The sequence below is a fragment of the Triturus cristatus genome, chromosome 5_1 (genome assembly GCF_964204655.1).
Source record: "Triturus cristatus chromosome 5_1, aTriCri1.1, whole genome shotgun sequence".
Taxonomy (NCBI): Eukaryota; Metazoa; Chordata; class Amphibia; order Caudata; family Salamandridae; genus Triturus; species Triturus cristatus.
In genome coordinates, this window is record NC_140587.1 from 841,300,545 (window position 1) to 841,372,633 (window position 72,089).

Sequence of the window (72,089 nt, forward strand, 5' to 3'; positions counted from 1 at the left end):
AAATAGGAGAAACAATAGAATAATATCCCTTTGGCTCCTTAAACTGTCTAATCTGTGCCCCATCATGTGTCTCGGGTTTTGGTCTAACATCCCATTGTTTTAAATGTGGTAAGTTATTCCTCATTGCTCCTGCATTGCCCTCCTCTAAGAAGAGATGAAATTTTGCCTCTTTTGGATTCCTCAGTTTTGGGATTCTCAACACTATCGATGATCACAAGGATGGTGCTCACAAATACCTTGTTAATTATACTATTGTGGGGTACTATGTGGCAATATGTACCACAACTATGACATACTTGTTGCCTAAAGCACAGGTGAGATCAAATAGACCAACTATACTTAGGCCCATACTCTCCAATGGCACACCAACCATTCATGGGGTACTAACAATTCCTTGGTTTGTGCTCCAGACTAGCCTTTCATTTAACAAGTATGGCAGGGTCTTCAGAACCTCTTCATGACATGGCTAATCCCCAGCCAGAAAAACAGAAGTTCTAACTTGTCCTCAAGCTTCTTAAAGCCCAGATGTCCATCTAAGTTTACTCAAGTATGTGCAACAATATAACATTTCTGCACACTTGTGAAACACCTGCCTCTTGCTGGGATCAGTATCTTAGTCAGCAGACTCGGTTTGCAGCAATCCTTCTGCCTGGACCATTCTATTCTGCAAACCTCTCTGGTGGTTACTTGTTCCTGGTTAACTTACATAGAGCCAAAAGAGTAATGCACACTCCTTGTGACTTGCAGAACAAATTCCCGGATGGTCAGCCAATAACTACTGCAGCTCTGGCAATGATTCAAAATTGAACTTGTAGTTTTTCTGTGGACCCATACTCCTCTCCATCTAGAGCAGGGATGAAGGGCATCACAGGTAATGTCTTCTCAGTTCATGCCCTGCTCCACACTGTACTACTTCCTCCTGGTTCTTCATCTCCAGGAGTGACAACACCCTCCTCCCGAGGCTTTTCTGTTACCTGTACCCGCCTCGAAACAGCTGATGTTGTCCTGGCTGTATAAGTGTCGGACCCTGGCACAGTCATGTCATAGCCCAGCTGACATACAGCACACTGCCCTGCACCCTCGTGGTGCATATTAATTTACACAATGCTCTATTAATACAGTGTTACGAGTTATATGAGAGGATTGTATCTGAGCAAGTCTCTTTTATATGAGTCCTTGCTCCATCAGTGGGTGTTCCAATGCAACACCCATGTGTTTTGAAACAGCCCTAAATTTACAAAATCACATAAACCTGGGGCAGCACCAAAACCATATGCCTCCCCAGAGCAGGCGTAACAAGGAGCAATGTGTTAATTTCTCTTTGTTTTTCCTCTTACCGTGTGTGCTGCATTCTGTAGCACACATTGAACGAGGAAAACGCCTCTCTGGATTATTTTGTGCAGGAAGGTGCCCCTTCCTGCACAAAAACAATTCTGCCCCTCCCTGGATTTTTTTTGTACAGAAAGGTGCCCCTTCCAGCACAAAAACAATCCTGCCAACAATGCAGACACGCTTGCACCATGGTGCAGGGGTGCCTGTCTTGGCGCTAGGCACCAAATTGTCTGCTGGTGCTGGCTGAAAGGATAGGAAAGCGCCATATCTCGTAAATATGGTGCATTCCTACCCTTTCACATTGGCGTAGGGCAGCACAGCAAAAACACTTGTGGTGCTGTTCTACCCCACTATTTGTAAATGAGGCCCAAGATGAACAAAAAGAAGTAATAATTGTGTAGATAGCCACACCACATTAAATGGAAAAATTAAAGAACATAACCTTATTGCCACAGTATTACTGTACACACCAACGTGTATGATAAAGCAATACCATTTAATATTGTATCCTGTCTAAAGTGAAAAATAACCACCGAGCCAAGTAAAGAAAAACATTTTCATCATTTGAAACACCATTAATATGCTCACATATATTGTATGGCAGGCAGTGTTTGCAAATTTCCCTAACTTTGCATTTTTGGATTAAACGAGTCCTTCTCGGAATGCGCCTGCAGTCATTTGAAGTCATGGGCCTTATGTTAAGTCGTAGACATCCTGACGAGTGTCCTTGAACTTCCTCGAATGGGACCCAACGGAATCCAAAATGGTGCCATTGGCATATAAATGCAGATTAGCATTCGGTAACTGCAGCCCGGCTTCATTCGGGAGGTGTTAAATATTACAGGATTTAAAATCAATTCTTGAGGGACACCTTGTGCACTTGAAGCCACCGTACCTGTCAGATACAATACCGTACACATTCGTCTCTTTGGTGGCCTTCGTATATGGTAATCGTTAAAAATATGATACCAATAAGCAATCTTGCTAATTTTCTAAATTAAACGTCGTCAGCATCAGGGACCTTGAAGGAATATTGATTTCCCCATTGTGCATTTCTTTTTAAAATGTACAAGTACCTGTGGAAATAACAGCATCTAAGTCGCCATGGAATATAGCAAAAACTATGCAGCCATTTTCTCTCAAATTAAATCGTCGTCATTTTTGGAAGTACTGTACTTGACATTCTTTTTTCTCACCAAAAGAGATACCTGGCAGTAGGAGTTGGCACATATGTGCTTTCATGGACTGCTGTGCATTTTTAACGTGCTCTAGTTCCATAAAAGATCTTTAATGAGAAAAGGCTGACATTAGGAAAAAGGCATTGACTGTACCATGCTGAATGCTCACATGCTCCTATGCTCACATGCTCCTGTTATTGACATGCTTATGGGAAGGGTTGAATAGGCCGGAAGAGAGAACGAGGGAACAGGAAAGACAAGAGAAAGTGAGAGCTAAGGAATCAGAGACGGCATAAATAGTCTTGAAAAAGAGAAACTTGCGTTAGCAGCAGAAAAAGAGGTTAGCTCTGGGAATAACAACTACCCAAGGGCTTCACCACTAAAGTACCAAAGGAGATGATACACATGCATGTGCCAAGCCCTGGTATTTTGGCATGGTTCCACAGAGGTTGAATGTAAGGTTCAAAGTTTGAATGATAAGTTGAAGGCAAAAACTCTCCTATGTCTTCTGCGTTTAGAATGGATAGAGATTATTGGAATAATGCATAAGAAGGACATTCTAACTTATGACCATATGAAGGAAGCCCTGATTAGATGAGAGAAGACAGATTTGGTTCATTTTGAGAACTGGCTATATGCCACAGTGGATGATTTGAATGAGTGAGTGAGAAGGATGGAAGCAAAGTCCCATAATGAATTAGTGGTGGCATCGGGACTCAGGGATGAATGCTCTACCCCACCCACACAGTACTTTTCTAATATGACAGAGTGGGATCCAAAGAAATCTGGTTTGTTAATTGACAAATGATTAGCTTACTGGGTTTCAAGCCTAAGTGGGGAGAAGAGCTTCCAGGAGACCGATTTCAAACTGGGTGGCATGACAACAAATGGTTCTCATGGGTTGCAGCCAGGGCAGATGCCAGAGAGGAACTGCATTCCTAGTCAGAACCCCTTCGAGAAGTGAGGGAAGGAGTCCCTCTCTCCACTTAAGGAGATTATATGTTTAAGATGCTCAGGTAATGGTATTTTAAAAAGTATTGTCCAATTGAGACCTGACATCAGTCATACCCTTAATGGTCAGTTTTATGCCAGTAAGGTCAGTTACCAGAAGAAACCAGTGTTGCTTAAGCTAGGTGCTATGGACATCTAGGAGAGGGACCCTAATACTATTAGGCATGTTTACCAAAATACTGTGAGTATGACAATGAAGTGGTATTCTTTGGCAGAAAGGATCCTCCTGTGAAGGATACCGGTGCCTTCAGGTACATGGTTGAAAAAAAGTATCACAAACCTGAGGAGATTCTTTATGGTACCATTGATAACTAGTAGCCATTTGAGATGGCAAGAAGTACCTGTTGGCAGGTTTGAGGTAGAAGTAAACTGCTAGATGGCCATAGTCAAGACGAGGGTGCAGGGCAGTGTGCTGTATGTCAGCTGGGCTATGACATGACTGTGCCAGGGTCCGACACTTATACAGCCAGGACAACATCAGCTGTTTCGAGGCGGGTACAGGTAACAGAAAAGCCTCGGGAGGAGGGTGTTGTCACTCCTGGAGATGAAGAACCAGGAGGAAGTAGTACAGTGTGGAGCAGGGCATGAACTGAGAAGACATTAACTGTGATGCCCTTCATCCCTGCTCTAGATGGAGAGGAGTATGGGTCCACAGAAAAACTACAAGTTCAATTTTGAATCATTGCCAGAGCTGCAGTAGTTATTGGCTGACCATCCGGGAATTTGTTCTGCAAGTCACAAGGAGTGTGCATTACTCTTTTGGCTCTATGTAAGTTAACCAGGAACAAGTAACCACCAGAGAGGTTTGCAGAATAGAATGGTCCAGGCAGAAGGATTGCTGCAAACCGAGTCTGCTGACTAAGATACTGATCCCAGCAAGAGGCAGGTGTTTCACAAGTGTGCAGAAATGTTATATTGTTGCACATACTTGAGTAAACTTAGATGGACATCTGGGCTTTAAGAAGCTTGAGGACAAGTTAGAACTTCTGTTTTTCTGGCTGGGGATTAGCCATGTCATGAAGAGGTTCTGAAGACCCTGCCATACTTGTTAAATGAAAGGCTAGTCTGGAGCACAAACCAAGGAATTGTTAGTACCCCATGAATGGTTGGTGTGCCATTGGAGAGTATGGGCCTAAGTATAGTTGGTCTATTTGATCTCACCTGTGCTTTAGGCAACAAGTATGTCATAGTTGTGGTACATATTGCCACATAGTACCCCACAATAGTATAATTAACAAGGTATTTGTGAGCACCATCCTTGTGATCATCGATAGTGTTGAGAATCCCAAAACTGAGGAATCCAAAAGAGGCAAAATTTCATCTCTTCTTAGAGGAGGGCAATGCAGGAGCAATGAGGAATAACTTACCACATTTAAAACAATGGGATGTTAGACCAAAACCCGAGACACATGATGGGGCACAGATTAGACAGTTTATGGAGCCAAAGGGATATTATTCTATTGTTTCTCCTATTTGCTTGCATGGAACTCCCACAAAAACGTGTTGCTCCTTTCACTGAAGGAAGTGACCCAATTAGGGCCACCCGGGTCACTCATGACCACCTCATAACCTTCCAAACAAATGAAGAGTTGGTCAGAATGAGAAGAATACAAATCAAAGCATTTATTGTATCTTACGCTGCAGCAGAGCCCGGTCTGACCAGTCTCCTGGGAGGACGACCGAGGGACTGGCTTTCACAAGCATAAAGGTGACAATTATACATTTCAGCATGAACACAAGACACACCCACCCAGTAACTTTCCACAGAATGTAGCAAGAAACAAAGGAGGCACACAAAGATGAGCTAAGAGTCTGAGACCGGGCACACACTATCTCTCTGGCAAGGTTTTCTGTCCTGTGCCTACAGCTGAGCCAGTGGGAACAGGCTCCATCTCATGGGAAAGGTAAGCAGAAGTACAAAACAATGTATGCATTAGTACAGCGAGGCCCAACTTACAGAGACACAGAGAATTCAGCATGGCTACTACTTGCAGAGGCAGGGAGCAATTATTTGTGATTGTGGCCTAGAATTGGTGGCTAAATATAAAATGGCGCCGCAAAGGCTAACTTAAGCATCATTATATACGGTAGCACAAATCAGACTTTTCATTTCATTTCAACATCACTTTGTTTGGATATCCTGTTTATGGTCCACTGACTTTGCCAAAAAAGAAGTGCACCCCTAAGTCCACAAATCACAATGTCGGGGAATACGTTCTTGCCCCTCTAAAAATCACAATTGTCAACTACTTGGATAACACAGGTGCATCTCCGGAACTGCAGGAGGTGTTCCACACAAACACGCCTAAGCCTGCCCTCCATAAACAATACACTGTTATCATCCTGGCAGTGTCAAGTCAAGTCAAAAAGGAAAATGAGCACCTCCTGAACCTACTTCAATGGAAGAAAAAGGATCACTTTGTAGTTGGGGTAAAACATGCCATGTACCTCACCCCTAATCACCTGATTGAGGGTGGGGACGAAGGGGATGTTTTTCCCTCCTCGTCATATGTCATTTCCTCAGGGTTAACTCAAGTCCATGATGTTGGCATTGAGGATAATTTGTGTGTGAAAAAAACATTATACAGGTTATCAGACAGGGTCCAGGAATGCCTCAAGAGAGAGGTGAACAAGATGTTGGACCTAGTAATGATTGAGTGTCTCTATAGTCCAGGGGCATGGCCTGTGGTACTAGTACCTAAGAAGGGGTCGATGGACCTGCACTCTTCTTTGAACTCTGGCTGTCAATACTATAACACATATGGAGGTCCATTTTATCCCTGTGCTGATGAACTCATTTACAGATGGGCACTCAGCACTTTTGTGCAGGCCAAAGTATACTGGCAGATTGTACTCACACAGGTCCAAGGAGAAGATTACTTTGTACATCACAGAAGGTCTCTATCAGTTCAAGAGTATTCACTTTGGGTAAAATAATGCTGCTTCTGCTATTCAGTGCCTGACCAATTTCGTCTGGTTTGATCAGGAGGAGGTCTGCATGGACTACATGTTCACTATTGCTGGCTTTAGAAGTCCATAAGCCTTCCACAATAAGCACCTGGAGCAGGTGCTAGTGAAGATGTAGGAGGGCAAACTGACAATAAAGGATTTGAAGTGCCAGGTAGATGAGATCGATATGATATAGTTTTTCCACTGGGTGATTAGTAGGACACATCACCCCTTAGGGGTGACAATGCAAGTAGAATTGAATTAGAGGGTCCCCACAACTCAGAACCGAAGATTAACTCTTTTGCCAGTTCCTTTAACCAGGTCCACACACCTCTCCAATTTTGGTTCAAGTCATAAGGATTAGGATCTGGGAGAGGTTGTTACAACACAAAATATTCTCTGCGCGGTTCTGGAGAGAGTGTGTCCCTGGATTAATATCACCATATTAAGTTCTGTTGTTTTTTTGTTACTTTTTGCCCACAAGACAAATGTGTGTCTGTACTGATGGCTTCTTCTGACATGGAATGTGACCCATAGTGAGTCTCTGAAGGAGCACACCAAGTACACCCTCCATTTACAGCAATGATCACCAACAAATCGCCAGGATGTTGATGAATAATAATGGTGGCAACACCAGATTAGATTCGCAGACTGGCTTCTTTATCTGTCGCTTCACACGGGGAGTCATGTATTGGCCAAGACCAACTGTGACTGGATTCTCCACTCTATCAACATGGGGCATGAATGCTGCATGTCTATCTATAACTCATGTGTGTTAAGTCTGTTTGTGAAGTGTATCTCATGCATGTGGCTATGCCCATGCAGGAATCCATTTAAATTCTCTGAACCAAAGTGGTACATAAGGTGGAGATTGGAGAGAGCCTCAGACAACAATGTGAATTGCAGGGCCTCCCTAGGGCATTTCTGAGGACCTTAATAGTAGACAAGAATTTAGGGTATGGAGGATAGGAAACATAAGGTTCTTTTGAAGTGTAGAAAAATTCCCCTGCCCTTTCCTCCTCCAGTGTTCCATGGAAGGGCTAACCCCAGAGGTTAACAGGTAGTTAAGGGGGGATTGCCTCCCCCTGATTTGTGCACTTGATATGGAATTCGCCTGACAGGAGACTTCCAATCCATTTCACTTTCCTGCTAGAAAGAAGACCAAGACTCTAGCAATAATCCATCTTGAAAGAACAAGCACAAGATAAGACATGGAATACCCAAACTCAGCCTACAACATTAGCATAAAGATGGGATAGAAAGTTCTCACACTTTGTTGATGCTGGCATAGTCTGTCTTTCCCACATGTGATAGTTGATGAAAGGTTACAGATTGAAATCAGCTGCCACCTCACTGTCTTTACTAATAAGAGTCTTTACAACGCAGTCTTCACCAGATATAACTCTTTACCACACTTGGCTTTACCATGCATAATGGTAAGTATATTTAAGTATATGCTATTGTATCATTGTGTAATAATTAGGAGTAAATTAATTTGTAATCGAATTCAATTTTTTTTTCTCAAAATAAGCCTTAGTTAATAAAATTACAATGCATATTTTGTTTAAAATATGCAAAATAAATCTCATGAGCGGAATGCAAGGATCCCAAAGGTAATGGATGAAAAATAGTATTAATATTGAGTTAATAATAACATGCCTGTGTATTAAATGCATACTTGTTTAAAATAGGCAAAAAAAAATTCGGAGCGTAATTCGAAGGATCTAAAGTTAATGGGTAGGGTCATTTATTAATAATCAGGTATGAAATAAAATACTTGTACATTATTATTGTAATTAATTTAAATATTTTTAAATTAAAGTGTATATTTGTTTAAAATATGCAAAATAGTGTTTTATCTGTGGGATGGATGGGATCTAGGGGCAATAGGTGAGGAATTGCTGTATATTAATTATTGACTAAAATTAAGAATGAAATTTTAAAGAGGAAATGCAAAAAAGGAAAAATTAGATTAATATTTTTAAAGAAAAAAACACATACTAAATATAATTGAAGAAATATAAATCTATTTATTATTATAATTAATTATTTTATTGCAAACACTATTCACAAATAATAAAAATGAGTAAATGCACACAATAAAATAAGACCTATAATAATATTTTTCTTTGAATTAATGAAATAGTTCAAAAATATAAACCATTTATATTCTTTTTTGAAGTTTAAAAGAATTTTATTAAGCAGCGAAAAAGAAAAATGCAATACAGAATATCAATAGGAGGGGGAGGAGGGAAGGAGAGGGAGAGGGTAAAGAGGGAGGGGGGGATTGGAAAATACAATGCGTATGAGAGAGCGTTCAACAAAAACAATAAAACAATAGTCCTGGGTGTTTAAAAAGAAACAGGGAAATTACATCAACCATTACTAAACAACTATAAGCAAAGAGCAAGAAAATAAAACAGCATGTTGACAAATTCTGAATGTGAAAAGGGTATCATGGGGGCTTAGGAACTTCCTGTTGAGCAGGTGATGGAGAGAAGGAACGAGCAACACAATTGTCTAAATATAGCGTAATGGGGAGCCATAGGTCCGCACGTCTAGCTGCTAATTGGATAGGAAAAACAAAGGCATTATCAAGTCTATGATTATGACAGACATTGTACCACCACGCCTTAAAAGAAATATTGGAGGTGTTTTTCCAATTAACAGTAATCTGTTGAAAGGCAACAGCCAGTAATAAATCAACAATGCGAGCATACATATCAACATTATCCCAATCAGGGGACAAACTGCCCAAGAAAAGGTGAGTGGGGGAGAGAGGAATACAAGTGTGAAAAATAACATTGACTTGAGCCCATACCTGTAACCAAAAAGCATGTACATGCCTACAAAGAAATAACATGTGAAATAGGGTGGCATTGGGAGAATCACACGACCAACATTTGTCTGGGGTAGTGGGGAATCGTTTATGTAGTGTGGAAGGAGTAAGAAGTAGTCTATTGTAAATAAAAAATAGTGATTGTGTCAAGGAAGCCGCTCTAGAAGTTTTACGTAGCTTTACCCAGATTTTGTCCCATAGAGATATCGGCCATTCCAATCCGAGGTAAGCTTCCCATTGAAGCTCAACTTTGGATTTAGGTCTAATAGACTCATGTGAGTGGAGGTACTTATAGATAAAAGATGCTTTGGGAGTGTTACGTAGGAAAGAATGAAGTTGAAAGGTGAGAGTGTGTAAAACAGGGGGAGAGGGAAGAACCGAGAGTCGCTCAAAAATCTCCAATACAGCAGCTTTAAGTAAAAGATATTTAGAGAGAAAGGACAAAGGTAGGCCATAGGAAGAACAGATATCAGGGAAAGAGATAAAGGTGGGACCAGAGAAGAGCTGCGAAATCCAGATCAAACCTCGGACTCTCCAAGATTTCCAGTAGAAGGGCTTACCACCGATTAGGAGATATTTATTATGCCAGATGGGGGAAGAAAGGAGGTCAGCAGTGGTCATTGGGGAATCAGGAGTAGCTGACGATAAAAGCTTAAGAGTGTACTTGTGAATAGAAGTAGGAATCAAAGAGGGCTTACGGGAGAAAGCAAGATATTCAGCAAAAGAAAATGGAGATAGGAGAGTACGTTCGACCTTAACCCATAGAGGGCAGGGAGAAGTGGGATCAAGTAACCAGAGGGAGGCTTGACGCAATAAAAAGGCCTTCTGATATTCAGGAAAGTCAGGAAAATTGACACCACCCTCCGATGCAGGACGGATGAGCCTGGCAAGGGACATTCTAGGTTTTTTGGAGTTCCATAAAAACGAGGATAACGTTGAGTTGATTTTTGTAAAGAATTTCGCTGGGATAGACACTGGGATGTTGGAGAGCGTATAGAGAATGATAGGAGAGATCATCATTTTAATAGTATCGAGACGACCCCACCAAGAAAGGTATAAAGGATGCCATCTAGCAGTGAGGTCTGCAATCTTTTGTGTGCATTTGGACATGCATAAAGAAACAGTGTCTGAAATAGAGGGGGTAATGTGTAGACCAAGGTACTTGATATGTGAAGGACACCAAGTAAATCGAGAGTCACTAAAATCTTGTTTAAATGTAAATTTGGTCAGGGGAAGGATCTCGCATTTGTCATGATTAAGCTTATACCCAGAGATAGATGAAAAATGCCTAACTTCATCCATAAAAGCAGGAACGGATTCTGTAGGGTTGGAAAGAAAAAGTTAAATATCATCTGCATAAGCAGCGAGTTTAATATGAGTGTCTGCAAAATGGAAACCATGAATGGCAGGATTCTGACGCAGCCTGGACAAAAAAGGCTCTAAAGCGAGGTTAAAGAGAAAGGGAGACAGAGGGCAACCCTGGCGGACGCCTCTGCCAAGATCAAAATAAGAGGAAATTTGACCATTCGCAAAGACCGCCGCTCTGGGATGTGAGTTTAACAGGGAAACTAAAGAAATAAATCTAGGACCAAAACCGAACCAGGTGAGAGTATGAAAGAGATAGCGCCATTCAACCCGGTCGAAAGCCTTTTCGGCGTCAAGGGCAATCGCAGCAAGTGAGTACTGACAACGGGAAGACTTTGACAGGATGTTGAATAAGAGTCTAGTGTTATCCGTAATATGTCGGCCCTTGACAAACCCAGATTGCTCCTCGCCTAGGAGATCAGGAAGAAGGTGATCTAGGCGGATCGCCAGCGCTTTGGCGAAAAGTTTATAGTCAATATTGACTAAGGATATGGGCCTGTAGTTTTTGCAGTATTGTGCGTCCTTCCCAGGCTTAGGTATGAGGCAAATATGGGCGTCTGAAAATGTCCCGGAGGAAGCACCAAGGGTAATAAAGTTGTGGAGAAGGGAATGCAATCGTGGAATCAGCAATTTAGAAAAGTGAAGGTAAAATTCGATGGTAAAACCATCAGGGCCAGGGGCTTTGTTAGGTTTGAGATGTTGCAATGCATTGAATAATTCTTTTTGTGTGACATCAGATTCTAAAGAAGAGAGATCAATGGGGAAGTCGGGTGGTGCGCGAATAGTAGAAAAAAAACGAGCAAGGGAGCTAGGAGAGGAATGGGTTTCAGATGTATACAAAGTCTCATAAAAACGTGAAAATTCAGCAAGAATGTCAGCATCCATGTGTTTTAAAGTATCATCAGAGTCATAAATGGATTCAATATTTAACTTATTATGTTTAACCTTCAAATAATTAGCCAAGAGCTTTCCCGCTTTGTTCCGACCTCCATAGAATATAGCAGTAGATTTCAATAAGTACAAGGAGGCATCCTCAATAGATTTCTCATTAAATTTTATTTTTGCTGCAACAAGGGCTGTCAAGCTATCAGCAGAATGAGAGGTGAAATACGCATGTTCCAGTTTCTTGATGTCAGAAAGGAGATTTTTAGTGAGTCTACGTGCAATCCTACGTTTGTCCGCAACGTAACTAATAATAAAGTCACGTGCTGCTGCCTTAAAAGCATCCCAAATAGTGTGGTCAGGGAGAGTAGCATCATCGTTAATCAAAAAGAATTCATCAAAAAAGGAAGTAAAGGTGGACGTAAACTTGGGATCGAGAAGGAGGGAGTTATTAAAACGCCATCTCTTAGGGCCAGTATTTTTAGGGAATACATCAACGCTTGTGAGAACAGGAGCGTGATCAGAAAGAAGTATCGGGCCTATCTCGGAGTGTAAGAGTGATTGAGTAAGATTATGTGAAACAAAGATGTAATCAAGTCGTGATAGGGAGTGGTGACAGGGAGAGTAGAAAGTGTACTCCCGCAACCTTGGATTACAAAGGCGCCAGGAATCTACTAACTTATGCTGCGAGATAGCGTGGCAAAACAGCTTGTGAGGTTTGTTGGGAATATGGGGAGCCATGGACTTCCTATCGATAAAAGGGTCGAGAGGATGGTTGCAATCCCCCGCTAGAATAAAGTTGTGATCCACAAATTTAGTTAAAAGTGGGGAGAAATCAGCCCAAAAAGAAGGTTCACCCATGGTAGGACCGTAAACATTGAGGAGAGAAATTGGAACACCTCTGAGTGATAGCTTGACGTAAGCCCACCGACCAGAGTCATCCGATTCATGGGCCAGGACCTGAAAGGGAAGAGACTTACGACAAAGAATTGCCACACCATTGCGTTTGCCATCACCCTGTGAATAAAACAATTCACCCACCCAACCACGTTTAAGCTTAGCAGATTCTACCTCAGTTAAATGCGTTTCTTGGAGGAATGCAATATCAACATTCAGTTTGGCAAGGTGCGATAAAATCCGTTGACGCTTAATCGGAGAATTAATACCCCTCACATTCCATGATAATATGTTCAACGACATAACAGTAACTTATCTGCAAAACATGTGAATATTATAACTAGTAAAAGGAACACCCATGAAGAGGAGAGAAGACAGAAAGATAAAAGAAAAACCAGTATAAACACGCTGAAGTAAAAGAAAGGAAGCAAGCGATCAAGAATGCAAGCCATAGCAGGAAAGGAAGAAGAAAATGCAACAGCGTCGAAAATAACACAAAAAGCCAGAAATAAGGAAGAAGTGGAGAGAGAAGTGTAGCCAAAACGACAAAGAGTACAACTCACATCAAAAATGAGAGCAAGAGCACTTGCACAAAAAGGAGAATATGGGGAAACATTATAGACACAGGAATAGGAAACCAGAGAGAGGAAAAAAATTGAAAAATAGGTATGCCGAGAAGAACAAGGAATGCAACCCTTATACAGGCAAAAGGGTCTGGTCAGAGATATGAAATACCAGTATAAACATATGAACAAGAACATGAACAAGGGAAGAGGGAAAAGGGAAAGAGAGGGGGAAAAACCAACAGATGCAATAGGAAGACAAGGAAGGAAATAGGGAAAAAACATACCTATGAAGGAGAGATACGAGAGAGGGTGTAGGGAGGAAGGAACCACACGGGTGGGGTAGCACATCCAGGAACGACGAGGCAGGGATCGAGAGACATCATCAAATACGGGAACAAAATCCTGTGATACGAAAAAAGGAGAAACAAAGGATTAAAACATGCCAGGGGAGCCTGATGAAACCATGACTAACAGGGAAAACAAGGAACAACCATCATACATAGATAGTAAAGAGTTAGCACAGTGGGTAATCAAAAAATCAGAAAAATTCAGATGAACTAGAAGAGAATGCAATAGCCATATGGGAAATATACAAGTAAAAGTCAGCCATGAGCAGAAGATGAAGGACCGGAAGCATCCATGGCAGATGACTTGTGCGCATTGATAAAACTCTGTAGCCGCACTGGATCTTCATAAGTGGTAGTCTTGTTGTTGTAGGTAACTTTGAATAGGCATGGGTGGTAAAGGCCATATCGCGCCCCCATTGCTTGCAGATCCGCTCTAGAATTCAGAAAAGCCTTTCGCCGAGCAGCCGTAGCCTTAGCGTAATCCAGTGCGAAGAATAGGGAAGAACCAGACCAGGTTAAATTTGGAGAAGATTTGGCTGCCGCTAAAACCATCAGAAGGTCAGTGTACTCCAGAAAGTAGATGATAACCCCTCTGGGCCTCTGAGATGAAGAAGTAGAAGAAGGTGGTCGACCCAGCCTATGAGCACGTTGAATGTTGAGGACCTTATCTTGTGACAGATGCAAGAGCTTGGGGAGGAACGACTTGAAAAAGGTGATTGGATCGGACCCCTCAAGACCTTCAACCAGGCCATAAATGCGAAGGTTATTGCGCCGATTTCTGTTTTCCAGCTGCTCCACTTGCTGTTGGAGATCTGAGACTTGAGACTTCAGATTGGAGACCTCAGAGGATGTCTCTTGGAACGACTGAACAGACTTTTCAATCGAAGTTACTCTAGTTTCCATTTGCGACCAATTATCTGTAAGAACCTGGAGTTTAATATTGGTCTCTTCCATGAATGGACGCAAGGATCTTATCTCCTCTAACAACAACTCCATGGATACTGGCCCCGAATGTTTTGGAGGAGAAAGAGAATTTGACTTAAGTCTCTTCATGTTAGATTTAGAGTTGTCTTGTGGGTTTCTGGGAGGATCCATTGGCGTGTCAGAGCCAGACGAGTTAAAAGAATCTTCCAGTTGTGAAAAAGCAGAAAAAACCTTAGAGTTCTTCACAATCTGGGGCTTGGTAGAGCGAGGCAAGCGCGACATTGACTTAAATCTGCCCATGTAACAAAGCCGTAAAATGGCTAGCTCAGTAGAGGACACAGGAAGTGGAAACGAAGGCCACACAAGGTATAACACGGCAGAAGTGCGATGGTATCTGAAAAGTTCGTGAAAGGAGTACAGCCAACTTCACAGCAGTTCAAGAGAAATAATCGTCAGAGCGCAAATGAAGAAGTGGAAAAAACCATCTGTAAAAGGAAAAAAGCGTTGTTCATATGATATTATATGGTAGGGAGATGACACCCACTCACTGCACGACAAAAAATGAGGCCAGATAAATTGGTGAGGAGAAAAGACCCTTTGCTCACCTCACAAGAGTCCACTGCGAGCAATGGTGCTGAGCGCAGGGAGCCACCTGATATGCTTCAACACAGCACATGACACTAGTAAAACGTCAGAGAGGGGTTCATACAAGCGACGATGAAATCATGACTTGAAGGACTACATAGAAACAGCAGTATGGAGCGGGAGCAGTTAATGTGAGAACGACATCCGTGCGCCCTTCAGAAAAAATATGTGTTCCAGTGATGCAGTGGCTCCGTGTAGGTAAGTGGTAACAACAAAACAGGTGAATTGAAAGTCATTTAAAGATGCGTGGAGCTAGGCATGGAGAGCGCTGGGTTAACGGTAAAGGACCGCAACATATTGCGCGTCACTCGGCGGATCCAAAATGGCGGCCGCACCCGAGTGAATCCTGTCAGAACTTACGACAGGTAATTGCAGCATCGCGGATCCTCAAAAATGCTTCCACCGAACACTGGGTAGGCCAGTCGTCCCCAGGAAAGTCGAACGGGAACCGGCTGGTCTCTCTCCGCTGCCCCGGAGCTTCACTGGAACGCCGCCATCACCTGCGGGCGCCAAGCCACGCCCCCAACCATTTATATTCTTAAAAATCTTTTTACCTTTGCAAAATTTAATGAACATTCATTCGATAATTTATTTAGTTAACCAGTTTCCCATGGTTTCCCATTCTATCCATTGGGAGAAATGGTCCTTTTTTTTTAATTTCAAATCTTTTTTATTGATAAAGAAAGAGAAAAAAATGACAAAACATACAATAAACAACAATAAATGAAAATAAATGACATGTGTAATCCCCGACAAACAGACCCACCGGATCTAAAAGCGGACAAATCTATAGGGGAATCGCCCCCAGTACAAACATATATGAAGTCATAAACATCATGTACATAACAAGATCCGTAAGTCCGGGCTATGAATCTGGTCATCACTTCCAAGTGACATGAATGAACTTATAACACATTAAATGAATTAAATAAAAGGAAAGAAAATATGTCATGAGACCAAGTTCAACCCTCAAGCCCGATTACGCTATGGTGAATGAGCTCCATGGCTGCCAATGCCTTATCTCATCGTGTGTCACCTGTTCGGCCCCGCCTCGCCCTTTACATTCTAGCCTACTCGCCATATTTCCGCCACTACTATTCAGGGCGGGTCAAATGAGAACGAAGATTCATCCAGAGATTTCCAGAGCCTCCTATGGGAAGCGCGCCAGGGGAATGAGTGCAGAGCTGGGTTGTCAGCTCCTCTTAGAAACGAGAGCCATTCCTGCCAAACCCTGAATGAGACCTCAGAGGCGCTTTTCCATTTGCATAGTACCACCTTGCAAGCTAGAGTAAGTAAAATATCTAACAATTGACGATCATTATCATTATGAAGCTCCTGGTCCAGCACACCCAGTATAACATAGACAAATTCTCGTTTAGAAGTGGCCTTGAAAATGTGGTCTATGCAATCAAACACTTTCCCCCAGAATACTCCCAACACAGGACACCCAAAGAGCATATGAGCTAAGTCTCCCACTTCGACTGCAGAATTCTAGCATAGGGGGCTATCCCTCAAGTGGAGTCTATGGAGTTTTTCTGGCGGCCTGTATGTCCTATTAATGAGCATATATTTGGTTTGGGCTAGAATCGGGGAAATCGTATTCGTTAGGGCAGCAACGTGTATCAAATCCCAGTCAAATACGAACCCGGTAGAGTTAGGCTCCGATTCCCACTTGGATTCATTTTTCTTGTGTGCCTTCCGTGGGGCAGGGAGTAGCAACTTATACATTTTAGAAACAAAGTGACCCGACTTCAAAAGCCGTGGTATCTGGGTCTTAAGCCAGGGGTCACCCGAGTGAAGGGAGCGAGTAGACAGGATAACCTTGAGTTTCAAGAAGTCATAGAAATCCATTGGCAACAGGTTGTAGCTAGCTTGGAGCGAGGAGAACGGTAATGGATGACCTCCTTCAAATAAATCTTTCACCAGGTTAATACCCCTCTTAGACCAGCCTCCCCACTGTAGAGGTTTCCCTTCCAGCTTAAGCGATGGATTATACCATAAAGATACCATAGTAGACTTCCTCCACAGCAAACCAACCTTATGAGTTTGGTCTAGTCTCAGAAGTGCTCTTCTAGTGTTTAGTAGTATGTATTTGGAGTGGGGGAGATGGGAGAGGTCCATTGAGAGTAAAGCCACTAGAGGGGCACCACCAATCAGAGATTTTTCAATTGCGATCCACAGCGGAGTATAATCCGAATTCTCATTCAACCACTGCGCCCCTTGTTTACATAGAAAGGCTGTCTGGTAGTTCCTGAAGCTAGGGAGACCCAAGCCTCCTTTCCCTTTTGATAGCTGTAGCTTCTTCATAGATATCCTGGGCTTCTTCCCCTGCCACAGGAATCCACCAAACAGCCCATCCACCTTTTTCAAGAAGACCTCAGAGAATGTCATTGGCAACATACTTGCCAGATAATTCACCAATGGGGTTACCATCATCTTTAATGTTTCCGCCCTCCCCCACCATGAAAGAAATTTAGGGGACCATCCCTCTAGTAATTTAGATATTTTCATCAAAGTCAAGCTTTCATTAACCCCCAAAGTAGTGATTAGATCTTTATCAAATTCCAGCCCCAAATACTTAAAGCAGCCTGGCTGCCACGTCAAACCAGAGTCCCCCATAATTTCTCTGTTACCTAAATTGTTCAGCAGTTTAACCTCTGTTTTATCTTTATTCAACTTGTATCCCGACACCCCGGAGAAATCCTCAATGGTAGACATGAGGGCCGGTATAGCTTCTTCCGCCCTTTCTGATACTATTAGGACATCATCCGCATATGCGGTCAACTTTATTACACACTCTTCAAATGGGATTCCAGCAATACCATCGTTAGTTCTCAAGCGATAGAGAAATGGCTCAATGGCCAGCAGAAACAAAGAGGGCGAGAGAGGACATCCCTGTCTGGTGCCCTGGTGCAGTTGAAACGCTGAGGAGAATGAGCCGCCAGCTCTAACTCTCGCAGAGGGAGATGAATACAGAGACATCACCAACTTTGTGAAGGAGTGACCCAGGTTGAACTTATGCAAGACCGCATTCAAATAATTCCAGTCAACTCTGTCGAACGCCTTTTCGGCGTCAAGGGTGATTGCCACTGTAGGGGTAGATAGCAGTTTCGCTCTTTCAAGGACATGCGCCAGGATTCTGGTGTTGTCACTAGATAATCTATGCTTTAAGAAGCCCGCCTGAGAAGCATGTATCAATTTGGGCAGGACTTTTTGCAGTCGGTTAGCCAAAATCATGGCTAGGAGCTTACAGTCAAGATTAATGAGCGAGATAGGCCTATAATTCTTTGGTAGCGCCGGGTCTTTCCCTTCTTTTGGCAGCACCGCAATAATGGCCTCCGCCAACGTACCCTTCACTTCCCCTGTAGCACTGATTTCCTGGAATAAGTGCACGAGTGGTTGCGATAGGAGCGACGAAAAGCCCTTGTAGAATCGGGCAGTGAATCCGTCCAGTCCGGGAGCCTTACCACATTTCAATGACTTAATGACCATCTCGACTTCCTGAAGCGTGATCGGGCCATTAAGGTCATCACGATCCACAGTGGAGAGGGAGGGAAGATTGCACCCATCCAAATATCCGTCAATGTTGGATACGACTACTTCTGTATTCTTGGCATATAGTTGCTCATAAAATTGTTTGAATACCTCAGCTATCTTAACCGGATCCGAGTGTGGTGTTCCCCCCTGATCTTTGATGGAATTGATCGTATTTTTCTGTATTTTGAATTTGAGGTATGCTGCGAGGCTCTTCCCCGCCTTATTGGACGTACAGAGTTTGAATTGTCTCCTCCTAGTTAACCAAATCCACGCTCTCTCACTTACTATTCATACTTCTTATTTGCTCATTTATTCAGTGTTTCTTCCTTCCTGTCAGACAAGTGTTCCTTCTCTAACGCGGCAATTTCTCCTTCTAAAGTCTCCAAAGCTTTATTATGGTTCTTGTTTATGGCAGGTTTTATTTTAATAACGACCCCTCTTATCGTACTCTTTAGCGCCTCCCAACGAATCAAGTCAGTAGTGTCCCCCCTGTCATTATGTTCTAAGTACTCTCTAATTGCGGTCTCGATCGCTACCTTATGTTGTTCTTTTTCGAGGATCTCTTCACTAAACCTCCAGATTGTTTGCTGAGTAGATGATTTGACGTTGGATATGGATAGGGAAATACAAGAGTGATCGGATAGAACCCTTGGTTCTATAGACGTTCCTTCCATGCGAGGGATGCCATTCTTTGTCATAAATAAATAGTCAATTCTGGAAAATGAATCATGTGGAGGGGAGTAAAAGGTATAATCCCTCCCATCAGGATTCTGTAGCCTCCATGTGTCTACCAAATGGAACCGAGCGCATAGATTAGTGAAGGCCTTATGGGATCTATTACTACAAAAGGGGCATCTGGAGTCCCTATCCAATACTGGATCTAATGGTAGATTAAAATCCCCTGCCAAAATGTGTATGGCTGACTCAGGGATAGTCTCTATTTGCCTGGACAGATCGGACCAGAATGGTAGGTCACATGTATTAGGGGCATAGACGTTCGTCACATAAAATTCAGTGTCATCTTTAGATAGCTTGACCGTAACCCACCGCCCTTTGGAGTCAGAAACGGAGGAAAGCAAATCCACGTTAGATTTTTTGCAATGAGTGTCAGGACCCCATTTTTCTTCCCCAGCGCCCCTGACCCTGCGACCTCAACAAAAAATTTGTTCCTGAGAGTATGAAATTGTGATGTCTCAAGTTTAGATTCGTGCAACAGTACAATATCACCTTTTTGTCTACGTAAATACTCGAGAACCTTCTGATGCTTGACTGGCTGGTTGAGACCCTTGACGTTGAGAGAGAGTATTTTCAAGTTATTCACTTTTGTCACACCTATAGGGGTGTGAATTGTGGACAACGACATAGCCATTCAAGAGCTAACATGGTGAATAATTAATAAATGACCCTTAAATGTAGTTACTTGGACCCCCTTCAGCTTCTCCCAGAGCACCCCATCCCTCACAAGACTGGTACGTAGGAAAAGGTATAATCGGTATAGGCGTGAACAAGAGAGTGCTGTTAGAATTGGAATACACCAGTATTGGACAGAAACACTATTAGGATTTGGACAGCACCGTCGGCATAGGCATGGACAACGGAATAAGCGTGGACCTGGTATGTATTGGAACATGACACACACACTGGCATGGTCGCGGCAGTGCAACCGGCATAGGCATTGGCAGCAAGATGATGATGGACCTGGCTTACATTGGAACATGACATAAACAATGACAAAAATAAAGAATAACACAAAGATCAAACACATACCCCACCCCCTCACCCTCTCCCACCCTCCCCCCTCCCCCTCTCCCTCCCATACACCCTCCCCCACCCCTCCACCCCGAGATAAACTAGTAGGCATGGTGACACGGAGAAAATCGTATCCCTCCCATGGCCTCAACTCGTATCCGTGATAGGAACTCAGGAGTTTAACCCAACACAAAAGACAACAAAATCAGTTCGCCCATAAGGCAGCAGAACCCAACCAAGTAGCGAGCAACATAAACAGATACAGATAGAACCGTCGCTGTGCTATCCCAGTGGAGCTATCAACAGCATTAGCTGCCCACCTTTACCAACTTTACCCTGTTTTTCTTAAAGAACATATCGGGTAGCCCACATTTCTATCTATCGTACCTAAGCCAACTCAGCAAGAATCCCTTATATGCTTGCCTTAGATGTATGCATCAAATGTATGCATTAAATTTATGCATTAATTGCGCCTCCCTACATCTGTGACTAGTTGGGACCGCTACTGCGGACCAGTAAACGTATAGCATTTAGAAACGATTCATGACTAGTAATCAGTACTCGAACACGGCACAAGCCTCCCAAGAGCACAGAAGATAAGACTTGCATCCCCCTCTTGCAGCAACACAGCAATACATCAGGACCCAACATTGTATGGCCACAAATGACATAGTGACATAACAGTCTGCTACGAAAGCAAAGAATCCTATTTAGTGGAGGAAGTAGAGGCCACCGACGAAGTATCCATGTGAAGTTCCTCGCCTCCTTCCAGACATTTCCTGAGTGTCAGTGGATCAGCGAAGACCTGCGGTGAGCCTTTAATAACGACGCGGAACTTTGCCGGCCCCACAAAACCAAATTGGTAGCCCAGCGACTTCAGCTGTGGTCGTAAAGCAAGAAAAGCTTTCCTCGTGTCGACAGTTTCTTTACTGTAGTCTTGTGAAATGTACACTTTACTAGATTTCCAGAGAACATGGTTATTTTTGCGCACAAATGCCAGTATTTGCTCCACATGCTGGTAACGTAAAGGCTTACATACAATAGGTCGCGGCCCCTTTTGGCCCGGCACGATCCTGCCCGGGACCCTATGAGCTCTGTCAAATCCCAGTGGGTGATGGAAGTTAAGGTTGGTCGCTTGTGAAAACCAAGCCTCCAGGAATTGAACACAGGAATCATATGACTCTTCTGACCCCTCCGGTAGACCAAAAATGCGTAGATTCCCTCTTCGATTTCTGTCCTCCAACTCCGACAGATTCCTTGACATCTGATCTGTGGAGACATGCAGGCGCCTAAGAGAGCTACAAGTTTTGGTCTCTGAGTCTTCCAGTCGGCTGATTCTTGATTCTGACTCTGTAAGTCTGGCATTAGTGTCTCTGATGTCTTTACGGATAGCTACAATTTCTTCCTTTGTAGACCTTGCAATCTCCTTCACCTCCTCTAGTTTGTTCAATATTATGTCCATCGTATCGGTCACATCTTTTTTACCCTTGATAGGTGAGATTGGTGGCGGAGGTTCAGCCTTAAGTCTTTTCAGATTCTTCGTGTCCTTGTCCCCCATTTTTTACACACAGCTGGAAGACACTTGATGCAGTCGTTAAGACTAATGAGTATAAACAGGCTCAAATAACTTTGGCTAGGGCACCAGGCACATTATGGCACTCGGGCAAGATACCACCACCGCAAGATAGTTCCACCTGAACTCTTCCCCTGCTTTCAATGTCGTATTCAGTGACTTTAAATTGCAGAGAACCCCTCGGAATTTCACTCGTGATCTCTTACGTCACCTGTGGACACCTGTAGACAGCATGTCGTTGGGCATATGCTTCCTCGCTGAACAGCCGCACCCCTCCCACGTTCCACAAAACCCGGCTATGGCATTACAGCCACTCTCAAATCCCTCAGCCCTCAACGATATCTCAGCTCTCTCAGACTGCAGATCTTTCAGTTCGCTCAGAACCCCAGGACCCTCCGGACTCTCAGATCAGCAGCAGCGGAAGGCAATGGTGGTGCTCACACTGATCTGGGAAAGCCATGGCATCCACGCCTCCATTCGCCCCCTCCACAGTATATCTTTTCATCAATTATAGACACCGTATGCATATGCGCCCTCCACGTGTTGATTCTGTGATGGTGAAGCGCTAAGCAGCTTATTACATGATCGGGGAGGAGCCTCAATAATCTCAGCAGTCGCCATCGCCAGTGCTCCTAGAACCGGGAAATGATCATGTGCCCGAGGCGCTATCGTCGCTTACACCCTTGTGGCCTGTGGTACGTTATACCTTTGATATGCTGGTGCACCCAACTGCCTCTGCATTTATGCCGCTTAATCGTGAATCCTGTTCACATTCCGGTGGCAGCCCTCGCGTCTCGATCACCTCCAGGGGCAGCGGAGATGCCTGTAGCCGCCATTTTGTCTCTCCATACCCTGTCGCTTATTGACCTTGCTTCCACACATTCGGAGTTATTTAAAACATTTTCGTCTGCTTCCCCCTCGTAAGCGCCTAGTACCACTCCATCGCTGGCACCTCCTCGCCTGACCTCGCATCTCCATCACATTCCAAGACGCACAGAAACTCTCCGTGAGTGCCGACATCCGCCATTTTGCGCCATCTTACACACTGCACCCATCGGCGGTATCGAAGCGCATCGGGAAGGGTCCAAGCGCTCCCAGGTCCACTCACTGTTTATTTGGTAGCAGCGTGCTTCCTCCGCTCCTTCCAGCACTCCGGTGATTGTAGCGGCAGCATCCGTTTCCCTCCGGGACCGGCGGTCTCCCACTGCTGCACGCCGCTCGCACCCAGTCTCCAGAGTACTGCGCTCAAACTCGCTTCCAGGATCGCCTCACCGCCTCAAATTCCACCTAGAGGTAGGGTTCAGCCTCCGATCGCCGAAAACTTCATTGTCGTCACCTATGTGTCAGGGATTAACCCCCAAATCACTCCGTATTTCCTTGCCACGGGAGGAGCGCCGCTCTAAGCCGCCATCTTCCCCAGCGTCCAAACCACGCCGAAATGGTCCTTTTTTTTAATTTCCCTTTTCTACAGTTGGTGAAGTGTCTTGTTCAAGATCAGAAACACACTGGAGAGGGGGGCAGATAATGACAAATTAAAATAACATTTAGGTTGGGAAATGTATTGTAAGGAGAGAAACCGGGAGATAGTTAGATGTTAAATGTAGTTTTTTTTAAAGAAGTTTGGAGTTTTGATACACATTTATTTTTTTAACCAATACGAAAAAAAAAGGCAACTTTATTTTTTCATTGTTTTTTTTTCTAATTGTTAACCCATTTTTTCCAAAGAAAACACTAGGGGCCTGATTATGATCTTGGCAGTGACGGTCCGGCCAAGCAGGCGGTTCATCTTCCCTATTTCGATGTGTTTGGTGGTTTGTCAGCTGACAGACCGCCCGGTTCCAGCCAGCTCCCCCTGTCTTGCCCATAAGCCCAGAGAGCGTCTGATGGTGGGAGCCCAGCAATTTCTCTGCCCAGACAATCACGATGCTCCTGCTTCTCGAGGTAACTGTGGCGGTCAAATCTTTACATCTAAGTCGATGAAAAGCAATGCATATAAAGCAGAAACTCACCCTTACTCATCTTTACGTTGCATGTTCCGCAATAGACCCGATTCTATAAGTCATGCGGCTGCTTCAACACAAACAAAATCAACACCGCCGTCGCCAGATTCATTTTTTTTATTTTTTTTATTTTATTTGCAGTAGGTACATAATGACATCATAATACATCAAGAAACAAACCAGTACATAAATTTTAAACTTACAGTTGAAGCATCATCTTCAAAAGCCTTTTGCCACCTCAGAACAACAAATAACAAATTAAATTCCTTCTTTCTATTCACTATGACCTGCTCTCCTCCTCACTCATTCTCTTGATCTTGCCTTCCTCCACCTTGTAATGGGAGCCCAAATACCTTTCCCGAAATCACCTATTTTTTTCCCCTTCTGGGCGTACAGCAAGATCTCTATATTATGTAAGCCAAGTAGTCTAGTAAGCCACATTTGAAAAGAAGGAGCAACAATATCTTTCCAGCCTGCAGAAATTAATAACCTAAGTACTGCAACGGAGATAAACACCAGGGCCTCCTCCGTTTCCCCCAGATTTAGCCTATTATCAGTACCTAGTATCATAAGGGTGGTTGACAATAAGATTTTTTGGCCTAACAGCCCCTCCCAAAATTTTTCTATTTCCCTCTGTATTCCCTCCAAGGCCTTACAGTCATTAAACATATGGAGCAAATCAGCCTGGCCTGTCTTGCATCTGGGACAACGATCATCTTCCCTTATCCCCCAAGAATATAGTTTCGCAGGCGTATGGTATAAATTGAACAAGGTTTTATAGTGTTGCGCCTTCAAATTAGAGGAGCGGAATATTTTCTTTTGTAAGAGAAGGGCATAGTCTAAATCTACGTCAGGATTCCCCAATTTCATAGCCGAAGAGGATTCTATTTTTTCCAGATCATCTTGTATTGAGCCAATAAATAAAGTATAGAAAGCCTTGATCTTCTCACACCCCTTGACTAGCTGGTCCATAATGGGAAATTCATCTACCAGTAGAGTCCTAGGTTTTACGGCCTTCATCCAGCTTGTTAATCTTAAATACAACAGCCAGTATTTGCTAGAAATGCCAACACTGTATTGTAGTGACTCAAAATCCAGAATCTCCTCCCCGCTCATTAAATCCCTAACTGTCCTAATTCCCAAATTTCCCCATGCCTGCAGATTTCTATCATCTGCCATCTGAGGGAATATCCTAGAATTATGGAGGTGAAGGTATCGATTTACTTTAGGGATACCAAAAAACTTTGACACTGCCCTCCAGGCCCCCCAAGCCCCTTCCAATACCTTAAAGCGGGCCTTTCTGTAATACCTTCGATCTACTTCCCGCATAAGTAAACCTACCGCTTTACGGCCAATTAATAATTCAAATATTGAGGGGGGCATCTGAGTACCAAGATTCCCCTGGGCGGGTTTAGCCTCAGTCTGAAAGAGGATAGACATATGTACCAACAAACATGACCAATGATAAAGCCTCAGATTCGGTAATGCCAGACCCCCCCTATCCCTGGGGAGAGATAATAAATTAGTAGAACGCCTGACTCGCCCATATTGCCAAACAAATTTTATGAAAATTGATTCCAGACCTTTAATTACTGTTTCATCTGTTAGGAGGGGTATAGCACGAAATAAATAAAGAATTTTGGGGAACATAGTCATTTTTAGTACGTTGACTCTTCCAATCAGTGAAAGGTGTAGAACATCAATTCTTTTTAGCTCTGTTTCTATGGATTTGCTCAATGATCCAAAATTCTCAGCGACAGTTTTCACTGTTGCCGCATTAATTCTGACCCCCAAGTATGTCGCCGAGTCTACAAATCTTTCATCAATTTTGCTGATATTTTCAGTACAAATTATTTGTGTTTTGGATTCATTCAGTAAGTATCCTGAATCTACACCGAAGTCCTTTGCCATTTGTACCAGCTCAGGGAGTGCCTGATGCGGGTCCACTGTGGTCACCGCCAGGTCATCCGCATATGCCATAACCTTAGTTTCGTATCCCTGACATATCACTGGACTAATTCCCGGGCATCCGAGAATCTTTTGGATAAACGGGTCGATATATAACGCAAAAAGGATGGGGGAACAAGGACAACCTTGACGTGTACCACGATTTATTGTTATCAAATCAGATCTCTCACCCATAACCACTACTCTGGCGACTGGGTTAATATACATTGCTCTTAACGCTCTCATAAGTTTCTCACCAAATCCTCTTCCTGCCAAAATCCCCCAGAGAAAGTCCCAGACCACTCTATCAAAGGCCTTCTCTGCGTCGAGCAGGATCATGGCCATCCCGTCTCCCACCGTGGACTGGGCATCAAACAGTGTTATGGCCCTCCTAATGTGATCCGTGGTGCCCCGTCCAGGAACAAACCCGTGTTGCCAAGGGGAGACGAGATCACCTATGACCCTGCCCAACCTTTTGGCCAGAATTTTAGAATAGAGTTTGGTATCAGCGTTTATTAACGAAATGGGACGATAGGATCCAGGTTTTTCCTTAGGCTTCCCTTTCTTGTGAAAAACCACTATATTAGTTTCCCTCCAAGAATCTGGGACCACCCCTGTATAAACTATACCATTAAATAAATGAAGCAGGTATGGGGTGATGGCAGAAGCAAAGCATTTATATACCTCGAGCGGGATCCCGTCCGGGCCCGCAGCTTTGCCAGTGGGAAGCTCCTGCAAGGCATTTACTAACTCACTCTCACTAATATCGTCCTCCAATTCCTCCCTGACGGTGTTGTCAAGGCGTGGGCCGGTATCTATATACTCGTGGCCTCGTAGGCCTTTAACATTTTCCTCCCTATAGAGATCTTGGTAAAAATTCTTAAACACCTGGAGGATATCTTTAGCTTCCGTGTACTCTTTCCCATTATCTTCTATCTTAATAATGTTATTTTTAACTCTTTCCTGTTTAATTTGCAGTGCCAATAACCTACCGGCTTGCTCTCCAGTTTCATAACGTTGAATCCTGGGAGTTTTGAATTCACTTGTTGCCTTGAATGTAAAGGCCTTCTGTAAATCTGCTTTGGCTGCTACTAATATCCTTTGGCTCTCTGAGCTATCCCTGCCTTGTACTATATCGGTAGTGTGTTGAACCTCGGCTGTTGCGAGTTCCCGCAGTAATCTTTCTATCTCACTCCTGTCTTCCCTTCTCAATCTTGCCGCACAACTTATTAATTCGCCTCTTAAGGCGGCCTTGAATGCCTCCCATACGCAATTGCGTGAGGCGCTATATCTGTTGGCCGAAAAATATTCCTCGACCCATTTCCTAACATGTTCTACAAATCTGTCGTCGAATAGTAATCTCCTTTCCAATGTCCACCTTGTTCGTGCCCTTTCTAGCCCATCCAGATTATATGTTAAAACCAAAGGGTTGTGATCCGATAATATCTTTGGGGTTTTATAGATTGTTATCCTGCTTATTACGGAATCTGATATTAAGAAATAATCCAACCTGAAATATCTCTGGTGGGGATTTGAAAAGTATGTATACCCTGGGTCTTTAGGTTCCTTTATCCCCCAAACATCTAGCAGCCCATGTGACCTGATTAAAGATGAGACTGCCCTAAAAACTTTGGGTTTTCGCCCTTTATAAATTGCATTCGGACCCCAGTCTGCTGAAATATTAAGGTCACCACAAAAAATTATGGGGGTTGACCAAGTAGCTAACTCTATTTCCAGAAAGTCGAAAATCTCTGGGTCATCGTTGTTTGATCCATAGACTACGCAAATTGTGAAGCCCTTTTCCAGCTCAGCTAGAACCCATCTCCCATTTCCATCCACTTTAATCCGTCTGACTCCTCCCAAAGAAGCTCTGACCAAAACTGCAACCCCCCTAATAGTAGATGATTGCGTCGTGCATGCCACTAACTGATAACCTCTCACAGACATGAGATTCCTTTTGGCCCATGGGAGGTGCGTTTCTTGCATACACAAGACATCCAATCTATTGAACTTGAGGAAATGGGCTACATTTTGGCGTTTCCTCCAATCGTTCAGTCCACCAATATTAACTGTACAAATCCTAATGTTCGCCATCCTGAGAGTCTACTTGAACGGCTAAAACTGTCTGAAGCTTCAACTGATACCTAATCCTAAAGATCTTACCCCACCTATTAGACCCATAGTGTACCAAACTGCGAATTTTTCCCCCTTTTTTCCCTGACCCCCTCCCCACTCCCAAACCCTCCCCTTCCAGCCCCTGACTAAATCCCCCCCCCTTCCAGCCCCAACCTACCGCCGTCAGCGAAGCGCTCAGACCTGGTCTGTGCACATGATGGGCAGCGATGCCTGCGATGGAGACAGCATGAGAAAAGCTAGTACCTACTAGAACCCTTTTAATCTAAGGACTAGACATATCCAGCAAGTATAAGAAAAATAAAGATAAAAAAAAAGAAACAATGAGAAAAAAAAAGAAAGAAAGAAAGGAGAAAGAGACCCATTTTTAACTTTGCAAATTATATTCCAATTAGATTCCCACTACCTTGCTCCCGAAGGGGAAAGGTGCAGATACATTTTAACACCTAGTCCAGAAAAAAAAAGTGGCTTATGGTCTGAAGACTAATTGCTAACAGAGTCCAGATACTCCTTAGCTTTAATTTCCGAGCTAAAGTAGAGAGTCTTGCCATCATTGATTACTTTTAACTGTGCCGGGTTTATCACGAAGGCCTGCATTTTCTTGTCCCGGAATGGTTTGATCATCTCCCTTAATCTCCACCTTCGCTCAACAGTCGAATGGCAATAGTCTGGGCGGACAAAAAACGAAATTCCTTCTCCAGCTCTCTTAGCGTCCGGCCTCGCTTTTTCAGCGATAGCCTGCCTTAAGATGAAGTTACCGAAAAATACAAGTACCGCTCTGGGTTTATCTCCTTCCCTCGCGTTCTTTCGGATTTTAAAAGGGGTACGGTGAACCCGCTGGATCTCAGTGGCCCAGTTCCAACTAGAAAGTTCTGGGAACGCTTGCTGGAATAGCTTGATGATATAGGCCGTCGCCAGATTCAAAGGTAAGCACCACTATTACCTGTTACTACCTGACTTGGATGGTCACATTAGCAAATAATTTGTGCATTTTTAAATCACACACACAATAGCATACTAATGTGTTGTGCCCATGTCAGTAATGTTGATGTTTATGACATGTAAAGTAACATACCTGTATGATTGATTTTAGCCAAGCAAAAGTCACAACATAGGTGTGTTCACAGAAACCAGTGGCTGCCTTACCCCTGGATTGCATTCAGGATTGCAGTCTGACCTACAGAGTTGTTCCTCAGGAGTTACATAGCTTATCACACAGCGAAGCCAGGGTGATGGGGGAGCAGGTGAGATGCCTTGAGCGAAGGAGATAGAAGCCCTATTAGGGCTAGGGGCCAAGCCAACTAGCGGGGGAGCAACAGGGGGGGGTGGAGATGGTACTGGGTGTTGCGTAAAATGATGTTGTGAGTCCTTGCTGAGTCAGCAACCAGTAAGAACTGTCCCCTGGAGGATGTCTCAGATAATGAATTTGTGTAACTTGCATCCTCCGTAGTACTCCTCTCACCCTCAAGGCCATTATATCCCTCGGTCTCCATGGTGTCAGGACCGGAACCACTATGGCCAGCTGCATACCCGCAATGGTCAGTCCTTACTCCTTCACTTGCCCCAGATAATGCTGAAATGACATATACAATAGGCAATTGAATCTGTGTAAACACAACTAATCCTGACCAGTGAGCACAAAACAATTCCAAAGTTATCAGATTTCACGTGCTTCAAGGCTCTCGATCTTGGATTCACTAAAGCATGAGGTTATTCATGTATGCTACATATTCTGGAAACATTTGGTCTCAGTGTTGTCACAACCCTAGATCGCTCCTAACTCATATATGAACGTGTCTCTACCCCATCATTATGTATCTTCTGGAACAGTGTTTCACACTTCAATACTTTGACATTTTTAATTCAGTATAGTGAACTGATGTCACCAAAAGGAGTACCTTATTAAAATCTGCAAACTGTACATTTTCTGAACATAAAATATGTATCAATGGGAGCCAACAAATACAGCAATGTTGAAACAGTAGTTGCACAAACTGAAAACACTTAAACTTTCTTTGTGCATTTGACTATGCAGATTACTCACTCAAAACACTAAACTATAAGCCTGCTGTCAAATTTGATGGTGGAATAAGTACTGAAGCCCCTTAGTAATGTATCACATAGCATATTCATACCTAGGATGTTGTAGACAGTAGGAAACAAAGATTGAGGGTATTGGTAAATGACTCATATAGCACATTCACTAGCAGAGCCCCAGTAACCTCCCCAATACACATTAGTACAGAGCAAAATATATTATCACATGTAACTCCTAAATGCCTATAGTGAATAGATGTGTGTGGTGACTAAGCAAAATGGTCTCACTACATATGGTGGCTTGCACTGTGTTCCTAAATGTTCAGAAACATCACAGTACTCATTTACTTACAGCATTCACTGTGTAATACTTACCTCAAACACTCACATATAAATTTGAAATGGCAACATCTTATATCTTGATACATGTCAACAGCTGCCTAGTGTGTCATGAGTTTGACCTAAGTTACAGTTCACATGATTGAATGTGCCTACAAATATGTAAAGGGCAATCCCATCTTGCACAATCATTGCAAGTATGCCATTGATGAAGAACATTACTTTATCACATGGACATGACAAAGGGAATATGGAAATGCTTTAGGGTATGTGTTACGTTGTCACCAATGTGTACACATTCCTGTGTTACCACAATAATTGGATACTTATCATCATTGTCATAAAATAGATTGGCTGCCACACACATTTGTGGAGGAGTGAGCCCTCATGATAATATTATGCTCTAAACATTTATGAAATAGTATTTTTGATGCCAAGCACCTTTTGGGATATGCATTGAATAAAATATCGTTTGCATTGAATCCTTAATTAACTGTCTGAGCTTTCGTACATCCTCTGCACCATAAATGCCCAGTATGCTAAGTCATATGTAATAGGGATACCATTGCATTATCCACATTAATGAAGCACCATCACACCGGACACAATAAAGACTTCTGGCCTGTTTGTTTCAACTGTCCCCCATGACATCAATAAACTTGAGGTATATGTGGAGTTAAGGCAGACATGTGTTTGCACACAACAGCCCATTGGTTGTGGCCAGGAATCATGGTGGATCCTGATCCAAAAACAATGGGCAAATCACATCATCAAACACCTTGTACAAAATAAACACCTTCAAGAACTCTCCTTGTGCGTTGTACATTGGGCACCTTTCATGTGGATGAAAGCCTCCTGGCTGTAGCACAGAAGGGTTATGTAACATGTGAAACTCTGAACAGAACTTACCCCCTTGTTGCTGCTGTTGGGCCCTCAACTGCACATCAATCTCCGGATATGCAACTTCAAGGATGCAGGTCATTACGCAGAGTCAAGGTGCAAAGAGCCTCACTATCCCTAATTGGACTTCTGTGATCTTCTGGATCCAGCCTCTTAGGTCCTCCCCGCTCTTGTGGCAATGGATGCTGTGCCACTTATAAACGCCCAGGGTCCACAACTTTCTGGCGATGGCCTTTCATATGCTGCACTTCTGATGGGCTTTGACCTGTATGGATACAAACCTAGGGAAGAAAAACATTTGACATGTGTTTTTGGTTTGTATTGCTTTCACGTACATTTTCTACAGATATCAGTACCATAACTCATGAGTTATCATACAACATGTGTATTGTCACATGCTGGCCTACACCAATATCCTCATATCTACTTTTGTCTTGACCTGTTGCCCATTCTCATCCAATGTAATGGTCCATATACACTAATCCAGGCCTCTGACATCACCTAACACAGGGGCCCCTACATTATCTGCGATAAGGCACTTCTGATTAGTGCTGAAGATTGCTCACTACGGAAGAACACACATTCATAAGCATGTCACAGTAAATAGTGTCCACTGTGGATAAGGGCCCTGAATTGTGGAGACCTAAGTCTTTGTCATGTAAGTCAAATGAGAAAATGTTAACTTAGTAAGTCAGGTAACTCTCCCTTTGAACTGTTGCTCACTTAAAATGCATTCAGAGGCCTATTTCACGCACACCTCACCACTTTAGCTGCAAAGATTTTATGTTGTGGACAGCTGTATCTCACGGATTCCGTTCTATGACCCTGTGACTCAGTCCCAGCCTGCCCCGCTATGCTAACTAAGCACTGCTCACTATTGGGCCTTGCTATATGTAGCCTGATGACTCTTACATTCAAAGGGTCACCTTGTTCTCATCCAATAAGTCACCACAAAGTAGTCTGTTACTCTGAAGGGGTTTGGAAGCTACTGATGCCTCTCAAGTAACATAATGGAGAGGCCTGATCTGGGCAGAGTGGTTTGAGGGAGTGTACACATAGCTAACATCATTTACTTTAGCTACTTTACAGGGCACATACATATCTCCAGTTGTAAAGAGTGCAACATGTGTTTCACATTGACCATGATGGTATTTGACATCATCTCACACATATAGCAATCATATCCATGCATAGATCTCTACATACACACAAATTGGCATCTAGGGCTTATTACATGCTATACATATTAATGGTGTTGGGTATGCAACATTGCAGGGTGCTAACTTTTCCCTAGCATCATTGTCTGATTTCAGGACCATAGTTTGTGACACTTAACAGCAATCAGTACAATAAATTCTGGAACTCAAAGGGACATTGTTGCCTGTGTAAAAGAAAAATAGGCAGTTAGACTGACTTGCATAGGAATTTCGGACATGTCCCTGCTCCCCTGGTGAGACATAAAGCTGCCTAGACTGCCCATTATTATTTATATGTTTGTATTGTCTTCCCCTCCGCTTTGCTCCACCCCAGGTGTTGGTCTACGAGGGGATGTTAGTTAGCAAGCCTAATGATGATGCATGTCACAATTTGTGAGTGAGGGCAGTTGTTTCGCACTAAGCACATGCCACTTGCACAAGATTATACCATTACATCCTCCGCTCCTACCTCTCTTTAATGAGGACAAGACCTCTACAGCCAGCATATCCAGCTCTTCTGGTGAGAAGGCATGGGCCCTGTCACCTGTCTTGACAGGCATCCTTGGTCCCAGAGATCAGCATAGCAGCCAAAGTGAAGGAAGTCTTGATGGCAGAAGTGTCAGGAGGCAAGTGAGGTCTTTTTCTAACTGTTGCGTACATGCATGCGATGAATGCGCTCATCAGCAGAGACTGACACAGCTATTGGCCTTTATGCATTGCTTTCACCAACATCAGCCTATGACTGTGTCACTCATGCAGTTCACCGCCCACTACAAGCTCAATTTCAGCGACGGCAGTCTGATTCAAAATGTCGTGATGGTGAACTCAGGCTGTCCCCATTTTCGAAGGTGTAATTGTGTATTTGTGACTGTTAGGAACGTAACCAGCACTCAAAATGGTGGCTAGTCTGTTTACATGCTCTAACTATAAGGGACAGTCATTAAGATAAAAGTAAACAATCTTTTCTGGTGTGTGACTGTGGATGAATGTATTGATGGTATTTTGGGTGGCTAGCATGAAAACATTACAATTGTGTAACTAATACATGTGAAATCTGTTATTTACATGATATTTTCTATTGTAATAATTAAAGGTGACTAATTTTCATATGTGAAGAATGAATGACAAAAGCAAAGGTGCCTTTAAAATGTGTTGTCAACCCATATATTATTTTTGAACATGACATATGTGTTCTTAATCATATGTGATAATGATGAAAATGTTTAATGGGTTCTTATTTTCCAGTGCAGACTTTTGAACCATGGGAGGGTGAGGAGACAAAAGGCTACGGTGTACCAGCCTTTTCCAGATCTTGCCACCAATGAAGAAAGGAATAACATCAAGAAGTTCAGATTGAATAGGCAATCTACACTGGTTTTAGCTCAACAGCTGGAGCCTGATCATCGGTCTCAGAACAGGAATTCCACATCTATTACACCAATTGTCAAACTCATGGCAATATTCCATTTTGTGACAACAGGACCCTTCCAATACACTTTGGCAATATCTGGTGGTATGTCACAACCTAGTGTCAGTGGTGTGCTACAATAAGTACTTTCAGCAATGATGAGACACATCGACATTTACATCCAGTTCCCATGATGTCTGGATTTGGCCAATGTGAAGGGTGATCTCTACGCTTTTGCACGCCTACCACATATGGTTGGAGCAATTGATGGCACCCTTATTGCCTAAGAGCTGCCGCACACCAGGGACCCAGTCTACAAGAATCGAAAGCACTTCCATTCAATCAACGTGCAAGCTGTCTGCTTACCTGATTATTACATCTCATTCATCTGTGCCCGGTTACCTGGTTAAGCTGATGATCCCTTTGTACTACGGAACAGCACAGTATTCCTACAAATGTCACAACTTGGACCTGAGAGGACCTGGTTTGCTGGTAAGTACAGTCTGTCATGATATATTTTGCCAATCTCAAGTAGTAGGATCTGAAATAAGTGTTATATTTTGTAAATTCAGCGTATCCCATCCGACCATGGTTGTTAGCACCGTTAAGGAATCCATCAACGCCAGGAGAAGTCTGCTTCAATGACATCCATGGAAGAACACAGAGGCCAGTGGAGCTGGCTTTTGGGCTCCCAAAGGACACATTTTGGTGTATGGAGAACATTGGTGGGGCCTTCCTCTACTCACCTGCTAAGGTGTTCCAAATCATTGCAGTTGCTAATTGCCCCACAACATTGCCCTGCGATGGAACCTCCCTTACATCCTAGAGCATGGACACCATGAAGAGCCACTGGGTGAGGATTCTGACAAGCCAAATGAAGATGACAGTGTGATGAGGAAGGAGTTGACACTCATCAAGATGTCATTGACAACTTCTTATGACTGTATGTATATTTGTACATGTACACACTTTCACAGTTACACCAACTATTGATGTGATGATGAGTGAAGTAAGTGGTGTTAATTTGTTAGGAAGGGCAAGCTCAGTGCAAAACAGACCGAAGGTGTTTGTTTAGACAGGTTTTGACACATTGACTATTGCGTACAATTTCATTGTTTATCTCTGAATGTTTTGTGAAGCTGTGTCCTCCAAAGTTAACTTTATCACGTGTCTAGTCTGTTATTTGGTTGATATGTTTTAGGTTTCCTTACCAGTGTTATCTTCATTTCGACATTTCATACTTGTGACATTTGCTGGTATATGGTGCTGTTTCAATGTACAAAGGGCATATGGGTTGATTCTGTGACAGACAGGCACAGACTTTGTGTGTACAAACTCTGCAGCGAGACAACTTGCAAATTGATTAAATGGAAGATTTGTGGACTCCATAGTTGTCTGTCATGTGTTGGCACTAAGGCAAAATGTGTGCCAACACTAGTTCAAACCACATTTGCTGGTGGAGGTAAATAATACTAATCTCCCTTCACATTGGCTAAATTATCATCATGTGGAAAGTGTATGTAGCTGCTGATGACTCATCATTGTAGGACATACTTCTTGGGCGCACCACTGCAAGTTGGTTGTGACATTCCACCAGATACTAGAACAGTGTATTCGAATTATCCTGTGGCCACAAAATAGACTTCTGCCATGATTTTTTCTATTAGTGTATTAGATGTGGGATTTATATTGTGAGACAGTAACTCTGGCGCCAGCTGTTGATTTAAACCAATGATAGCTTGCCCATTGAATTAGACTGTTTTATTAACTATCCCTTTTTTCCAGGGTGCAAAGGTCCGGAACTGTAGACATGCAACTGGCACTGGGTATTTAAATTATGCATGTGTTGTAATGTTTTTAGAACACTAAGACAAACACTTCTTTGTTACAGTACAATAAAACACTAGTGGTTGATCTGTGGATTGTTTTTGTAATTTCTAACATATGTGTGGCACAATACCTACAGGTAAATCATGTTGGAATAGGCAAACATTGCATTGGTTGACATTACAAAATGTATGAAAACTATAGGTAAACTGACAACAATCTGAGAAAAGGAATACAACAAGTCTTTGGTGTTGGAATGTTGGGGTTTTATTGTCCAAAATCAAAACAAATGAAAGAGGTTGCAAGAAAGTAACCAAAAATTATATGTATTTGTCAGTCATAGTAGATGAAACTATCTTTCTTGAGCCAGATTTGTTTGAAGTCCAATGCCTAATATACACCTGGCATATGAAAAGGTAAATGTGCCCATGAATAGACCCCAGAGTTAATATTAAGCACACACTGGAGAATCAGGTGTGGGGTTTCTTACTGGTGGTGGAGGTCTGGCCTCTCACTCCTGCTGATAGTTTGGGGGGACGTCCCCTCCCATGGTGGGGGTGAGGGTGGGATCCACAGCTGCTTTGACTGAGATGTTTGCCTGTAGTTACTACTGTAGCAGGGCCACCTTTTCTGTGGCTGCCACAGATGAACCTGGGCTGGGGGAAGATGGTGTTGGGTCACAGGAAGGGGTATGTGTTACAGGGAAAGCCTTGCATACATGGATGAGGATGTCCTGCAGCACCCTAGTCAGGGAGATCAAATTGGAGTTCTGCTGCTCCATCTGGAGATTGTGCTCCCTTTGTAGCTGCTTCATGGCTCAGAGCTCGGTGATGAGCTGGCCCATCATATCTTGGGACTGTTGGCTAGCTCCCAAGATGTGGTTGATGGGATATAGTGGCCTCACTGTACTTGCCCACAGATCCCCTCCCTTGTACACTACCCCCTTACCCTGTGCCATTCAGCCTGTGTGCCCACTCCCTCTGGGTCCTGGCTGGACAGTAGTTGGTTGTGACTGAATGCCAGTCAGGACTTGGGGGCACAAGTTGGTGGTGCTGGTGCTTAGGACACATGATACAGAGGCAACAATCAGTTGTGGTGTTGTTGCAGCTGAGGTGGGAGACGAAGGTGTGGGCTGAGTGAAGCTCACTTGAGAGTTGCACCTAGGCTGACCAGATGAGCCGGATTTCCCCTGCTCATCCAGACTACCAGTGGAGTTATGATATGATCCTAGGGTAGAGAGAAACATAGGGTTTTACATGTAAAACGTTTGAAGCTAATAACTAAATCAAGCAAGAATGTAATGATGATTCCTTTCAGTGGTCTTGCAATGATATACACAACCACTTTGAAATTAACACAACAACTTTTCATCAACAGGTGTGAAGATGTTCTCAAAATGAAAAATGGTAGTTGGTAAGTATACATGAGATAGACCAAACATTGGACACAACACAGTTGAGGTCAGGAATGTCAAAAAACATTTCAATGTCTAGCAGGCTACCTATCTGACAAAGACACAAGTTAGGAGAATGTTTGTCATTGTTCATCAAATTAACATTGCAGAGTAAAATTTTGGAGGCCACCAATTGTATTCAGCATACCAAAGGACATACCTTGACATTTGCAGATCAACACAGTTTGATTAGTGAAACAAATAAAATTCATTCTAGTCCATTACAGGTAATGGACAACATGATCATTTGACCTCAGACACATTTCATGAGAGAGGCATCAAATGGGGCTTGATGGATGAATACTTGTCAGTTTAACAGATGTGGATAAATATGACATTGCTATCTTTTTTCCGCAAAACAGAAACAAGGCATGATGGTAGTTGTAGTAAATTCACTGTCACATTGCCGTAACTTGCTAAATTGTAAATTGAACACACCTAGTGATACTATGCAGTAAAAGGGAGGGATACAATTTGCAAAAGGTAACACATATAGGAAGCTTGTTATCTGGTGTACACACACTTTCAAGCACCATTACATCATGTGGAATATGATGGAGATTGGGAACTGTAATCTTAAGCACAGCAAAGGACATTCCTACCAGCAAGTGAGCATATGCTTCAAATATATCTAGGTTTCTATGTTTGTAAAAGGTGGGAAACATATTGGCAGAATCTACATTAAAATCAAATTCAGTTTTGTGACACATTGAGAAGAACGACTCCCGCAAAATAATCTGCAGATAAGACTTTACCTAAGTTGATATAAGTGGTTCCTAATACATAAGATCAACTTAGGACACTACCAAAGCACAGCATCAAAAGCAACAGAGGGTCAAAGTGCCATAAGAGAAGGTGATAGTTCCCCTATCTGGAAAAGGAAGAAACAAATAAGATCAACACCAAAACTTTAAGAAACAGATCTAATAACTGGAAGGATTAAGGATATGACTACATCTAGCCCTAAGCTGCAGTACGACTGATACTTTTTGCGAAACTGTATAATGAGAAGAAACGTGACCGCGTATCGATTTTTGTCCTGAGGAAGGTGGTTCAGCTCACAAAGCTCAGAGACCACTGAAACGCGTCGACGCCCTTGTATTTTAAGAATTCTAAAGAGCCAGGGACCTTTAGATGAAAAGGAAATTATTTTACTAAAAAGTTCCATATAGATCATACATAGCTCTTGGATCAAATGAATTTTTAAACAGATAATCATGACTGTTTTTCCATAGTGGGGTTTTCTATTGATTGTTTTGTAATTTTGTTATATGATACTGTAATGTATAAATTGTGACATTGTTTTTAATGTACTAATGGTATGCATACTTTTGGAATATTTCAGAGTATTAAAATATATTTAGAAAAAAAGCAAATTCCTTTTAATAAAAAACAGTGTAAGCATTACATTTCAGTCTGAGACTGTAACTTGGGTTGGGATCCACAGGTTTAGTGCAGCGGTGGTGAATGGCTTTTTTTGTGTGAGGGTCTAGAAAACCCACAGTATAACTGTGTGAATAGTAAAGGTGTATGAGATTTTCCTCCAGGGAATTTCTATTTTGCTACATTGAGAAGTGTAACTTACCAGACTCAACTCCACCAGGGATTACTATCATGCCTTCAGGGTGCAGGATCTTATAGACCTTCTCCTTCCAGGTGTGCAGATTTAAAGGAGGACTGAGAAAACCACCAATCTGCCTGGCCTCTAAATGGTGCTTGGAGACCAGGAGACATGCAAAAACAACAGTTGATGGACAGAATGCAGAACAATGTCATACATTTACCCCAGTACAGAGATCTGGGGTTAAATCCATCGTTTTTTTGCTCACCATGCCATTACAGTTTGAACCCAGCCATATGCAAATCAGTCTTGACCCTGTGCCTCATGGGAACAGTCCAGCCCGAACTGCCAAGCCAGGTCCTCCCTGGACTGGAAACAAGAATCCTAGGACCGGTTTCGGGGTCTCACCCCTCTTCAGCCAGGATAGCTTGATTCCAGTGGCATGGCGAGCACAGGACCCACATCTGGGCATACCCGTCGTACTCGGGTTGACAAATGCAAAAACTACAGTTGATGGACAGAATGCGGAACAATGTCATACATTCACCCCAGTACAGAGATCTGGGCCTAAATCCATTGTTTTTTTGCTCACCATGCCATTCCAGTTTGACGGCGCCTACCCCACAGGTTGTTCTACCACTTCCTTATCTACTCCTATGTGTGGATGTTGTTAGCTACAGCAGTCACACTGTCAACTATTCAGGTCCACATTTCACTTTCATGTGCAATGGTTGTTTATTGGACTTGGGCTCCAAACAATTGTGGCTCTACTTTGATGATTTCATCTACCATGACTGACAATTCCACCTCTGTAAAACGTAGGTTTTTCAGCCATGGCATATCTAATTTATGATTATTTAATAAAATAGATGGGTCTAATTGGGAAACAATTGGTTAGAGGAACAAATACCAGGGACCAAAAAAGAAATACCACAGGTTCCAATGTCCCCTGGGCCACCTGTAGTGTAGTACTGCTGTGGAGAGGCAAAGGATCATGATCTGCTATGGGGTGTGTTTTATTGGGTGGTGTGCAGGTGAAAGCAATTAGTCAACAGACATCAGGTGTGTGTATTTTGCTAACCTCCAATTGCTACAGATATAGTGCATTCAGACCGCAACACACAACAGCATCCCGCCATCAGGAAACAGTTGCGAGGACACAATCAGTTCAACTGTTTGATCTAAATATGCTCAATTCAATCCCGCTGCCCTGATAGTGACGATGGAGTACCAATTGCCAGCTGAGGAGTCCACCACATCCGCGGTATATGAGCCACCACTGCGGTGGGTAACACACCGTTGACGCAGACAGCGACCCAGCCTGCATGGATCTAAATATGGCGGATAGGGACACCGACTTCTCAACATTGGTTTTGAGACTGCTACCATGGTGGTCCAGAGGTAATGCAGCCAAGATCATAATCAGAGCCTATGAAGAAAGAAGTCAGAGTTTCTGGATTGCTCTACTGCTATTTTAAAAGGACCATGTTAAAAAATATTCTGATGTTTAGACTTTGGTATTAGTTTGATACAGAAAAATATTGGAACAAGGGAAATGGCATTGTGGATTTAAGTTTGCACTGCATTTATAAAAGGAACACCATGGAAGAAATGGATCTTTAAATCAGGTAAGAAAATCAGGTTTATTTTTTTAACACAACAAAGGGGTTTCCCTTGGATGTCCCCTCGAAAGAGCCGCAACACAGGTAGGTTACAACTTTTGGTTTAATGAGGCAAGCTACAGCAGTAAAGCACGAGACATCACTGCAATCTCCAAAGGCCGACGCGTTTCATGCAACCCAGCACTTCTTCCAAGGCCAAATGACTCACTGTGCGCCAGGATAACGAGCACCTGATATCCCTGTCGACCATCCCCAGTGGGCGTGGACAGCACTGCTGCCTGCTGGTCAATGTAGTCCTCGTGCAATTTTCCTTCAGTGAGGTTCCTAGCGCACAACGTATTAATGTCAATAAAACCCAAGTGGGTGCGTGAAATGTCTATATATATATATATATTCACAGAAAAAAACATAGGTTTCAGGGCTGTTATAGTTAGCTGGACATTTCACTCGTACAAAACCACGGAAATTCCTCCGTTATAGTTAGTTGTACTCACTATAACTCGCGTGCCGGCAATCCTCTGCTGATGATGTCACATATTACATCATTCATGACATGGTCAGTGACATCACTGATGACATCACTGATGACATCTCAAATGTCTCCGGACCGATCCGTTTCACCTGAGGCTTTCCTTTCAGCTCGGAGCCCTCTGGACTGACAGTACACCGTTAAAACTCGCGCTTTATCAGCCTTGTTCAAATCTTATCACGACGAGCTTTTCCGTGGCTTTCACGAAGAGGCATCCGCATTATTTCTCCATGGCCCTTTAAAGCCCCGTTTCATTCAGGATCAGCAGCCAAATTATCTCTCACCCGGTATTCTATCGTTAAGGGATTCGTCTCGGATTCCGAGAGCGCTTTTTCTCCTGTCAGATTTATTTCAAGCAAACGCATTGATTGACTGTTTTTAATCTGAGCTATCCTGCTCATGCCCTCTATGTGACTTTACAGGTCCCAGCCTTAACCCGTACTAAGACTTTTGGTTTCCGTTTGCCCTGAGGAAGGTGGCACCAACATTTCGGTGCATTCACCGAAATGCGCGTCGGCGCCTACATGTGGCCCACCCAAGCCCTAATTCCTCAATCTTGAACACGTGTCACTTGACACAATATTGAATATTCATATGATTTTGTGTCCATATCGAATTTTGTTTACATATTGAATATTTTTTTGGGTTATTTATACCTTGTATATGTGAATGTGTGAATTTAATGTCTATGGTGTGGAATGATCTTGGTATGAATGTGTAAGTCAGCGTGTGATTGAGTACATCTGGGACCCTGATAAGTATGTTCAATTTTATTTGAAAGGTTTCTCTGTATCAATAGCAAATCAGCAAATGTACTGAATTCATCTTTTCAAAATCAATCTAATTTAAAAATAAAACTCTTATAAATGTGTATCTCGATTATGTTTTGAATTTAATTATCTGTATTTTCCTTTTGTTGTCTTAGTCCAAGTGTTGACATACTAAAAAGACGATACATTGTACGTTTTGAAATCTATAGGTAGAGATACCCCTTTTTCGTATTTATTCGACATCTCAAATGACATCACTGATGACATCACTGAATTTCAATGGTTTTGAACGAGTGAAATGTACATCTAACTATAACAGCCCTGAAACCTATGGTTTTTTCAGTGAATTTCAAAGGTTTTTTAAATGATAATTTTTAAATGTAATAATAGTTACATGTATTTTTTTATACTGATTTTCTACAGTTTTTTTAACTGTTTATTTTTACATATTTTATTTTTTAAATTACATTATATATTTTTAATATAAATGGAAATAAAAATGTTTTTTACAATATTGAAACTGAAATATTGTTTTTTTTGTTGAATGTATAAGTGCAGAACTATAAGGGTGTTGGTTAGTTAGGGGACTGCATGCATAGTGGAGAGGGGTTTGAGGCAGTCCATGTGCTAATGCCTGGCTCGCTGCATGAGTACTTGGATACTGACTGAATGATTAGAGTACTGCAAGGAGAGTGCCTGGGTGAATTTATAAGTGTTAGAATTACTTTTCAGGATCAGTACTGGGCTCAAAGATGCAGCACTGAGGTCTCTCCTGATAATAGGTGAGTAAATCGGAATTTGTAGTACGGCTGATTTTAGAGCAATATTTTAAAATTCCAAAACTCCACACTTAGAAGAATTTCCAAGTGAAACCAGTCAATGTTAGCCTAGGGAAGGAAATTCAAGTTACTGGTAAGTACGGTTAGAATTACTTTTCAGGATCAGTACTGGGCTCAAAAATGCAGCACTGAGGTCTCTCCATGTTCACGGGAGTACTATTAAACAGTAACAGGGGTGGGAGCACACCGCTTCACCTCCCAGCAAGGTTCGCCCCTGGCATTGTGGTAAATGCAGTTTCAGTTACTTGCTTGCTTCAAAAAAGTTTGAGTGTTTCGCCACAGTTGGCGCAGTTAGTGCTGATCTCTAGACACGTGTTTCTGGTCCTTTAACCGTCATCAGTAGAGATTACAGTCTTTCAAAGTTGGGGTTTGCTGAGCAGGCTCCCAACATATTTCTCAGGTCAGGTACCTCTCACAGGCATGCGGGTGCTTCATCCACGAGCTCGTCAGCTCAATGACTCAAGGGAGTACTATTAAACAGGAACAGGGGTGGGAGCACACCGCTTCACCTCCCCGCAAGGTTCGCCCTTGATATTGTGGTAAATGCAGTTTCGGTTACTTGCTTGTTTGAAGAGTGTTCGAGTGTTTCACCACAGTTGGCACAGATAGTGCTGATCTCTAGACATGTGTTTCTGGTTCTTTAACCATCACCAGTTGAGATTACAGTCTTTGAAATTTTGGGTTTTCTGAGTAGGCTTCCAACATCTTTCTCAGGTTAGGTACCTCTCACAGGCATTCGGGTCCTTCATCCACGAGCTCGTCTGCTCAATGACTCACGGGTGTACTATTAAATAGGAAAAGGGTTGAGAGCACACCGCTTCACCTCCCAGCAAGGTTCACCCCTGGCATTGTGGTAAATACAGTTTTGGTTACTTGCTTGCTTCAAGAGTGTTCGAGAGTTTTGCCAAAGTTGGCTCAGATAGTGCTGATCTCAAGACACTTGTTTTTGGTCCTTTAACCGTCATCAGTAGAGATTACAGTCTTTGAAATTTGTAGTTTGCTTAGTAGGCTGCCAACATCTTTCTCAGGTCAGGTACCTCTCACAGGCATGCGGGTGCTTCATCCACGAGCTCGGCAGCTCAATGACTCACAGGAGTACTTTTAAACAGGAACAGGGGTGGGAGCACACTGCTTCACCTCCGAGCAAGGTTCTCCACTGGCATTGTGGTAAATGCAGTTTCGGTTACATGCTTGCTTCAAGAGTGTTCGAGTGCTTCGCCACAGTTGGCGCGGATAGTGCTGATCTCTAGACATGCGTTTCTGGTTCTTTAACCGTCATCAGTAGAGATTACAGTATTTGAAATGTGGGGTTTGCTGAGAAGGCTGCCAACGTCTTTCTCAGGTCAGGTACCTCTCACAGGCATGCGGGTGCTTCATCCGCCAGCTCGTCAGCTCAATGACTCACAGGAGTACTTTTAAACAGGAACAGGGGTGGGAGCACACCGCTTCACCTCCCAGCAAGGTTCGCCTGTGGCATTGTGGTAAATACAGTTTCAGTTACTTGCTTGCTTCAAGAGTGTTCGAGTGTTTCGCCACAGTTGGCGCAGTTAGTGCTGATCTCTAGACACGTGTTTCTGGTCCTTTAACGGTCATCAGTAGAGATTACAGTCTTTCAAATTTGGGGTTTGCTGAGCAGGCTCCCAACATATTTCTCAGGTCAGGTACCTCTCACAGGCATGCGTGTGCTTCATCCACGAGCTCGTCAGCTCAATGACTCAAGGGAGTACTATTAAACAGGAACAGGGGTGGGAGCACACAGCTTCACCTCCCCGCAAGGTTCGCCCTTGGTATTGTGGTAAATGCAGTTTCGGTTACTTGCTTGTTTCAAGAGTGTTCGAGTGTTTCACCACAGTTGGCACAGATAGTGCTGATCTCTAGACACGTGTTTCTGGTTCTTTAACCGTCACCAGTTGAGATTACAGTATTTGAAATTTTGGGTTTGCTGAGTAGGCTTCCAACATCTTTCTCAGGTTAGGTACCTATCACAGGCATGCGGGTGCTTCATCCACGAGCTCGTCAGCTCAATGACTCACGGGAGTACTATTAAATAGGAACAGGGTTGAGAGCACACCGCTTCACCTCCCAGCAAGGTTCACCCCTGGCATTGTGGTAAATACAGTTTCAGTTACTTGCTTGCTTCAAGAGTGTTCGAGTGTTTTGCCAAAGTTGGCGCAGATAGTGCTGATCTCTAGACACTTGTTTTTGGTCCTTTAACCATCATCAGTAGAGATTACAGTCTTTGAAATTTGGAGTTTGCTTAGTAGGCTTCCAACATCTTTCTCAGGTCAGGTACCTCTCACAGGCATGCGGGTGATTCATCAATGAGCTCGGCAGCTCCATGACTCACGGGAGTACTTTTAAACAGGAACAGGGGTGGGAGCACACTGCTTCACCTCCCAGCAAGGTTCTCCACTGGCATTGTGGTAAATGCAGTTTCGGTTACTTGCTTGCTTCAAGAGTGTTCAAGTGTTTCGCCACAGTTGGCGCAGATAGTGCTGATCTCTAGACACCTGTTTCTGGTTCTTTAACCATCATCAGTAGAGATTACAGTCTTCCAAATTTGGTGTTTGCTGAGTAGGCTGCCAACATCTTTCTCAGGTCAGGTACCTCTCACAGGCATGCAGGTGTTTCATCCACGAGCTCGTCAGCTCAATGACTCATGGGAGTACTATTAAACAGGAACAGGGGTGGGAGCACACCGCTTCACCTCCCAGCAATGTTCGCCCCTGGCATTGTGGTAAATGTAGTTTCAGTTACTTCCTTGCTTCAAGAGTGTTCGAGTGTTTCGCCACAGTTAGCGCAGATAGTGCTGATCTCTAGACACTTGTTTTTGGTTCTTTAACCGTCATCAGTAGAGATTACAGTCTTTGAAACTTGGAGTTTGCTTAGTAGGCTGCCAACATCTTTCTCAGGTCAGGTACCTCTCACAGGCATGCGGGTGCTTCATCCACGAGCTCGGCAGCTCCATGACTCACGGGAGTACTTTTAAACAGGAACAGGGGTGGGAGCACACTGCTTCACCTCCGAGCAAGGTTCTCCACTGGCATTGTGGTAAATGCAGTTTCGGTTACATGCTTGCTTCAAGAGTGTTCGAGTGCTTCGCCACAGTTGGCGCGGATAGTGCTGATCTCTAGACATGCGTTTCTGGTTCTTTAACCGTCATCAGTAGAGATTACAGTATTTGAAATGTGGGGTTTGCTGAGAAGGCTGCCAACGTCTTTCTCAGGTCAGGTACCTCTCACAGGCATGCGGGTGCTTCATCCGCCAGCTCGTCAGCTCAATGACTCACAGGAGTACTTTTAAACAGGAACAGGGGTGGGAGCACACCGCTTCACCTCCCAGCAAGGTTCGCCTGTGGCATTGTGGTAAATACAGTTTCAGTTACTTGCTTGCTTCAAGAGTGTTCGAGTGTTTCGCCACAGTTGGCGCAGTTAGTGCTGATCTCTAGACACGTGTTTCTGGTCCTTTAACGGTCATCAGTAGAGATTACAGTCTTTCAAATTTGGGGTTTGCTGAGCAGGCTCCCAACATATTTCTCAGGTCAGGTACCTCTCACAGGCATGCGTGTGCTTCATCCACGAGCTCGTCAGCTCAATGACTCAAGGGAGTACTATTAAACAGGAACAGGGGTGGGAGCACACAGCTTCACCTCCCCGCAAGGTTCGCCCTTGGTATTGTGGTAAATGCAGTTTCGGTTACTTGCTTGTTTCAAGAGTGTTCGAGTGTTTCACCACAGTTGGCACAGATAGTGCTGATCTCTAGACACGTGTTTCTGGTTCTTTAACCGTCACCAGTTGAGATTACAGTATTTGAAATTTTGGGTTTGCTGAGTAGGCTTCCAACATCTTTCTCAGGTTAGGTACCTATCACAGGCATGCGGGTGCTTCATCCACGAGCTCGTCAGCTCAATGACTCACGGGAGTACTATTAAATAGGAACAGGGTTGAGAGCACACCGCTTCACCTCCCAGCAAGGTTCACCCCTGGCATTGTGGTAAATACAGTTTCAGTTACTTGCTTGCTTCAAGAGTGTTCGAGTGTTTTGCCAAAGTTGGCGCAGATAGTGCTGATCTCTAGACACTTGTTTTTGGTCCTTTAACCATCATCAGTAGAGATTACAGTCTTTGAAATTTGGAGTTTGCTTAGTAGGCTTCCAACATCTTTCTCAGGTCAGGTACCTCTCACAGGCATGCGGGTGATTCATCAATGAGCTCGGCAGCTCCATGACTCACGGGAGTACTTTTAAACAGGAACAGGGGTGGGAGCACACTGCTTCACCTCCCAGCAAGGTTCTCCACTGGCATTGTGGTAAATGCAGTTTCGGTTACTTGCTTGCTTCAAGAGTGTTCAAGTGTTTCGCCACAGTTGGCGCAGATAGTGCTGATCTCTAGACACCTGTTTCTGGTTCTTTAACCATCATCAGTAGAGATTACAGTCTTCCAAATTTGGTGTTTGCTGAGTAGGCTGCCAACATCTTTCTCAGGTCAGGTACCTCTCACAGGCATGCAGGTGTTTCATCCACGAGCTCGTCAGCTCAATGACTCATGGGAGTACTATTAAACAGGAACAGGGGTGGGAGCACACCGCTTCACCTCCCAGCAATGTTCGCCCCTGGCATTGTGGTAAATGTAGTTTCAGTTACTTCCTTGCTTCAAGAGTGTTCGAGTGTTTCGCCACAGTTAGCGCAGATAGTGCTGATCTCTAGACACTTGTTTTTGGTTCTTTAACCGTCATCAGTAGAGATTACAGTCTTTGAAACTTGGAGTTTGCTTAGTAGGCTGCCAACATCTTTCTCAGGTCAGGTACCTCTCACAGGCATGCGGGTGCTTCATCCACGAGCTCGTCAGTTCAATGACTCACGGGAGTACTATTAAACAGGAACAGGGGTGGGAGCACACCGCTTCACCTCCCAGCAAGGTTCGCCCCTGGCATTGTGGTAAATGCAGTTTCGGTTACTTGCTTGCTTCAAGAGTGTTCGAGGGTTTCGCCACAGTTGACGCGGATAGTGCTGATCTCTAGACATGCGTTTCTGGTTCTTTAACTGTCATCAGTAGAGATTACAGTATTTGAAATGTGGTGTTTGCTGAGTAGGCTGCCAACGTCTTTCTCAGGTCAGGTACCTCTCACAGGCATGCGGGTGCTTCATCCGCCAGCTCATCAGCTCAATGACTCACGGGAGCACTTTTAAACAGGAACAGGGGTGGGAGCACACCGCTTCACCTCCCAGCAAGGATCGCCCCTGGCAATGTGGTAAATGCAGTTTCAGTTACTTGCTTGCTTCAAGAGTGTTCGAGTGTTTCGCCTCAGTTGGCGCAGATAGTGCTGATCTCTAGACACATGTTTCTGGTTCTTTAACCGTCATCAGTAGAGATTACAGTCTTTCAAATTTGGGGTTTGCTGAGCAGGCTCCCAACATATTTCTCAGGTCAGGTACCTCTCACAGGCATGTGGGTGCTTCATCCACGAGCTCGTCAGCTCAATGACTCAAGGGAGTACTATTAAACAGGAACAGGGGTGGGAGCACACAGCTTCACCTCCCCGCAAGGTTCGCCCTTGGTATTGTGGTAAATGCAGTTTCGGTTACTTGCTTGTTTCAAGAGTGTTCGAGTGTTTCACCACAGTTGGCACAGATAGTGCTGATCTCTAGACACGTGTTTCTGGTTCTTTAACCGTCACCATTTGAGATTACAGTCTTTGAAATTTTGGGTTTGCTGAGTAGGCTTCCAACATCTTTCTCAGGTTAGGTACCTATCACAGGCATGCGGGTGCTTCATCCACGAGCTCGTCAGCTCAATGACTCACGGGAGTACTATTAAATAGGAACAGGGTTGAGAGCACACCGCTTCACCTCCCAGCAAGGTTCACCCCTGGCATTGTGGTAAATACAGTTTCAGTTACTTGCTTGCTTCAAGAGTGTTCGAGTGTTTTGCCAAAGTTGGCGCAGATAGTGCTGATCTCTAGACACTTGTTTTTGGTCCTTTAACCATCATCAGTAGAGATTACAGTCTTTGAAATTTGGAGTTTGCTTAGTAGGCTTCCAACATCTTTCTCAGGTCAGGTACCTCTCACAGGCATGCGGGTGCTTCATCAATGAGCTCGGCAGCTCCATGACTCACGGGAGTACTTTTAAACAGGAACAGGGGTGGGAGCACACTGCTTCACCTCCCAGCAAGGTTCTCCACTGGCAATGTGGTAAATGCAGTTTCGGTTACTTGCTTGCTTCAAGAGTGTTCAAGTGTTTCGCCACAGTTGGCGCAGATAGTGCTGATCTCTAGACACGTGTTTCTGGTTCTTTAACCATCATCAGTAGAGATTACAGTCTTCCAAATTTGGTGTTTGCTGAGTAGGCTGCCAACATCTTTCTCAGGTCAGGTACCTCTCACAGGCATGCAGGTGTTTCATCCACGAGCTCGTCAGCTCAATGACTCATGGGAGTACTATTAAACAGGAACAGGGGTGGGAGCACACCGCTTCACCTCCCAGCAAGGTTCGCCCCTGGCATTGTGGTAAATGTAGTTTCAGTTACTTCCTTGCTTCAAGAGTGTTCGAGTGTTTTGCCACAGTTAGCGCAGATAGTGCTGATCTCTAGACACTTGTTTTTGGTTCTTTAACCGTCATCAGTAGAGATTACAGTCTTTGAAACTTGGAGTTTGCTTAGTAGGCTGCCAACATCTTTCTCAGGTCAGGTACCTCTCACATTCATGCGGGTGCTTCATCCACGAGCTCGTCAGTTCAATGACTCACGGGAGGACTATTAAACAGGAACAGGGGTGGGAGCACACCGCTTCACCTCCCAGCAAGGTTCGCCCCTGGCATTGTGGTAAATGCAGTTTCGGTTACTTGCTTGCTTCAAGAGTGTTCGAGTGTTTCGCCACAGTTGACGCGGATAGTGCTGATCTCTAGACATGCGTTTCTGGTTCTTTAACTGTCGTCAGTAGAGATTACAGTATTTGAAATGTGGGGTTTGCTGTTGAAGTACTCCAATTTTTGGGACTCCAGAGGTGCTAGGGGTAGCACCCTATGACTTCGAGTACTTCCTGATGTGGTATTATAAAAGTCTGCATGTCTTGATAATATCACAAAGAACTTGGCAACAGAAGCTGAAATATGAAAAGACATCTTTATTAAACTCAAATGAGTGAGACTACGTCGCACAGAAGCCTTAGCAACTGAATGAGGCAGTCTCCAGAACAGAAACCAGTGTTCGCTTTTATAATGCATATCATGCTCTGGGCAACACCGCCCTTCTCTTGCAGTTGGTCATTCACATATTTTACTTCAAAGAACAAACAGAGTCATGATTGCAATCTCACATTTCAGTTCAGCCAGCCCGCAATTATTTACCGAGCAAGGCTCAGATCCCACATCTGACCCCAATAAACATGAGCATCTCCTGTTTTGAGAAACAGGCCATAAGCAGGAACAAGCAGGTGCGAAAGTGATTAGCCGGAGGCTTGTGCACGATGAAAGGACTTTATGGTGTGTCAAGCCCTGATGCTAATCACAGGTGGCCGGAGGAAGGGGAGCTCGTGAGACCGGACTGACCTGGGGCAGCGGAGACCAGCTGCCCAGGTCATGGAGAAGTCAAGCAGAAAGCACATGTATTCTAAAGGCTCGTACTTGCTTATGTGTTTGTCTATGTGAGGGCAACTTATTAAGATGGCCATCGCTCCAAGATGGAACCCACGGAGTCAATGTATAATAACGTATACATAGTGCATTTGACAATGGGACGTTATGCAAAGCGCTTGTAAATACCGCATTAACCATTTGCGGTTTGCTAATACATGAATAAACAGGGGTAGGGCCCTGTCTTCTACGTGGTCCCAAATACCAAAGTACGACAGACCCTCCTTTTGCCCTTACATAGGCAATCACTATACTCATACTGATCTTAGTCCAGGTCTATAGACATGAAGTCATGGAGATGTTGCTGTAGCATCATCCTATTACTTAGCGACTCTCACGGGACACATGTAGTAGCACAAAGGCCACATATGGCAGGACAAAATAAGGAATACCTCTATCTAGGTGGCATAAGATCACACCCCCAACAGTTAGTGATGTTTACTACTAACTAGTGTCGATGCAGAAGCTGTATAGAGGAGTTGCTTACGAATTCTAATCTTTTAACCTGCTCATGTTCAGGAAAAGAGTGAAAAGAGTGAAAAAAAGACATAGGTTGGGAAGCGGGTGCAGAAGTCAATTGGGTAGAGAAAAACAATCCCACCCATAAATGACAATGTCATGTTTAAAACCCACTAGAAAACACATTATTAAGAATATTTAGACAACGGGAGAAAGTAGCGACCACTATTACAAATGAAACAATAATTTTTATGTTCAGGTGAAACAGTGGTGACCCTCATCAATGCTCTGAGGTGAAAAGGGGGCACCTTTCCACAGAAAATGGATTTTATTCTGCTTATACTAGACAATGCCAGCAGAACAAACAGTCTTCTAACACCTAGTCTATACAATCACACGGAAACCTCTTGTGAAACCACCTATGCCCAGAGTCCGTTCAAAAAGCCTCTCTGGCAGGCTTCTATTGTCCATCAAATCTTCTTCTGTTGTTTTCTTTTGCATGGGCCTCTTCATTCAAGCCTTACATGAGAAAAGAAAGTACTGCTTAGTTGGAGTGCCCTCCTGGCAAACACTCACAGCTCACGGTCTCAATGTTTCAAGGCAGTGCACCTGTGTCTTTCCTCTGCTCAGACACTACAAATAATATGCTCTTCATTGGTCATGGGCACAGATCATCTTGTGCAGACCCGGGACCATTCTCAGGATCCAACACTCATCATTCGGTATCAGAGGACGCTCAGGCTGCTCTTTCATGGGCACTGGAATGTAGTGCCTTCTGTCAATCTTGGATCCGCCGGTGCACTGCACTTCCATTGAAGCAAAGGAACAGAGGGGGTATGTGTGGCCAAAAACTCAGGCCAAGGGGCTCAAGGGACTGCACACTGTCAGAGGTTACCAGCACATGACAGGCGCTCTTTTGCACTGAAATTCCGGTTCTGTGGCAAAACCAGCTCCTCCATCTTTTCTGATGTTGAACGCCTTATGACGAAGCAAGCGTGATGCTTTAACCAGTTCGTTGTATAACAAGGGGACTGTAAACAGGTGGTCTGTGATTTTCAAATGAGTGGCCACATGCCATGGGACAATTTTGGTCCAGAATACACTGTCTTTCTCAGGAAGCAACACAAATAAAAGGCAGTAGGCAAAACAGTGCCTCTAAGCTTTTCAATTGGGTTTCCGTGTGAGAGCCTTCATCATCTAAGGGTAGATAACTACATGAGAATTCTATCTAAAATGGATGTCTTCACATATGGTGGCATTGTCTAATAGGGCAAACACACATTTTTTTTTCTGAATGATTACATATAAGTGTTTCTAAATTCCTTATCTAGGACATTTCAATAGAGAAATCACATGGTACAGATTATCATAGGCATGTAGAAACCTTTCACATCAGGTGCACTAGGCAATACACAGGCTAATAGTCAGATATGAAAACAAAAGACAAGAACTAGAGGGTCCTGATATTTGCATGATCAGAACACATCTGATCCCACCAAAAATTAAAGCAGCAGGAACAAAAAGGGTAAAAACCACATTAAAAATAGACATTGAAAATTCGTCATGCTCAAAAGGGTAAACACAAGATATCTCCTATTGGTATGGAAAACTTGTCTTACTATAATGTTGAGTCAGTTAGCCAGTCTATCGCTATCCTGACAGTCAGGCTGGAACACATTGCAGCAGGCCTAAGGAAAATTCTTGGAAACCAGTCTGGTCATGCAAAAGGGAATTGTACATAATATGGGGGTTCTTGGTGCATCACTGCAGTCTGGAAGTATGTACCTGAACAATACACCTACAATAATAAATGGGCTGACTGGTGAAAGGAATACGGAAAAGGGAATTGGAACTAGGACACAACTAAAATCCCCAATCACTAAGCATAATGCGACATTGGGCAGGGAAGAAACAAAAGCAATAAAAAATAAAAATCTATAGGAAGGACAAGAATTTACTTGGGTGGTAGTCAGGCATGTGACATCACCAAGAGTACGGGTGATACACAAAAGGCCAAAGTCACATACGTTTTAACTCTACCGCTGGCGCCTACACCATATACGGTAATCTTAGGTAATGTTCCAGTTCCTTCTGCAGGGAAAAATGAAAACCTAGTTTCCTTTCAAGAAGCAAAGGGCCATATGCTACTTAGGAGAAAGGACACCATTACCTAATGTAATATAGAAATTAGGCCACCTTTAGTCACAGATCTATAATTTCATCCTTAGGTCCAATCAAGGATACATAAATGTAGGGCTGCCTGTTCCTTTAAGGGAAGGGCAGTATAACGTGACAGGTGACAGGTGACATACTTTGATCCTGTAGATCTTTTAGTTTTCTTTAATACCATTATAGCCAATTTAGACATGCACTGGTGAAGTGTTGCCTCTCATGTTCACAGCATGAAATATCATTAGCTGTGGAATTTAGTAACCAGAACAAGTTCAACCAACTATTGCATAGCGATGGGCATCGTCATGACTATCCCCATGCAATATAGGTAAACAAAACGTAAAGCCATCAGATATACTTGCTGTATATCAAGCACAAAAAAGCATAGACAAAACAATAGCATATGTAATAAAACGGTGACACACAACACCATGTCATGTACTTTATGCACTGTAAAACTGCAACCCAAAACCCAATATTTGGGCCTGTTTAATTTGTCAGGTTTAAAATACTTACCCTCCTTTTTGACAGTAGATCACCAGGCTATGGAAATCTGCTGTCAAACATAACTCTACTGTTTCTCTTCCAACATACAGGACCAGCAAGAACAATTCATGATAGAACCAAACACACAAAAATAAATTGCATTACTTAACTGTTACCCTCTTGTCAGTCCTTTCAACATCCAGCCACTCAAGTTTTACATTTCTAGAAATAAAAAATCGTTACACTGACACTCCATAGTAATTTGGCACCTACAATTTTCACTGTGAAAAAGAAGTTTTAATTGGGAATGCATTCTCACGTAGGCATGTAGCCTTAAAGAAATTTTAGAAAAAGGCTGCATCTTGTTTTCTGTCTAAGACTTAATGCAACACTTCGTTTTCTGTTAAATAAGAACAACTATAGCAGGCATCATTCTATTTTCTTTTTTTTTTAGAGCACCAATGTATCAGCAAAGCATTTAACATGATGTTTGGACTTTCAAAAAAAAAAACCCCTTTTCCCGGTGGAATTAAGTTCTTTAGTTTTAGTGATGCTATGGAGAAACCAGAAACCCCACCTTTAGAGGCCTGTGTAGCAAGGTCATTCTGCATTCCACAGAGGCAAGGCCCTAATTTAAAAGGTCATAAAAGTCAACGTGGCAGCCTACTCATTGTTTACACTAAAGATAGCATCTCAGCAGCCTGACCGAGTTGCTCTGCAGCTCCCAACCCCCAGCTTCTGACACTCTGAATTCGTCAAAGCCAGAAGGCCTTCCTAATCCCTCCTAACTTGCAATAATTCGCTCTATGTTGAAAAATAATTTCTCCTTTTTAGGCGCTAAAAAAATTATCCCTATTCCCAGATTGTTAAACTACATGTACTGTGAATAATTCACAAAACTTAATAACACACATACCAGCTTTTAGAATAAATGCTTGTTGTAATCCTATGCAATGGTATACATTTCATCAACCTTAAGTGAATTGTATTCACAATGAGTTTTGATATTTTCTTCATCATTTAGTCATTTGCCTTTATTCGAGCTCTCTTATTCCCTTTTATATTAACATATGAAACTCAGTGCCTCCCGCCAGGTAATCACAATATTTTCACCCCTACTGCTAGAACCTGCAATCTCATCTTTCCTCTCCTACTTACTCAAACCAGTACTATATTCCTCTTTATTCCCTTCGTCAATACAACCTTCCTCACGTTACTCTTCATGTCTTTATTACTCCCCGTTCATCATCTCTCTCCCCTCCACGGCATCCTATTTTCCCAATCGTTCCTCTCCTTCCTACGCATTACCCAGTTCCTATAACCGTAGTTCTACATTTCTCCACCCCTCTATCATTACTGACTTCATCACGTACCTGCTCACAAACATCCTCCTTTTCCTTCATCAAAAAACAATTCTCCATTTCTCTTTCTCTATGTGGGTGCTAACTCCATTAAGGCCGTTTTGTATTAACATCAAATAGTTGCGGGTTGCGACACCATATCTTATTTAATTTCCCCAAGTTTTTAACAAGGTCTTGTTTTTCATAGCATGTTCAGTGGTATCGTGACAGACACAGCTAAAGTTAGAACCTTCAACCCTGATATTAAAACAAGCCTTTGTACTGGCACATTGACTCATTGAATCATAAGAAGGCACAACCTGTAAATACATATCAAAACCTAAACGTATGCGTTTACTGAAGCCTGGGACACTTTAAACAGCACTCTGAATGAAAGAAAATGCAATTGAAACAGTCTTTTTTACCCAAATTCGATTTTGATATTTTAAGCATTAAAAAATGAATATCCTACAATTTTCTGGCGTAATATGCATTACCAGAATGTCTATTACATAACCCATGAGTCAGGCATTGGAAATAATAACTTATACTGTATAAAAATGAGCTTGTTTGCGCCTGCGCCAAGGGAAAATTGTACGCGCGAATGCTTGTCATTTTAGTGATGCAACACAACTTAAATCAAATTCTAATGCTAGGAGGTCATAGTATGAGTATTAAGCTTTATAAATATCAAAAAACGATTTTGAAAAGCACTTATTTTTTAAAATAATTTTTCCCATGATTAATAATTTTATTTTTTTTTAAATCCCAATTATTCGTTTTTGTGATAATTCCATGTATAAAAAGCAAGCTGCATCCCTTGCCCATCATTTTGGACACATTTAACTCACAAGCCTAAGCGCATAAGCCCAATTTGAAACGCGCCACATTTTTGCGCCACTTTCATTTAAAAAGACGGTTCTGCCAAATTCCACCCGTGTTTAACTGGGAAAGTGCTGGCTGAAGGAGCATTCCTATCAAATATACTGCAGCTGAAAAGTTTGCCTGTGAACATTTAATACAATGCATCTAAGGAAAATGCTGTAAATTTATTTACTTTTGCAAAAATAGATAATTTCGTTTTTGGGGCCTTATATATATCTACTGAATGTGGTTCTAATTTTATCCCTAAAGCATTTAGCGGCAGTTTTGTATATGGGCACAATTGCTCATTCTATAAATTAAAGAGCAACACATAGCTATTTTAGCACATCACATTGTTCATTTCTGGATTTTTTTCCTAAGTTTCTACTTGATATTAACTAACCAGCAATTTATTTAACAGACTGAAAACATCAGAAGACCCACAAACACACATTGAGCTCATTTCAGACATAAACAGAAAAGGGTTAAACAGACAATACAGCGCGCTTTTGCCATTTTTCATAAATAGCGCCGTCGCAATTTACTTACGGAAGTTGCACTAATGATAAAAAAACCACAGACATTTAAACACACAGTTGACTTACAAATCAATACGCATGACAGAAAGAAAGAACAGCTTACAGACTATACTTGAAACAAACCATTTGCAAATACTGGTTGTAGGTCATATTTACAAGCAACGCTTTTCAATAGTGTTCCAAAAGGCTGCATGAACAGCCCCACAGACAGATGCATGTCCAAGAAGCAGCGAATGCGCTCAATTCACTAGCTCTGCCTAGCAGAACACCACACAAAATCGTTGTGCATATCCTCATTCATGAAACTGCACAGAACGAAGGATCCTTGTTTTGTATTATGTCATATTTTAATTCCCTGGGGATACAAAATCACCAAGGAAGAAATATGTTTTTAAATCTAACCTATTTAGATATTTCCCACACAATGGTACCTTTCAAAACAAAAAGCAACACATTTTTCCATGTGAGCTTACAAACAGGCATGCCAAAAATATTGCGGAAAACGCAAGTATTATAATCAAAACCAAATGGAGAAATATCTCCTCATTACCTGCCTACGCAAATTGCAATTCGCATATCCAAACCTATACAAACCAAAAGCTGGCCAGCACAAATTTCGTAATTCCAAAGCTACATTTCCAAATTTGCTAAGATCAGGCATCTTATAGCTCACTAATCTAGCTCCAAACTTCAAGGGTTTATCTCTACCAATAAACTCGCAAATATGCGAGACCCTCGGTTTTGGTAATTGCAATGACCAAATCAGAAACCAAGAAACCAACCCCTCGGCTTTGGTAATTGCGATAACCAAATTAAAGACCCAAAGAACCAAATTGACTGGGAGCGACCCACTTATACTTAATTCTTATTCTTAATAATCAAAAGGTTATCCAAATTCTAATTGTCAAGTTCTACATGCCCAAACGTCTTTTATAATACTCACGCCAATTGGGTTCTTTTTCTCACCTTTTGAGTGACATCATGTGGAGGATCAAAATCAGGAAGAGCAGAAATATACCGGACTACATAATCAAAGAATCTCCAGAATCCCTGTGCACAGAGTACCTTCTTGGTAGAATCCCGTTCTGTCCTTCCAGTAGATTTCAGTCTCCTGACCAGATCACTCCCACAGAAAGTCACTTCTTTGATGAGGCCCTAGCTGGTGGGCGCCAACTGAAGTACTCCAATTTTTGGGACTCCAGAGGTGCTAGGGGTAGCACCCTATGACTTCGAGTACTTCCTGATGTGGTATTATAAAAGTCTGCATGTCTTGATAATATCACAAAGAACTTGGCAACAGAAGCTGAAATATGAAAAGACATCTTTATTAAACTCAAATGAGTGAGACTACGTCGCACAGAAGCCTTAGCAACTGAATGAGGCAGTCTCCAGAACAGAAACCAGTGTTCGCTTTTATAATGCATATCATGCTCTGGGCAACACCGCCCTTCTCTTGCAGTTGGTCATTCACATATTTTACTTCAAAGAACAAACAGAGTCATGATTGCAATCTCACATTTCAGTTCAGCCAGCCCGCAATTATTTACCGAGCAAGGCTCAGATCCCACATCTGACCCCAATAAACATGAGCATCTCCTGTTTTGAGAAACAGGCCATAAGCAGGAACAAGCAGGTGCGAAAGTGATTAGCCGGAGGCTTGTGCACGATGAAAGGACTTTATGGTGTGTCAAGCCCTGATGCTAATCACAGGTGGCCGGAGGAAGGGGAGCTCCTGAGACCGGACTGACCTGGGGCAGCGGAGACCAGCTGCCCAGGTCATGGAGAAGTCAAGCAGAAAGCACATGTATTCTAAAGGCTCGTACTTGCTTATGTGTTTGTCTATGTGAGGGCAACTTATTAAGATGGCCATCGCTCCAAGATGGAACCCACGGAGTCAATGTATAATAACGTATACATAGTGCATTTGACAATGGGACGTTATGCAAAGCGCTTGTAAATACCGCATTAACCATTTGCGGTTTGCTAATACATGAATAAACAGGGGTAGGGCCCTGTCTTCTACGTGGTCCCAAATACCAAAGTACGACAAGTAGGCTGCCAACGTCTTTCTCAGGTCAGGTACCTCTCACAGGCATGCGGGTGCTTCATCCGCCAGCTCATCAGCTCAATGACTCACGGGAGCACTTTTAAACAGGAACAGGGGTGGGAGCACACCGCTTCACCTCCCAGCAAGGATCGCCCCTGGCAATGTGGTAAATGCAGTTTCAGTTACTTGCTTGCTTCAAGAGTGTTCGAGTGTTTCGCCTCAGTTGGCGCAGATAGTGCTGATCTCTAGACACATGTTTCTGGTTCTTTAACCGTCATCAGTAGAGATTACAGTCTTTCAAATTTGGGGTTTGCTGAGCAGGCTCCCAACATATTTCTCAGGTCAGGTACCTCTCACAGGCATGTGGGTGCTTCATCCACGAGCTCGTCAGCTCAATGACTCAAGGGAGTACTATTAAACAGGAACAGGGGTGGGAGCACACAGCTTCACCTCCCCGCAAGGTTCGCCCTTGGTATTGTGGTAAATGCAGTTTCGGTTACTTGCTTGTTTCAAGAGTGTTCGAGTGTTTCACCACAGTTGGCACAGATAGTGCTGATCTCTAGACACGTGTTTCTGGTTCTTTAACCGTCACCATTTGAGATTACAGTCTTTGAAATTTTGGGTTTGCTGAGTAGGCTTCCAACATCTTTCTCAGGTTAGGTACCTATCACAGGCATGCGGGTGCTTCATCCACGAGCTCGTCAGCTCAATGACTCACGGGAGTACTATTAAATAGGAACAGGGTTGAGAGCACACCGCTTCACCTCCCAGCAAGGTTCACCCCTGGCATTGTGGTAAATACAGTTTCAGTTACTTGCTTGCTTCAAGAGTGTTCGAGTGTTTTGCCAAAGTTGGCGCAGATAGTGCTGATCTCTAGACACTTGTTTTTGGTCCTTTAACCATCATCAGTAGAGATTACAGTCTTTGAAATTTGGAGTTTGCTTAGTAGGCTTCCAACATCTTTCTCAGGTCAGGTACCTCTCACAGGCATGCGGGTGCTTCATCAATGAGCTCGGCAGCTCCATGACTCACGGGAGTACTTTTAAACAGGAACAGGGGTGGGAGCACACTGCTTCACCTCCCAGCAAGGTTCTCCACTGGCATTGTGGTAAATGCAGTTTCGGTTACTTGCTTGCTTCAAGAGTGTTCAAGTGTTTCGCCACAGTTGGCGCAGATAGTGCTGATCTCTAGACACGTGTTTCTGGTTCTTTAACCATCATCAGTAGAGATTACAGTCTTCCAAATTTGGTGTTTGCTGAGTAGGCTGCCAACATCTTTCTCAGGTCAGGTACCTCTCACAGGCATGCAGGTGTTTCATCCACGAGCTCGTCAGCTCAATGACTCATGGGAGTACTATTAAACAGGAACAGGGGTGGGAGCACACCGCTTCACCTCCCAGCAAGGTTCGCCCCTGGCATTGTGGTAAATGTAGTTTCAGTTACTTCCTTGCTTCAAGAGTGTTCGAGTGTTTTGCCACAGTTAGCGCAGATAGTGCTGATCTCTAGACACTTGTTTTTGGTTCTTTAACCGTCATCAGTAGAGATTACAGTCTTTGAAACTTGGAGTTTGCTTAGTAGGCTGCCAACATCTTTCTCAGGTCAGGTACCTCTCACATTCATGCGGGTGCTTCATCCACGAGCTCGTCAGTTCAATGACTCACGGGAGGACTATTAAACAGGAACAGAGGTGGGAGCACACCGCTTCACCTCCCAGCAAGGTTCGCCCCTGGCATTGTGGTAAATGCAGTTTCGGTTACTTGCTTGCTTCAAGAGTGTTCGAGTGTTTCGCCACAGTTGACGCGGATAGTGCTGATCTCTAGACATGCGTTTCTGGTTCTTTAACTGTCGTCAGTAGAGATTACAGTATTTGAAATGTGGGGTTTGCTGAGTAGGCTGCCAACGTCTTTCTCAGGTCAGGTACCTCTCACAGGCATGCGGGTGCTTCATCCGCCAGCTCATCAGCTCAATGACTCATGGGAGCACTTTTAAACAGGAACAGGGGTGGGAGCACACCGCTTCACCTCCCAGCAAGGTTCGCCCCTGGCAATGTGGTAAATGCAGTTTCAGTTACTTGCTTGCTTCAAGAGTGTTCAAGTGTTTCGCCTCAGTTGGCGCAGATAGAGCTGATCTCTAGACACATGTTTCTGGTTCTTTAACCGTCATCAGTAGAGATTACAGTCTTTCAAATTTGGGGTTTGCTGAGCAGGCTCCCAACATATTTCTCAGGTCAGGTACCTCTCACAGGCATGCGGGTGCTTCATCCACGAGCTCGTCAGCTCAATGACTCAAGGGAGTACTATTAAACAGGAACAGGGGTGGGAGCACACTGCTTCACCTCCCCGCAAGGTTCGCCCTTGGTATTGTGGTAAATGCAGTTTCGGTTACTTGCTTGTTTCAAGAGTGTTCGAGTGTTTCACCACAGTTGGCACAGATAGTGCTGATCTCTAGACACGTGTTTCTGGTTCTTTAACCGTCACCAGTTGAGATTACAGTCTTTGAAATTTTGGGTTTGCTGAGTAGGCTTCCAACATCTTTCTCAGGTTAGGTACCTATCACAGGCATGCGGGTGCTTCATCCACGAGCTTGTCAGCTCAATGACTCACGGGAGTACTATTAAATAGGAACAGGGTTGAGAGCACACCGCTTCACCTCCCAGCAAGGTTCACCCCTGGCATTGTGGTAAATACAGTTTCAGTTACTTGCTTGCTTCAAGAGTGTTCGAGTGTTTTGCCAAAGTTGGCGCACATAGTGCTGATCTCTAGACACTTGTTTTTGGTCCTTTAACCGTCATCAGTAGAGATTACAGTCTTTGAAATTTGGAGTTTGCTTAGTAGGCTGCCAACATCTTTCTCAGGTCAGGTACCTCTCACAGGCATGCGGGTGCTTCATCCATGAGCTCGGCAGCTCAATGACTCACGGGAGTACTATTAAACAGGAACAGGGGTGGGAGCACACTGCTTCACCTCCCAGCAAGGTTCTCCACTGGCATTGTGGTAAATGCATTTTCGGTTACTTGCTTGCTTCAAGAGTGTTCGAGTGCTTCGCCACAGTTGGCGCGGATAGTGCTGATCTCTAGACATGCGTTTCTGGTTCTTTAACCGTCATCAGTAGAGATTACAGTCTTTGAAATGTCGGGTTTGCTAAGTAGACTGCCAACATCTTTCTCAGGTCAGGTACCTCTCACAGGCATGCGGGTGCTTAATCCGCCAGCTCATCAGCTCAATGACTCACGGGAGCACTTTTAAACAGGAACAGGGGTGGGAGCACACCGCTTCACCTCCCAGCAAGGTTCGCCCCTGGCAATGTGGTAAATGCAGTTTCAGTTACTTGCTTGCTTCAAGAGTGTTCGAGTGTTTCGCCTCAGTTGGCGCAGATAGTGCTGATCTCTAGACACATGTTTCTGGTTCTTTAACCGTCATCAGTAGAGATTACAGTCTTTCAAATTTGGGGTTTGCTGAGCAGGCTCCCAACATATTTCTCAGGTCAGGTACCTCTCACAGGCATGCGGGTGCTTCATCCACGAGCTCGTCAGCTCAATGACTCAAGGGAGTACTATTAAACAGGAACAGGGGTGGGAGCACACTGCTTCACCTCCCCGCAAGGTTCGCCCTTGGTATTGTGGTAAATGCAGTTTCGGTTACTTGCTTGTTTCAAGAGTGTTCGAGTGTTTCACCACAGTTGGCACAGATAGTGCTGATCTCTAGACACGTGTTTCTGGTTCTTTAACCGTCACCAGTTGAGATTACAGTCTTTGAAATTTTGGGTTTGCTGAGAAGGCTTCCAACATCTTTCTCAGGTTAGGTACCTATCACAGGCATGCGGGTGCTTCATCCACGAGCTTGTCAGCTCAATGACTCACGGGAGTACTATTAAATAGGAACAGGGTTGAGAGCACACCGCTTCACCTCCCAGCAAGGTTCACCCCTGGCATTGTGGTAAATACAGTTTCAGTTACTTGCTTGCTTCAAGAGTGTTCGAGTGTTTTTCCAAAGTTGGCGCAGATAGTGCTGATCTCTAGACACTTGTTTTTGGTCCTTTAACCGTCATCAGTAGAGATTACAGTCTTTGAAATTTGGAGTTTGCTTAGTAGGCTGCCAACATCTTTCTCAGGTCAGGTACCTCTCACAGGCATGCGGGTGCTTCATCCATGAGCTCGGCAGCTCAATGACTCACGGGAGTACTTTTAAACAGGAACAGGGGTGGGAGCACACTGCTTCACCTCCCAGCAAGGTTCTCCACTGGCATTGTGGTAAATGCAGTTTCGGTTACTTGATTGCTTCAAGAGTGTTCGAGTGCTTCGCCACAGTTGGCGCGGATAGTGCTGATCTCTAGACATGCGTTTCTGGTTCTTTAACCGTCATCAGTAGAGATTACAGTCTTTGAAATGTCGGGTTTGCTAAGTAGACTGCCAACATCTTTCTCAGGTCAGGTACCTCTCACAGGCATGTGGGTGCTTCATCCGCCAGCTCGTCTGCTCAATGACTAACGGGAGTACTATTAAACTATTAAACAGGAACAGGGGTGGGGGGCAATTATACCCTATGGAAGGAAATTCAAGTTACGGGTAAGTGCGGTTAAAATTACTTTTCAGGATCAGTACTGGGCTCAACGATGCAGCACTGAGGTCTGTCCTGATGACATGTGAGTAAATCGGAATTCGTAGTTCGGCTGATTTTAGAGGAATATTTGTATGTTCCAAAACTCCACACTTAGAAGAATTTCCAAGTGAAACCAGTCAATGTTAGCCTATGGAAGGAAATTCAAGTTACTGTTAAGTACGGTTAGAATTACTTTTCAGAATCAGTACTGGGCTTAAAGATGCAGCACTCAGGTCTCTTGTGATAACAGGTGATTAAACGGAATTCGTAGTTCGGCTGATTTTAGAGGAATATTTGTAAGCTCCAAAACTCCACACTTACCAGAATTTCCAAGTGAAACCAGTCAATGTTAGCCTATGGAAGGAAATTCAAGTTACTGGTAAGTACGGTTAGAATTACTTTTCAGGATCAGTACTGGCCTTAAAGATGCAGCACTGAAGTCTCTCCTGATAACAGGTGAGTAAATCGGAATTCGTAGTTCGGCTGATTTTAGAGGAATATTTGTAAGTTCGAAAACTCCACACTTAGAAGAATTTCCAAGTGAAACCAGTCAATGTTAACCTATGGAACGAAATTCAAGTTACTGGTAAGTACGGTTAGAATTACTTTTCAGGATCACTATAGGGCTCAAAGATGCAGCACTGAGGTCTCTCCTGGTAACATGTGAGTAAATCGGAATTCGTAGTTCGGCTGATTTTAGATGAATATTTTAAAGTTCCAAAACTCCACACTTAGAAGATTTTCCAAGTGAAAACAGTCAATGTTATCCTATGAAAGGAAATTCAAGTTACTGGTAAGTACGGTTAGAATTACTTTTCAGGATCAGTACTGGGCTCCTCAAAGATGCAGCACTGAGGTCTCTCCTGATAACAGGTGAGTAAATCGGAATTCATAGTTCGGCTGATTTTACAGGAATATTTGTAAGTTTCAAAAATCGACACGGAAACTTTTTCAGCAAAAAACAGGCAATGATATCCTATGGAAGGAAATTCAAGTTACTGGTGAGCACGGTTGGAATTACTTTTCAGAATCAGTACTGGGCTCAAAGATGCAGCACTGAGGTCTCTCCTGATAACAGGTGAGTGCATTGGAATTCGTAGTTTGGCTGATTTTAGAGGAATATTTTAAAGTTCGAAAACTCCACACTTAGAAGAATTTCCAAGTGAAACCAGCCAATGTTAGCCTATGAAAGGAAATTCAAGTTACTGGTTAGTACGGTTAGAATTACTTTTCAGGATCAGTACTGAGCTCAAAGATGCAGCACTGAGGTCTCTCCTGATAATAGGTGAGTAAATCGGAATTCGTAGTTCGGCTGATTTTACTTCGGTCCAGTATATATAGAGCCACTTTCCTACACCATCCCCTCCCTTCACCACTGTGCAAACACGCCCTGTGGCACGTTTTAAGTTGGGGAAATAATTCCCCTTCAATCCTGAGGGTCCGTAGAGTCCAACTAGCCCATTAGGTACATCCAGTAAGCGCCACAGAGCTGCGTAGCAGAGAGATGTAAAAAGGCGCACGGCCTGCACCACCTCTCAACGCAGCCAAATGGCACTTCCTGGAAGCACCTGGTGGGCTACTTGGCCCCCAGGGTCCCTCAAAATTGAAGAGGAATTTTTCCCCCAACTTAAAATGTGCCACAGGGCGTGTTTGCACACGTAACCTCAAGCCCCGTCCCCTCCCTTCACCAGTGTGTAAATGCGCCCCATGGCGCGTTTTAAGTTGGGAGATTAAGTCCCCTTGAATTCTGACGGTCTCTAGGGTCAAACTAGCCCACTAGGTACCTCCAGTAAGCGCCACAGATCTGCGTTGCAGACAGGTGTAAAAAGGGTCATGGCCTCTGAACACCTCTCTGCAACGCAGCTCCCTGGCGCATACTGGAGGTACCTGATGGGCTAGTTGTCCCCCCAGGGACCCTCAAGATTGAAGTGGAAGTAATTCCTCAACTTAAAACGCACCACAGGGTGCGTTTGCACAATGGTGAAGGAAGGGGGCGGGTCCTGAGGTGACATGTCTGCAAACACGCCCTGTGGCGCGTTTTAAGTTGGGGAATTAATTCCTTTTCAATCCTGAGGTCCCCTGGGGGCCAACTAGCCCACTAGGTACCTCCAGTATGCGCCAGGGAGCTGCATTGCAGAGAGGTGTTCAGAGGCCACGCCCCTTTTTACAGCACTCTGCAACGCAGCTCCGTGGCGCTTACTGGAGGTACCTGGTGGGCTATTTGGCCCCAGGGGACCTCAGGATTGAAGAGGAATTAATTCCCCAACTTAAAACGCGCCACAGGGCGTGTTTGCACACATATCACCTCAGGCCCCGCCCCCTACCTTCACCACTGTGCAAATGCGCCCCGTGGCACGTTTTCAAGTTGGGGGATTAAGTCCCTTTGACTCCTGAGGGTCCCTGGGGTCCAACTAGCCCACCAGGTACCTCCAGTAAGCACTACAAGGCGGTGTTGCAAAGAGGTGTAAAAAGGGGCGTGGCCTGGAGCACCTCTCTGCAACGCAGCCCTGTGGCGCATCCTGGAGGTATCTGGTGGGCTAGTTGGCCCCCAGGGACCCCCAGTATTGAAGGGGAATTAATTCCCCAATTTAAAACGCGCCACAGGGCGCGTTTGTAGAGTGTGTTTGTGAGGGGGCGGGCCTAGGGACGATCACGTCTTTTAAAAAAAATAAATAAATTTGAAAGGCGGGCTGTGAGGCCTTCCTTCCTTTTACTTTTTTGGGGCCCTGGGGACCCCTTCCCCCAGGGCCTCACCCACAAATTGAAATTTAAAAAAATTATTTATTGGAAGGGGGCCGCGTGGCCCCCCTCCAGTGGCCAATTCCGGGCCCCAGGGACCCCATCCCACGGGGCATGGCCACATTTTTTAATAATTTATGGAGGGGGGCTGCGCAGCCCCCCTCCTCAGGCCACTTAAGGCCCGAGGACCCCATCCCCAGGGCCGGCCATTGTTTTATTTATTTATTTTTCTTTTTTAATGGGGGAGGGGGGCCGTTTGACCCCCCTCCCGGGCCACTTGTAGCCCCGGGGACCCCATCCCCCATGGCTGGCCCTCTCTGTTGGGGACCGTGGGGGGGTCCCCAATCCCCCCACGGTCCCAGCCGGCTCCCCGCCTCCTGTGGGAGCCGGCATTGCTTTTCCACATGGGGAGCAGCTAACATGCTCCCGCGATTTAAAAAAAATATATATATTTTTTGGGGCCTTGGGGGTCCTTGTGGGACCCCCTGAGCAGGCCTAGGGGGTCAGGGTGTGTCTACTCCGCCCCCTTTGCCTGTTTTGCGCATTTGTTTTCTGCTTTTTCAAAACAGGAGAGTAATAACTTTCATTCTTGAATGTTGTTAGTAATGGTCAAGGTTATCTGAAGCTCCCAACATTGGAAACTGTTGATTTTGTTTCAGACATTTATTTGCTTCTTTTTTAAATCTTTTTCAAAATTTCCAAGAAACTATACAGATTGGGGTGTGGTCTACTGATGTAACCGTTAAAAGGATTATGCCAACCCTTGATAGCATAGAATTTTTTGCATTTGCACTTCCCTCTAAGCAGGTCAAGAAGCTGATGAACCAACTGGTAATCATAGTTTTCTCATGCCACCTGACCCCTTTGGATGGCCAATTCATGTCTCTTCAAGGTAATTTAAGAATGGTGCCAATTTTTTTTGCTGTGTGGAAAAAAGTCTGATTGTACAATTGATGTATAAGAGTCACAAACAAAATCATGGGCACAAAACACAAAGCTGTTTGTTTTCGTAGCTCAAACTGTAGTTTACTATCAGACATGTAGTCCTCGAGATGTTTTTGGTTTTTTCCCACTATGATGGGGAAAAATGAAAACAAAATCCCTGAATTCATATGTTTGGATACATCTTAATAATTGTATTTTTTAAGCTGTAATTGAAAATCAATGATTATTTTCATTGAGCTTTTGTTTGTAGTTTAAGGGCCTCATTTAGATATTGGTGAATGGGACACTGTGTTACAAACGTGACAGATCACCTGTCTGCAGTATTACAAGTGCATTATATCCTATGCCACTCATAATACAGTGAATGGGATATCCGTCATGCTTGTGACGGAGTATCCCATCCACCAAGATCTAAATCAGGCCCATAGATTTTACTACTGATATAAATTTAGCATATGTTGAAGACTGTTTCACATGTAGTCAACTCTCAATTAGTGGTATAGTAGGGTAATTACTTTACAATGTAAGTTTTAAATTTGGGCCAATGGCTGGAGGGGTGGAATTAAATGTAACATCCATCGCCTATATTTCAATATTTTCAAGTATTCCGGTGTTATTAAGGTTTGCAAAGAATTGTACACATTTTTAGGGTGTTTGTTATCCTAGAGAAAGAAAGGTTCATGATCGGATGGATTCTGTTGGCTCAGGAGAAATTATAAAATCAGAACATGTTTGAGGAAAATTACTCACCTGTTTTGGTTGTTGCACCATTCTTCTCAAATTTGGGATTCTGTGTGCACACTACTTGCAAAAAGCATGGAGATGTTCTAGGCTACCTCCCTCAATATTGATCCACAAGGTTCATTTGAAGTAGCACCAAGTAATAGTAAATCTGTGCACTTCGGTGTGCAGCACCTTCACAGAGGTGACTTTGACTAAAGTTAGGAATAGTAAATATGCCTCCTTCATTGTCCAGCACCTTCTCTGAGGTGGCACTGACTGTAGTTACAATAGTAAATCTGCCCTTACATCCCTTGCATGTTTTTTCTTGGTTACACAAAACGTATGTATTTTTTTCAATTTACTAATTCAGATTTTTAAATTTTGAATTAAGTGAACATCCACTATGAAAAAGATATACTTCTTCACAAATTGTATCTGAGGAGGTGCACAAATGAAATAAATGATAAATGTAATTAAATGTAAATGTTAATCGGTTCAAGATTAATTAGTATATGTTTCATTACAGTAATACTTACTTTGAAATCTAGGTGGCACTGTTTTCTAAACTCACTGTCCTTCTGTCTACTCCTGTCAGCAGTGGGTGCAGTCAACTCACAGGTGAGTGTACCACTGAGCACAAAATCGTGGAGGCCTTTTTTTGGATTTAAAAAAATACAATTTGTTTTGATTTTATAGTTCACAAAAATGCACACTACTTTTCATGCAATGAGGTACAGCATAAGTGAGAAGGGCATAGGACACTTTTCCTCGTGATAATTATCCTGCCCATGGTAATCCGAAAACTTGCCTAACATTTTCCTGAATTTGTGAGGACAGCCGTAGGCTCTTCTACCTTAGTTCATGATCCCTCGGTAGAATGCTACGCAGTCAAAGAAGGCAGGGTAGTTGAGTTCCTGAGATGGGAGATCTCCTGTTTCACAATCATAATTCCCCTTCTGACTATGGACCGATTGCCTCTGTACTGATCCAAGTACTCATAGAGACCCAGGAGAGCAGTGTGTGAGGAGGGAGCAATGGTTTGTTCCAAAATGTAAAATAGGGTAGTGAAAATAGATTAATAATACTTCATAATCACTGGGCGCATCCAGATGACAAGGCAAAAATCAGGTCTCTTCTCTGAGCACCTAAGCATTAGGATGAGGCACATGTCTGCAATCACCATATCTGTATGGTGTCAGGTAGGTTATATAATCCTATTGTATATTGTGTATATTATTCTATATATATACATTTGTATATACTATATAATATATTATTAGGTTGTAAAATCCTAATCGTTGATATGATTAGCAGCACACACAGGACCATTCTGTCCCTGTCATCTAGGGGGCCCACACATGTTTCCTATTTTCCATTAGAGGTGTCAAGAAGTCTGGGGAGTTATTAACCAGGGATTTATAAGTATGGGATGTGCCCCCTTTCATCAAGAGCCCCATGAGGAACTTGGCCTCTAGAAGGATGTACACAGAGACCTCAGCGAGGTAGTCACCACTGGACCCCAATGGCTTGTTAGAGCTGCAGAAATTTATAAAGTGGGGACTGGTATAGTTCAAAGTCCTGCTGTAACTCCAGGAGCAATCTCATATTGGACCCCCAACAGACATCCCCCAATCTTGAGATGCCAATGAGGTCCCAGGACTAAAACTCTCCAGGTGGCATACCCAACCCATCCAGTAGCCTCTCCACAGAGGGGTCTCTGGGGTGGGCCTCCAGTACCACCCTGTCCAACACAAGGCTGATCATGAGGCCAAGAAAACCACCTTAGGAAGGTCCGGGAGGGAGAAAGTGATACCATCTCCGTGCAACATGCACAGCATTTTATCAATACCTTTGAACATGTTTTTTGTCTGGTAGACAGGTCCCGTCCAATCTCCATGAAAGCACTAATTTAGAACTCCCAACTGGGGGGACTAATAATTAAGTCTTACATCTTCCATGCCTAACCCTCTGTCAATCGTGTTCTGTGCTCTTTTGCAGAAGACGATACAGGGTGCTTGTTTTGTCTACAACAATGAGCGAGTTTTATCTGTTAGTACACCAACCATCTATGCGGATCAATAATGGGAAGCTTTGAGGAAAATATGGAGAGCTCTGCAGCACCATCATCTTGAACAGTGCAGTTCAACCCAAGATGCTGAGAAGTAATTTGGCCCACTTATTGAGGTCTGCGCACATAGTTAATACAAGTGGTGTATGATAAGGATCCACACAAAGGACCGGGGCACTGATATATGAATTCCAAAGTATTGAACACTGAGTTGGCTAATGGAAAGTTGGACATGATAAATCACAGCCTCACTTTCTCCAGTGGCAGGGACCAGGATAGGCTTGGACCAGTTTACTTGGAGGCCAGAGGCCTGTCCATAAAGGGCTAGAATGTGTAGTAGCCATGGCCCTGTGTGGGCATGAGACAAATCATAGCATATCATCCGCATATAGTGCAATTAGGTCCTTCTCACAGTTCTCCTACCCAAACCCCTATATCTACATGCTGCATCTGATTCTCACCTCCTTGGGTCCTATTATAAATCGGGTGCACTCTCCCTGTTTGCGCCTGGCGCACCTTAAAACAGGTGTGCCAGGTGCAAACAGGGAAAGTGCGCTTTATTACATAGAATGTGCAGCCCCCAAAGCAGCCGCACACTCGTGCTGCCCCGGGGCTAGTGCATTCAGGTGTAAAATGGAGTGGCTTTGAAGTAGCCCTCTATGTTTCACTGTACAGGCGGCAATCCGCCTGTACTTTCACGAGGGGAGAGAGATCCTCTTGCAGGCGGGTGCAGTGAGTGAATGCACCCACCTGCAAGGAGATGTCTGGGGAGTCAATAGAACCCCTCTCCCACCTCCAGAGGGCTGCTTAGGTGGCGCACTGTCAGTGCACCCCGAGCAGATTATTTGCCTCTGCGCCCACGCCTATGCTACGGCGCAGAGGCAAAGGGATTCCATCATTTGCATGGGGCCACACCCTTATGGAATTGTATGTGCACCACTGCTGTAAGTATTACACAAGCATCTGTGGCCCCTTCCGTAATACCAAAGTGGAGTATGTGTAATATGGCCCCAGATGGCTGTTTTAATACCATTCTCAAGCATTTTGCATGATTTAAAATTAAAGACAATGTGGAATCCTTTTTCCAATGCTAGTAAATGTATGACTAAACCTTCATTTTTATTGAATTTTATTTTTGACATTGTGTCCTTCGACGTGGTTGGGGACAAATGCGATGCAGCATGTGCAACAAAATTGGTTTTATTTATTTATATGTTTACTTTCCTCTAATTGGCCAAAATCTGTAGTTTACTAATCCCACCCTACCCCTCCCCCGCCACACGTCGGCGCCCGGCAGCACTCCCACCACGGGCTGCTACTGCTTGTGGAACTTTGAACAGAGCAAATCAAAGGTTTAGAAAATCTGGCCAGATTTTAAAGCATTACAGCAATATTTCCATGAAGGATTCAATATGAATAGATTGAATGTAGTGCTGCGTAATATCACGTTTTGGACTGCAGCCTACATCGGGAAAATGCACATTTAAGCTTTTCAAAACTCTGAGAAAAATGAATGCTACATTTGAGTGAGAATTGTTTGAATGTTTTCTGTTATTTTAATTGTTTGCCTTTGGCAGGTGAAAATTACAATAAGGCTGCCTAACATGCTCCAGTGCTGAGGGCGAGACCAAAATTGCCATATTTGATTGCTCTTTCCCTTTAACCTGGCACAGCATTTTTGGATTTTTATGTTGCCTTGCATGACTTCTTAATAAATGTGCCCCTTGGTTGAGCCATTAGACAACATCTGGTTAGGAATTTATCCAAAACTTACAACCAGGCATCTTTTTATGGACAACAGGCAGAGATTTTGCAAGTTACATCAGTAGGTTGAGTTGATGCAATTGTAAAAAACACAACAGCTTCTGTCAAAAATGCCCCCTTTCTTATACGAAATAATGATTCAGCAAGTCTAATCCCCTTACCCAGTTGGAGTACTTATTTCTACACGTCATTATTAAGGAAATCACTGAGCGACTTATTGAGAAAATAAACATTTTTGAGGCTTACTACATTGCTGTTGCGCCCGCCTGCAAGATAGAGAGCAAATAAATTGATGCCCTTGAAGAACAGTATGCATCCCCGATTATGTGATTACTGGGATCTGAAAGATAAACCCGAGGAATCAAAAAACAGGTTGTGGATTTGAAAGAACATTGATATGAGATTAGTTGTTAAGAACGAGATGAAGCGCAGGGTGGGACTGAGAGCGAATGTTAAACAGCTAAAAGCTAAATCCTTCCGTGTCTGGATTGCAGCACAGCCAGGAAGAAAGTGATAGCATTCTGGTCATGTAAGGCAAGCCTAGGCAAAATTATCTACCTCACTCACAAGTACTCTGTGCTCAATCAAAAGCTCAGAAATGATCGGGCACTGAAAACATTGATCGTTTACAGTTGGAAGAAAATACCATTATTTAACCTTGAAAAAATATTCACAGATAAAACACATAAACAACATGTATGGCCTGTATGGGCCAGACCAAACAAGGGTTAGAGAAAAGCCCTCTGTGCCTTCTTGTTGCTTGTTTTGTATGGGTAGACATAGGGGCATATCAGCAACACCCGGCGATAATTATCGCTCGGCGCTCTTAGCGTGAGGATAATTATCGCCGGGTAACGAGGATTTTTATCGCTGAGATAGCGTGCTATTAGCAACGCTTATCTCCTCAGTGATAAAAATCCTCACGCTAACTGCCTAACGTGAGATTATCACTGGAAACCCAGCGATAATCTCACGCAATGTGGCGTTAGCTTGCTGATAGGGACTCACAAACTTAGTCATGATATCCACCCTCCATAGGACATCATGGCTAAGTCAGTCCTGAAGCAGGTGTAAGGAAAGTAGCGATAACAGTGGTTATCGCTACTTTTCCTGACACTATGCTTCATAGCGTGGGGCTTGATGATAGGAGAAATGTCGCTTAGCGACATTTCTCCTGTCATGGCAGGTCAGGAACGCCCACTTTGCATCTCACTAGAGATGCAAAGCTGGGCGTAAAGAATCCCCACGCTAAAGCAAGGTTTCACGCGTTAAGCGATAAAATTATCGCCGCTTTTCGGCCGAAAACGCCCGCAAAAGCGCCGATAATTTTTTATCGCCTGCTTGAGAATATGCCCCCAAATGT